The following is a 60948-nucleotide window of genomic DNA, read 5'->3' as shown; positions in this document are numbered from 1 at the left end:
GACTTACTATTTCATAATAATGACTTACTATTTCATAATTGATTTACAATCCCATGATGACTATCTCATAAATATGACTTGCTATTGCTATCTCACAATAATGACTTGCTATCTCATAATTAAGACTTACTATCTCATAATTATGGCTTACTATCTCACAATAATGACTTGTTATCTCATAAATATGACTTGCTATCTCATAATAATGACTTACTATATCTTGATTATGACTTCTCATTACCGACTTACTAACTCCTAGTCATAATTATTTTGGTGGGTGGCGGGAACGGGCTTCCATGCACTGTATGTCAGTTACGATGTTCTCTTTCACGCATATTTTTGATGGCTTTTTCACCAGTGGCATTTTTCCTGGGTGCATGAACCTCGCGATAATGTTTGCACACGATGCGTGACGCTTGAAGTAAGGTACAACAGCACAGGGCACTTCCAGACGCACTGCAGAGGTGTGAGGAGGTTATGTCCAAAATGTTAAATTCCAACATTTTGTGAGGTTACCGGTGCAGCTGGGCTTATGTCTAAACATTGCAAGGTTTCAAAAATCACGAGATTGTACTGCCACTGACAGCGGTGTTTGCTTTGTCGTTTCAAAAAGTAGCTTGATGAGTGTCCAAAGTAACATTGGAAGTTTGGAGGGGACGCCATCTTGGTCCTAGCTCTCCACGTCCCCGACAACACAGGGGTTGCTTTCTCAGCAACATAWCACGGCAGTGGTGAAGGCCAAGGCAGGTACTGTAAAATAATATTGTAAGGAAAAGTATTTGTTACATGTTTTGTGAGTCGTTTCGTGGTACGTGCTAAGAATCGTCTTGAAATGAATTGCGTCTTGAGTTACACCGAAGCCATGATGGGCAGCAGCCTGCTAACGTTAGCTAGCCACTACAGTACTAGCTGGTGGTGTCTGACTGCAAATATGAGGCAAACTAGCTAATTGGTCAATGTTAAGCACAGTACTTTAAACTACTGGTACTTTGCTCGCAATATAAGTTCAATTATTGACATGCTGAGGTGGAGTAGCGAGCGTGCTAGCTACTTGCCTTACTGGCTAGCAAGTTTCCGATACAGAATTTGCTACCCAGTTAACGTTAGCTAGCTACTACTAACTAACTGTCTCTACCGGCTACAAGGACAACGTTAACTATTACCTGTATCGATTGTTAAATGTTGCATTTGCTAGCTAACAAGCTAAGATGTCTGATTTAAAACAGAGACGTGACATGGAGAACCCATGGATTCAGTATTGCGAGATTTATGGGTTTCTGTGTACAACATGAATATATATGTACATGCATACAGTAGTTAACTAGAATTATTTACTCTTATCGATAATGGTGTCTGGCGACCCTCGCCTTTTTTTTTTACATTAAGTTGGGATGGCATATTTTTATATTGCAGTAACCAGCTAAGTACACTTGGCATGAAAACCTACTGTGCAATGGATCATATTAGATTCAGAAACTGGTGTTTGCAATCAATTGTTTTGCACTCATTGACTATCAACAACTGTATAAGTGACTCAAGTATCCATGTGCTAATGACAGTACAAGTATCCATGTGCTAATGAGAGTACAGCATGCACATTCAATTGTTTGTGTGGACAGGACGGTGGCAATAGTTTAATAGGGTAATGTATTATTTTAGACAAGTAATCAGCCTAAATGTCCTGCATGACAACTCAAGTCTTTGTGATGGTCTTTGCATGAGTGGGTATAATTTCTGGAACGTTCCAACAGGAATCTGTTCCAAAAACGTCGTAAATAACAAGGTTGCCAACAAACAACGCATACAAGGTTGTAAAGCAGCAGAATAAGATACCRGGTAGGGATTGGGCTATTTAATGACGTTTTTCACTCATCACGTTTATTCCAAAAAATGTATCTCCTCACTCTGGTACCCTATGGACAAACATTAAGAATAAACTACGTGCTGAGTTGATGCCTATTCGGTGGCTAGTTAGCTAGGTGAATTGATCATGCTACTTTGTATGCCGCGTTTGTTGGTTTCCTTGTTACTTTACCAAGTTTTGTGAACAGATTCCTGTTAGAACTTTCCACAAATTATACCCACCCATCTTTGTTTGTACCAGGTAACAGTACATATTTAAAGCAAATGTTCTGTTTCAGCAGTGATGCAGAGATTTCTAGACATTGTGATGGTCAAATTCCTAAAATATTTACATTTTCTGAGCAAAATAATTWAAAAAAAWWAAAAATACAATCTTGGACATGACTGTAAAAYCACYCAGAAATTATTTCAAAGTMATTTTAATTTAGGAAAGCTGTTCTATGCATAAATAGAGGCATATTAAATAATATCCCAAAGTTATCAAGGTTTGAAATGATTCTGTTTGKGATACTTGCGGTCAATCTGCRGTGTACAAATTATAACTATAACCAGGTTTTCATCCAACATTTTTATGTTAGTAAAGTACATGTCSTATAAAAAAAGGTCATCAGACTTWWGAAATGTTGACAAAACAAAATACGTGCRATGTTTTTGTCGGTAAAATGAATTAAGCCTTTTTGTGCACATATTGATATAATAACCATGTAGAAGTAAATTTGAAGTCGCGCGACAATATGGTGTGTGGTTCTCGACTACGACTCGGGGAAACCATGTAGTTTGTTAGGCTACASATACAATAAGGTAAATGAACTTCACAAGGTGAAAGTGCACGTACGTGGTGATTGATTCTGCTTTCTAATAAATATCGGGGGTTCTGGAGACATGATCGATTCTTGGCCGGCATTTGACAAATAAAAATCTCACTCTTTTGTCCATAGTTATCTCCTGTAGGCCAGCCTAACCGCACTGTATCTGCAATCTGTTGGCTAGTGTGCACGTGCCAAGACCAGAGTGGGCACATTAGTGACGTAACGCAAATTTTGAACAGTAGAGTTGGAAATGTAATGGAAACCCATTTAATAACTTGTATTCTTTATTCAGTTCATGAGAATTTAACCGCAGTTATTTTCATGTCCACTTGGTCATCACGAACAGCCTTTCATCYGCAACAGGTCAATTTGATGGGAAAACTTCTMGGGTGGGAAAATGTATATATTGTTTTTATGCGGATGCATGTTTTGTTTTTTCCCCTAGCACTACGCAGCTGACTCGAATAACAAACTCATCATGAAGCTTTTATTATTTGAACCTGCTGTGTAGTGCTAGGGATAAAACCAAAACGTGCACACCCGGGGGGCATGACCGAGTTTGGGAAACCCTGCTCTAGTCAGTCTAGTGCAACAGACTATATTCTGAAACGGGTGATRGGGTTGTCAAAGTATTGTAATGCGGAAGACATTTTATATGGCAGTGTTTCTCAAGATTTATTTGATTTTTTTTCTGGGGTGGGCTATTTTCCTGCAGTTCTGCACATTTTGTCATGGAGCTGAGGGGGAAATGGCTGTTAATTTAAAGCWAATTTCCTGACAAATCTGCACATTCAATGGGTCCCCAATGGTTCAGAACAGTTTAAAAAGTGTTCTATAGCACCTGTCTTCATTTCAATCCTAAAATCATTAAGCAATCTGAGGTGGATAATGACATTTGGCAGTGAGCATTATTAAGTTGAGCATTATTTACTCTGTTACATGACATTTCTCAAGTTACTTCATGATGTACTGAAATATCTACTGGCAAGCTATAAAATTACAGCACTCTACATCACGAATCCCCGAGCTGACAAGGTAAAAATATGTCGTTCTGCCCCTGAACAAGGCACTGTTCCTAGGCCGTCATTGAAAATAAGAATTTGTTCTTAACTGACTTGCCTAGTTAAATAAAAGTAAAAAAACTCACTTTTCACTTACTGTGAAATACTTATGAGCCCTTAAGCAACAATGCAGAGTAAATCTTTTTATTTTATTTTTAAGAACAATTTGCTAAATGACCTAAAAGGAAAAATAGTAACACAAAAAAAGAATAAAGAAGCTATATACCAGGGATTTTCATGCAGGGTTAGGGTTAGTCAAGGTAATGTGTGTATGTATGTATGTATGTAGGGGAACAGTGACTAGATAATAAACAGAGTAGCAGCAGCAGCGTGTGTGTGAAGGAATGTGTTTGTGTGGCGTCAGTCAGGTTGCTCTCTGGTGCAGCTGTAGAACTTTTTTTCCAGGATCTGAGGTCCCATGCCAAATCTTTTCAGCCTCCTGAGGGGGAACAGGCATTGTTGTGCCCTCTTCATGACTGTGTTGGTGTGTTTAGAACATGATAGGTCCTTAGTGATGTGGACACCAGGGAACTGAGGGAGAGGTTTCCTCGCGCCACACTCGCTTGTTTTCGTTAGGTTGAATGTGGTAAATCATGGCTGGTTTTCCATTTTATGTTCTTTCTACTTTTCCACTTGATGAATGATGTTATTGATGAATGATGAAAATAAATAGAATACTCTATATAGCTGTAGGCCTAGTCATCACTAGCCTTCTAGCAATATGGCTGAGTCTCTCTAGCCCATAGAATAGGCTACTTTCAAGGTAAGGAAAGAATGTATGTAAAGTCATTTGAGTGCAATAAGGGATAAGGAAGCAAATTGCCATGCATAACTGCCGCTTATGATTACATTATCACTGAAAAATGCTAAATACCATAGTCTACATAATGCAAGTTCCACTTGGGCAGCTGTTGCATACAATTTATATTAAATCAAATGCATGTTTCTAATTGGAGATGCATAGCATTGTGTTGCACTGCATCTTCCTTGGTTTGTACGTAGATTCCCTAGGACCCCAGAGCACCACATTTTATTTAACCTCTACTCCACAAATGAGCTAAAGTGGCATCCATCTTGGGTGCCACGGAACCTGCTGTGGTACCTGATCCTTTGTGTCTCCAGGGTGTTGTCTCTTTTTTCTTTCTTTCGCCTGTTTTGCATTCCCTGCCAGTTAGACTACCTCCATCTGGTGTTGCAGCACCCACCAGACTATGCAGATGAACAGCAAACTAATCTACAGTAGGCTAGTTGACATTAGGGATGTTAATCGGTTAGCTGCCAAAAATAAATTTGACCAGTCATGCTTAYTGGTCTATAGGGTCATTAGCATAATTGTGTTGTATTAAAATGGCTCGTGTGTATTTTCATTATGTCGTCATGCATCTTATTTATCACACGCGCACTGCATACAGAGCCTAGTTTGAGGAGTGGAAAAGCCTAGCACCTGTCAGACCGTGTAAGAGTGGCTCAAGTCTGTAGGCTACTGGAGTGAAACCTACTTTTGTAAGTCCAGTCATTGGGCAACAAATAACCATTCTAAATGCAATCTCGTATTAAACTTTGGTGGCCACGATTTAAAAGGCGCTATTTTTATTTCTCAACTCGTAATTTAAGAGTGCCTCCCATTTGCCATTCAGATGTATAGGCTGTAKYCTGCCTACCGTTGACTATCAGCGAGTCACCCACTGCTTTGCAATGTGMGCTTGAGGCAGTAAAACCTGCACGTTTTACTTCAAATGAGGCATGTCTTGCCTTGTGAAAATCCATTTGTAGAAACGTGGATGCAATTATTTTATAAAGACTTCCTCATGCCATTAACCAGCATTTCTCTCCTGTTCTATTGGTTTTCATATCAATTTTCTTTCATTGTCCAGAAGCACAATCCTAGTCATATTAGTAACCCATCATAGTTGTTGCTATTAGATTCCCCCTCTTTCTACATTTCTAAAGGAGATTTTAATCTCTGTCACAACTGCTCGCATTAGGTTTAGAGCGGTGTTTTCCGCAAATTGCATTTTGGCAAATGTTTGAAAATTGCGTTTTATTAGCTGCTTCATTATAGGAGTTGCGTGTTCAATAACAGGCTACAGCCTTTTGAACTGTAAGACGATAAGCTTGCTATTGTTGCATGTATCCACTAAGCTCTTAATAAAAAATGTCCAGTCCTTGTATGCATCTGTAGTATCAGAGAGGAAGAGGYAAAGCAAGAGGTTTCACTCTTGCCAAAATCTGTCAARTATGCTCAAGTCGTTTCTATGGGCTTATTTTGGGCCTAMGCTTGTCGACTGCCTTCCCGCCTTGGGACGACTGGCATTGTTAGGGCGGAAACATAACATCTCATTATATATAGGTCTCTGATGTTATTTTCTGTTGGTCACACAATAAATACATAAAAATCCAAACAGTAACCGTTTGTTGACCAGTTAGAGGGTCAGTTAGACAGAAGCAAAATTGACAGAAATTTGCATCCCKAGTTGACATCATAGAATAGTAGCCTAAATGGGCTTTGAACTAGGCTATAGATTAGTTATWATTTTTTAATTGGCCTATTTTATRCCTAACACCTTGCCCAAACCGGCTGCGCGCGTGCGCCATCGTGCATACATTTATTTTGCCCTCCCCACACCAAACGCGATCACGACACGCAGGTTAAAATATCAAAACAAACTCTGAACCAATGACATTCATTTGGGGACAGGTTGAAAAGCATTAAACATGTATGGTAATTTAGCTAGTTAGCTTGCACTTGCTAGCTAACGTTAATTTGTCCTATTTAGCTAGCTTGCTGTTGSTAGCTAATTTGTCCTGGGATATAAACATTGAGTTGTTATTTTACCTGAAATGCACAAGGATCTCTACTCCGACAATTAATCCACACATAAAACGGCCAACCGAATCGTTTCTAGTCATCTCTCCTCCTTCCAGGCCTTTTCATCGTTTAAATTATATGGTGATCGCATCTAAACTTTCATTGTATTACCACGACTACCGGCAAAACAGTTTGTCTTTCTATCACCCACGTGGGTATAACCAATGAGGAGATGGCACGTGGGTACCTGCTTCTATAAACCGATGGGAGAGGCAGGACTTGCAGTGCGATCTGCGTCAGAAATAGGAATGAGTTCTATTTTAGCCCTTCGTTGGCGCGCGCAATAATTGAGTAACATGGATTTCAAAATGTATTTTGCGGCGCTCGCGCACGCGACGTGTCCAATCTGGTCAGCATGTTAGCGTGGTTTATACACTGAACAAAAATAGCCCTTTGTGAAGAAAAACTCAGTCTGAACGGCTGGGCCTGGCTCCCCAGTGGGTGGGCCCAGGCCCACCCATGGCTGCACCCCCATGTGAAATCCATAGATTAGGGCCTAATGAATTCATTTAAATTGACTGATTTCCTTAACTGTAACTCAGTAATCTTTCATTGTTGCGTTAATATTTTTGTTCGGTATAGTTTCTCTTTTTCACTTGATCTAGCTGATTAGGCTATCCCTCTTGCAATAAGAAGGTGGCTGGCAAGCTTTATTTTTTTTGCTTTGGACATTTTGGAAAAATTAGCTGGAGTGGTCCGTTTCTCGTGAAATTAGAATTTGTTTTGCAGGAGAGTAGATTTGAAAGATGAGTAGTCAGATTGTTCTTGTGGATTATGTGATGCCAATACAGGGAACAAATGAAGACTGTAGCACTAATGAGTGATATCTGGTCTAATTTTAGGCAGTCTAGCTCTTGAATACATTTTTTCAGAACAAACCTATGTTGTAGTCAAATTGCTAGGTTGATGTAAGGGTGTTGATTTTAAGAGAACTGCCAGAGAATAATTTGATATACATGTTTGTTCTCTGTTCCAGCTCTGATACTTTGGTGGTGTTTGTGAAAGCCAAGTAAAACAGCCAGCCCCAGGTCCCTTCGGCCCACTGCGCTTGTGGGAATTGTCTTGGAGACAGGCCTGCATTGTTCTCCAAGCTCATGTTAGACAAGGTGGAGGATCTGTCGTCTTGTCTGTGGGTGCTGTAAACCACAAGCTGGTGGGAAACCACCATGGGTCGTACTGGCCAGAGTAGAGTGGCTTGTAATGTTCTGGTACTGGACACAGGAAAGACAGGGCATTGGCTTTTATTTGGGCATTTCCTCCACTGAGTCTTCAACTTTACTGGATAGTTGAGTCGAATTCAGAACATTTATGGCAGTACCCGAGCACCCTTTTGAAACTGAAATGTAGACCCACTTTTGACAAACATTGCATTTGTATTGCCCTAAAATCTTTTTTTGCCTGATTCAGTTTTTCCCAAAATTCTGTTTAGTTTTCCCAGTTTTCAGGTTTTCGCTGGCAAAATCTGACTTTGTTAATAGAACATCACATTTTGTTGCTTTTCTTAGTCCACAACAATGCTTACACCACATCAGGAAACCTCTTAAGGTCTGGGGGGGAAAAAGGTCAAAAAAAGTTTTGGGTGTAGTTGCCCTTTAATGCAGGTGCGCACCATCAAGAGACATTGTTGGGTTAGTGACTTATCTGTAGCTCTCATGTGATTGCGGAGTTGCCACTGGATTGATGAAAGTAATCCTGACATCATTCTGCACACACCGACAAGGGCATTTTCAGAAAGTTGCAGGGAAAATACAACCACTGATACATTTTGTTCATGTCTTATGATTAACTTGGGCAAATTAATGTTCTAATAAGTTAAATACATTTTTGAATTCCATTCTAATGTCTGGATTCAATGAGGTTTATTCAAAATCAGTGTCTCTCTGGCATTATCAATGGTCTGACTCTTGACAGTGGAAGTGGTGCGGCAGACATGATGCACTGACTGAACAGATCTTATGAGACCTCATAGCCGTTTGTAGATGCAAAATAGAGTGCATATTAGAGCGAGGCCATGTCAGTAAAGTAGACCCCACGGAGTCTGCTCTGAGGCTGTAGCTTGTAGAATTCCCTTAGCTGAGCTGTCTCCCAGAGGCCCTCAGGCTTGAGGGAGATTGAGAAGAGGATTGGACTGTTTAGGATCCAGCCTAGTAGTTGAAATCCTGATTTTGCGGCTGTAGGCCTAATACTGTGTGCTTGTTTACATGTGAAATAATGAAGATATTGCCTAGGCCTGTTTTTTATTTATTTATTTTTTTTTATTTTGGGGGGGAACTCGGAGGCTTTCAACTTATTCTTGAAAGTGTTAATAGTAGAATGCATAAGGTGTAACCTTTGAAATTGGGTAGGGTATCAGCAGTTTTCCTTTTGTAATGTCAGTCATTGTAGACCTTAGAGCTACAGTTGAAGTCAGAAGTTTACATACACCTTAGCCAAATGCATTTAAACTCAGTTTTTCACAATTCCTGACATTTAATCCTAGTAAAACTTCCCTGTTTTAGGTCAGTTAGGATCACCACTTTATTTTAAGAATGTGAAATGTCAGAAAAATAGTTTATTATTATTTCAGCTTTTATTTCTTTCATTACATTCCCAGTGGGTCAGAAGTTTACATRCACTCAATTAGTATTTGGTAGCATTGCCTTTTAAATTGTTTAACTTGGGTCAAATGTTTCAGGTAGCCTTCCACAAGCTTCCCACATTTTAAATTGGGTGAATTTTGGCCCGTTCCTCCTGACAGAGCTGGTGTAACTGAGTCGGGTTTGTAGGCCTCCTTGCTCGCACACGCTTTTTCAGTTCTGCCCACACATTTTCTATAGGATTGAGGTTAGGGCTTTGTGATGGCCACTCCATACCTTGACTTTGTTGTCCTTAAACCATTTTGCCACAACTTTGGAAGTATGCTTGCGGTCATCGTCCATTTGGAAGATCCATTTGCGACCAAGCCTTAACTTCCTGACTGATTGTCTTGATGTTGCTTCAATATATCCACATCATTTTCCTGCTCATGATGCCATCTATTTTATGAAGTGCACCAGTCCCTCCTGCAGCATGCACCCCACCAGTGCTTCACGGTTGGGATGGTGTTCTTCGGCTTGCAGCTCCCCTTTTTCCTCCAAACATAACGATGGTCATTATGGCTAAACAGTTCTAGTTTTTGTTTCATCAGACCAGAGGACATTTCTCCAAAAAGTACAATATTTGTCCCCATGTGCAGTTGCAACCCGTAGTCTGGCTTTTTTATGGCGGTTTTGGAGCAGTGGCTTCTTCCTTGTAGAGAGGACTTTCAGGTTTGTCGATATAGAACTCGTTTTACTGTGGTATTAGATATTTTTGTAGCGTTTTCCTCCAGCATCTTCACTAAGGTCGTTTGCTATTATTCCGGGATTGATTTGCACTTCGCACCAAAGTACGTTCATCTCTAGGAGACATGCATCTCCTTCCTGAGCGGTATGACGGCTGCGTGGTCCCATGGTGTTTGTACTTGCGTACTATTGTTTGTACAGATGAACGTGGTACCTTCAGGTGTTTGGAAATTGCTCCCAACGATGAATCAGACTTGTGGAGATCTACAAAAACATTTCTGAGGTCTTGGCTGATTTCTTTTGATTTTTCCCATGATGTCAAGCAAGGAGGCACTGAGTTAGGCTAATTGACATAATTTGAGTCAATCAGAAGCTTCTAACGCCATTACATCATTTTCTGGAATTTTCCAAGCTGTTTAAAGGAACAGTCAACTTAGTGTATGTAAACTTCTGACCCACTGGAATTATGATACAGTGAAATAATCTGTCTAAACCACAATTGTGGGAAAAATGACTTGTCATGCACGAAGTAGATGTCCAAACAGACTTACCAAAACTATAGTTTGTTAACAAGAAATTTGTGGAGTGGTTGAAAAACGAGTTTTAATGGCTCCAACACAAGTGTATGTAAACTTCCGACTTCAACTGTATTTATAACTTGTCAGTAATGTCCAGCTCAACAAGCCCATGTCAGCTAACATTGTTTTTGCTAGGTTTTGTAGCCCATTGATTTTGTTGGAATGTTTAAGTCCCTCCGATATCACATAAGACATGGCAAAATGTGTAGAATTGCAAGAAATTTGCTTTATAACTGCAGAATGTTCCCCAATGATGGGAGGCCTGAGTGGATTTAGTTTGTGAACCACTGGTCTAGGCTATTATCAACTCTACTAAATGTAACTTTTATTTAACTAGGCAAGTCAGTTAAGAACAAATTCTTATTTACACTGACAGCCAGACCCGGACAACGCTGGGCCAATTTTGCGCCGCCCTATGGGACTCCCAATCATAACCGGTTGTGATACAGCCTGGATTMGRGCCAGGGTTTCTGTAGTGACGCCTCTAGCACTGATATGCAGTTCCTTAGACCTCTGCGCAACTAGGGAGCCCCATATAGCTTTAGAGCGCCATGTTTGGTTTGCCTCTAACACTCGTCAGGCATGTACCAGGATTAAGCCATGTCAAATATTTCTGTGTTAATATAATGTTATCTTGAGGAGTATAAATGTAGGAAATGTCTCCCCTGCTCTGTTCAGATGTGAAGTAATCAAACATTTAGCCTATTAAATGTTTCAGAATTTGCTTTCAGCTGTTCTTTTGTGTGTGACGAGGGAACAATCCTCATTTGTTTTGCTTTGTCACTCACTCCCTTATTTTAGTTTGAGCTAAATGGATAGCTCTGTGGTAATGCCTTGTTTTAACAGATTATCTGCCGCCTTACATGATCAGAGTATCCCCCAGGACTAATTATCAGGCTTATTCTGAAGGCCTTCAGGGTTCTAAGTCAATCGCATTATTACCTTGCAGTTAAGACTTTGTGCCAGGCAGAAGCTGACTTGCCTTGTTAAATGAGCTGTATACCCGATCTCGGTTTTTCTGGCCAGAGCTTCAGAGCAAATCCACAAAACTCAACAAATGAAGTAGTTTTCAGATAATGGTGTATTTTTCAGTAGTTTCTMATTTTTGTCATGAAAAAAATAAATACTAGACGGACAGTCTGGTTTTCCTTTTGTATAAAGGAAAAGTGGCTAGACGCAAGTATACTGACTAGTAGGCTGCATGAAGATAGAATTCAGCCTTGCTTACAGATTGTAACGTGATTTTACTAAAGAAATATAATTGTGTCCATTATATTGGGAGTTACAGGTTAGGTACTGTTTGACACAGCTTGGTAATTTACTGTCGTCGTCCACGATTCATGGAAACAGGAGTCTCGTAAAATGTCCAGTTGCAGGGTGTCCGTTTCAATTTAGAATTTGCTGAGTTATTAAAGTAGTCCAACAATGTGTACGCTGCCATCTTGTCTATTTCAAGTCTTCTCTCRTTGATTGAGCAATTTTTTTAAGAGACTCCTGTTTCCACAAATCAAGGACGAAGACCCTATCGCTAAGGTTGATTTAAATGCTGTGCTACTCCAAACAGTACCTACCCTGTAACTCCTAGTATAATGGATACCCATCTTTATTTATTTAAATCCCGTTATCTGGTGTTAGACTGCAGGCTGAACTCAGCTACATATTGTGTCAGGACTAAGCCCTTTCTCAAGGCATATATCACTCATGTCATGGAGAGGTGCCATGTTCCTCTGAGTCTTGTTGTACAGCTATGAAACTGAACTGACCTGGTTCAGAGGTGGGAGTGGTGGCGGCTGGGGGACACAACTTGGTTCAAGCTGTAATGATGTATGGGATGGGTGATCATGATGCAGTCAGATCTCATCTGCAGCRTTGGATGAGTTAATGTTGTCACGATACCAGAATTTTTACTTCGATACCAGGTTTAGTATCACGATGCGCGATACCACAACAACAAAAAAGGAGTACCAGCCAAAGTCACAGAATGGCACTTGACCCKGACAGAAACTCAGCTACTGCTCTGTTCAATCGTTTGCCATCTTTTGAGTTTAAAATCATTCCATGTGAACATATGTATGTCTTTAAAAAAATAAAATAAATAAGAGCCATGTATGTGTTAATGAATAAATTATACAATCAATTTGACTTTGGTAAAAACAATCTAACTGCAAAACAACATGGTTATCATTTATTTGAATGGTAAATCTCCAGTTCWAGGTCTATTCACAATACAGGTGAATGCATATTATTCATTAGGAGTGTGTGCATGCGTTGAGTTACTGAGCTTGTTAGCTGATTTCATGGGGCTACAGATGACAAACAATCCTTTCCATTTAGGAATTATTTAATTGGCTGCTAGGAGAACATTATTTTATTGTACTGATCAACAACATTTGCATAAAAGAAGCAATCTCTTTTCTAAAAGTGTGCGCTRTCTCTAAGAAAGTAATGAAGTCATTCACAGGGAGAGTTCAGCTTGGAGGCAAGCGAGACTAAGTAAATGAATTATGTTTTTGATGACAGTCAGCTTTGAAATCAGCATATTTAGCATTATGGTTTGYATATTATCAYAAACTACTAGAGTAGTGAATTCATTCAGCTGGAAGCTAGCAGGGTAAGTTGGCCTACAATTTAAAGCTGGAAGCTACCGGTATCATCTTCATTGCAGAAGTGTTCTAGCCTATTTTGGATGTTGTTTTGCGAACAGTAATGAACAGTTTCAACCTCTACATGAGTGGGGAGCAGCCCAGGTGGCTCTAGCAATGAATAAGTGGAGCAGGATCTTTGCTCTTCACCCTATAAAGGGGCTGTGCTGATGGACTTGATCCTYTCAATCATGTGAGACACTTTTGACAGAAGTACCGAACATAAAACAAAAAACGCTACTCTAATTTTTATAACAAAAGTACCGACGTTTCGGTAAACCATGCAACACGAGTAGGCAATAAGTGGTTTACATGATAGTGTGCAGGTTCTGAGGTGTTGCTCCTCTCTTTCAGGCACCATGGAGGAGCTGCACAGCCTGGACCCCCGGAGACAAGAGCTGCTGGAGGCTCGATTCATGGGCGGTGTCAGTGGCAGCACCGGGGGCAGCACTGGCAGCACCAGCGGGGGAACCAAAGTGAGTGAGCGTGCGTCAACCCCCCCCCCGCCCCCCCCGGTCCTCATACACTGTTTCCCCTATATTAATTTAGCTGCCGTGGCCCGCCATTGCGACGCTGTTGCCGCCACTCCAAAACATATGATTCCACTTTTTATATATACATACTGAACAAAAATATAAATGCAGCAATTTCAAACATTTTAGTGAGTTACAGTTCATATAAGGAAATTAGTCAATTGAAATAAATCCATTAGGCCCTAATCTATGGATTTCACATAACTGGGAATACAGATATTCTTCTGTTAAACAGATACCTTAAAAAAAAATAAAGAAAGTGGAGTCGTGGAACAGAACCAGTCCGTGTCTGGTGTGAACACGATTTGCCTCATGCAGCGCGACACATCTCCTTTGCATAAAGTTGATTTTATTTAACTAGGCAAGTCAGTTTAGAACAAATTCTTAATCCGCCGAAACCCTAACGACACTGGGCCAATTGTGTGTCGCCCTATGGGACTCTCAATCACGGCCGGTTGTCATGCAACCTGGAATCGAACCAGGGTCTGTAGTGATGCCTCTAGCACAGGGACCTTTTCAGCTTCTAGTATTCATGTACAGATCCTTGCGACATGGGGCCGTGCATTATCATGCTGAAACATGAGGTGATGGCAGCGGATGAATGGAACGACAATGGGCCTCAGGATATCATCGCTGTATGTCTGTGCATTAGAATTGCCATTGATTTTAAATGCAATTGTGTTCGTTGTCTGTAGCTTATGCCTGACCATACCATAACCCCACTGCCACCATGGGGCACTCTGTTCACAACGTTGACATCCGTAAACCGCTCACTCACACGACCCCATACACTGTCTGCCATCTGCCCGGTACAGTTGAAATCGCCGTTCATCCGTAAAGAGCACACTTTTCCAGCGTGCCAGTGGTCATCTAAGGTGAGCATTTGCCCACTGATGTCGGTTACGAYGCCGAACTGCAGTCAGGTYAAGACCCCGGTGAGGACGACGAGCACGCAGATGAGCTTCCCTGAGGCGGATTCTGGCAGTTTGTGCAGAAATKATTCGCTTGTGCAAACCCACAGTTTAACCAGCTGCCTGGGTGRCTGGTCTCAGACGATCCCGCTGGTGAAGAAGYCAGATGTGGAGGTCCGGGGCTGGCGTGGTTACACGTGATATGTGGTTATAAGGCCGGTTGGGCGTACCGTCGTATTCTCTTCAATGACGTTTAAATAGAATATTCTAATGAACTTTTGTTTTGATTTCAGGCCCTGACAAACAATGAATGTTCAAATCAAAGTTTTGGAAGCCTGGGGTCCTCCAGTGACAAGGAGTCAGAGGTATGTTTATTAACATGATGTTCTTAAAGATTTTAGTGAAAAATGGATGTGAATGTGCATTTTATTTTGAACGGGCTGTCAGAAAGTATAACTGGTGTCCACGGCTTTTCTGGATTTGTTTTAGTCTTTGRCGTTCCATCTTGTTTGGCTCAGACCTATGTTTTGATTGGAAGTGGGCTGGTGGTGTGAGCAGGGAGATCACACGGAGAGTGAGTGAAGGGGAGAGGAGCTGGGCCCTGTTATCCTCCTTGTCGCTGGTGAGAACGTCAGACGCAACCTAAGAGGGCGCTAGAGAGAATAAAAATGTGCGTAATCTTGCTGTAATTTAACTGTTCTTGTGACGCATAATGCCACGTGCTCTCACATCTCTGTACAAACACGGTTTGTGCCAGACCCTGCCAGGGCAGCCTGATCACGGGCGTCATCATCCTGCATGCTTAGCCTCCCTCCACGCTGTTCTCCTGTGTTTTGGCAGCACAGCTCGCTAATGAAGGTTAAACACAAATGGCCTCCAATTTGTAGGGGCAGCAGTGTCGCAAATCTTGTGTGGGGTGGACTCCCAACATCGCTGACTGTAGGGTTAACCTAAGAAGCCTGAACCTCTGCAATGTGGAGTCTGCACGTATATTAGCAACCTGACTGTGCGGGTGATTGTCTGCTCCCCTCCCGTCTAGTTCATCAGGTGGTGTAATAAGTCACTGATGGAGGCCTGTGTGCGAGCATGATCGAGGAGGAGGCAGAATAAAACCTCTCTGGCCTTTTCTGCCGCAGACATGATGAATCTGCACAGATATCACCCAAACAGATGCCCCCCCCCCGGCCCCCATACGTCACACCCTCCCTAATGATGCACTGGTGAAACTGTCAGACCACCGCCTGTCAGCAGATTCCCTGCACAAGGCTCTGTCCTGGTTCTGGGGCCTACAAAATCTTGTTTTGTAGAATTATCACGAGGATTCCTGTGCCCTGTTGAAATGGGCTCCTCATGTTAGACTTCGATTTGGTTTGTGTTTTTGCAGTTTAACCATTGTAATGCTTTTTTTTTTGGGGGGGGGGGGACGGTCCAGAAATAATCCTCATCCTCTATCTTAGAGGTCGTTGATTCAATAAATGGTTGATTTTAGCTGATTCCTTGCTTTGTTGGGCGATTACCTTGTTTTCTTATGTTTAGCTCATAAACTGATTTGAATCAGACATTAGAAAAGGCTAGTTACCGGCTGTAGTTGCTTTTCCTCTATTTCTCACAGCCTGTGGCTCAAAACTTCCAACGGGGGGCTACATCGGCCATAAATAAGCATCCTCTCCCCACTGGAAGTTTGCACAACTACCTTATTAAAGCTTTCCATTACAATTGATCTCTTTTCAGAACAGGCTAATTATGAGCTCGATTAATTATGCATTTTGGTTTTACGTTGAACTCATTCTCTGTACCCCTCCTGCCTTTTTTCTGTTTGCAGAGCTCAGACGTGAAAAGGGGGAGCTCTCCTGCATACTCGGTAGGTGCTCATTGTATTTGGAATACTAGGCTATGTTCCCCGTCMCTTTTCAGCTACTAGGCGGCAGGCAGCATTGGTCGGTCAGTTCACCTACATTCAGTAATCCTTAGCAGGCTGTAGACTTGGGATTGATGTGTTGCTGCTACAGTGTATTCACTATGCTTTTGTTTTTCAAACACAGACATTTTAAATCCCAATCTGGACATTTCAAGGAATCAAAATGACTGTACTTGTACAACCGACCAGATAGTGGTCATTGGTGAAACAGTTTGTCCTTTACAGACTCCTGAAAAGAAACACTCTGAATCGTCCAGAGGAAGAAAGAGGAAACCTGACACCCAGTCGGAGAACAGCCAAGGTAACTTCCCTCAAGCTGTTTCTGTTGTACTCCAGATACAGTCATCGATGTCTGAAAGTCAATGCTAATTGTATTTTCTCTCTCACAGGGAAGTCTATTGTGCGAGGACMCAAAATTAGTGATTATTTTGATGTAAGTTATTCTTTTTTGGGGGGGGGTGAAAATTGAAATGATACTCTTATCGTGAGTGACCCGGGCTAAGTCCCTGTGTCGTGGAGCACCACATTTGATGTTCAGCAGAGAGGTTTTCTGTTTTTAGAGAATATCAATGAAGCCGTGATGTGATCCATTTCACACACAGGCCAGCTCTGAAATGAACAAAACCGGACATAAAGGAAGCTTTCTGTGCCAATGTTGTTGCCAAGTGGCGGGCAATGATGTCACTCACACTGGTGGTCTCTCTCTCTCCAGTTCCATGGAGGGAACGGGTCCAGTCCTGTGACAGGTCTCCCCTCTGTGATCCGCTCACCTCAGAACTCACATTCCCACTCTGTGCAGTGTTCCAGTGTAAGTAACCCCATATCCACTTCAATTCCTTTATCGTTTGTTGGCTTTATAAACGTATGAAGAAAGCATAGTAGCCTTGTCCAAGCCAGAATGGGACATTTAATAAAAATATMTATCTATTTATTTATTTTAACAGTCAATGTTTCCAAGAAATTGACGGTACCATTTAGATACGCTAACAATTGTTGTCCCTTGGGTTTCAGATTAGGCAAAACAGCTCATCGCCTACGAGTCAGTCTTTTGGGGAACACGTGATGCATCCAAAGCAGTTAGCAATCAAATGTGTGCAGGTGAGAATGACCACTAGAGTATGCGTGTTCAGCACTTTGGATTGTGTGTTGCGAATAAATTCTTAACTCATTGTTTATTTGTTTTTAATTGCAGACTGAGCTGACGGGGCTCAAGTTGGCTGCTCTGGAGATGAACAAGAACCTGGACCTTGAGAAAAAAGAAGGCAGAATTGATGATTTGCTTAGAGTAAGGGAAATATGGCTAATGGACAGAACACGTCAGCAGAACATTCCTAACTCCCTCATTGAGTTGAAGTATCAGTGATGTATTACTGTGACACCGCTGAACACACGGATCAATTAAAAAGGCTTGCCGTGCTGCACGTAGACTTAAAGTGCGTACAAAAAATGTGTTATTCAATGCTAGGGAAGTTGGCTGCGACGTTCTTATTTCTACGGTAGGAGTGTTAAGGGGGCTTTGGTTTTACTAGGGTTGTAATATGATGAACCTGATTTGTTTCTTCTCCATAGGCGAACTGCGATCTCAGGAGACAGATAGACGAACAACAGAAATTACTAGAAAAGTACAAAGAACGCTTAAATAAATGCATCACCATGAGCAAGAAGTTGCTCATTGAAAAGGTACTTCCCTTTCGTTTCAAGGCGGAATCTCTGAGGCTATCTTTTATTTTTTTTTACATTGTGACAAGTCTGTATGAGTGCAGTGGTATGAGTACTCAGTGACGTCTGTCATTGTTTGTTGCCTAGAGCACCCAGGAGAAGCAGGCGTGCCGGGAAAAGAGTATGCAGGACAGACTACGGTTAGGCCATTTTACCACTGTGCGACATGGAGCCTCTTTCACAGAGCAGTGGACCGATGGCTTTGCCTTCCAAAATCTAGTCAAGTTGAGTATCTTGGTCTCCGTGTCAAAGTTGTCTCAAGTCAACTTAACSATATCACAGTTGAGAAATGTATCGAGCTACACGTCTTTCTCTTTCAACAAAGTTCAGGTATGGAAGAAACGTTTGTAGAATTTGTACTGGAGTGTGTCATTTTCCTCTTATTCTAAAGGCTTATCCAGGGTAAAACGCAGGCTTGGCAGAAATGGTATTGATTACATAGAACATCTTTATCTGCAGACAGCAAGAGTGGATAAACCAACAGAGGGAGGATATCGAGAAGCAGCGAAAACTCCTAGCCAAAAGGAAACCCCCATCGTCCAGCAACTCCCAAGCACCAACCACAAACTCTGAGCCAAAGCAACGCAAAACCAAGGCAGTGAATGGAGCGGAGAATGATCAATTTCTGAAGCCCAGCCTACCTCAGCTGTGAGTGCCCTTGTCCTCCCTACCTTTGGCTAAGCACACCAGTATGCTAGATACTGTTGCTTTCATTTCTCATGATCTTTTGTTGGTTCATTCCAAAGGTTGACTCTAGCTGAGTATCACGAGCAGGAAGAGATCTACAAACTACGACTCGGGCATCTCAAAAAGGTCAGTGTGCCAACCTGGCAGATCTAGGCAACACGAGCTGAGCTTTTTTTTGTTTAATGTGTCGCATTGTTCAAGTCGATTCAATCGTGATTAGACATCCTGACACTGTTCACTGATGTAGAACCACTAACAGTTTCACTCTGCTTAGATTCTGTGGACATTTTCCCTGGAAAATTTTCCCTCAACCTATAGTTAATTCAATTGTTTCCCCTGTGAATAAGCATCAAGAGGGTTTGCCCTAGAGACAGACTTGCTACCAAGTCAACCGTTAATATTTAATACAAGGCACGTCAGCCGAGGCATAGAAGTGAGTTTTGATGAGCTCCCCTCTCCTTGTAGTGAGTTCTCTGATGTTCCTCTGTATGTTTGTGTGTGAATCATTAATAGGAAGAAGCAGAAATCCAGGTGGAGCTGGAGCGTCTGGAGAGAGTGCGGAACCTTCACATTCGGGAACTTAAGAGAATAAATAACGAGRACAGTTCACAGTGAGTCTGACACTCTGTGACGTCAGGGAATACGCACAGGGGCTCCTGCTGACAAAGATTGTTCAGTTAGACACTGGAGAGGCAGTCATGGTGCTTGTCACAAGTCATTTTCAATGTCCGTGTTTTCCATTCAGCCACTCGATGTAAAATGAGCCTGTTTTTTTCGCCCCTGACTAGCATTTCAATAACAAGGTCCCTCTTTCTAGGCATTAGTTGTTTTTGAGTTGGTGAAAGTCCTACCATCAAGTTCATTCCTAATGAGATTCTGACCTTGTTTTTTTTAAAGATTCAAAGACCATCCGACTTTGAACGAGAGATATCTACTGTTACATCTTCTGGGAAGAGGAGGCTTTAGTGAAGTTTACAAGGTGAGTTTATATTTGACCTGTGTATTCATGTTGTCAGTTTGCATCTACAAGTCTTTGTTTGAGTGGACCAGTCCAGAACCTTTCTGTTATAGGCGTTTGACTTGATTGAGCAACGCTATGCTGCTGTGAAAATTCATCAGCTCAACAAGAACTGGAGAGAGGAGAAAAAGGAGAATTATCACAAGTATGTTCCACATTAAATCGTTGCCATTTTCTCTGTTCTTATTCTTCAACACTGTGGCGGAATCGAGTCAGTTTTATGAATCAACGGACAGTTTAAAAAATATATATTTACTGTAATGCATCGGCTTTAAGCTTATTGTTCTACTCCATCCGCTTAATATCTGGGTTATTCAGTCATACCTCCACCTCGCTGTGCTCCTACTGCCTGGTGTCATTCAGTTGGTTGCCCATGGTAACACTGCTCACCTTGTTGCAGACATGCCTGTCGGGAGTACAGAATACACAAGCAGCTGGACCACCCCAGAATCGTCAAGCTGTATGACTACTTCTCACTGGACACAGACACGTAAGTTAACCTTGCTTATTGTACTGACTTGTATATATGTGTCTCGTCACTGCCGTTTACACATTGCTCATTTTACGATGCCCCCAAAGGTTTTGCACAGTTTTGGAATACTGTGAAGGCAATGACCTGGACTTCTACTTGAAGCAGCACAAGCTGATGTCGGAGAAGGAGGCCCGCTCCATCGTCATGCAGATTGTGAATGCGCTCCGATACCTGAACGAAATCAAGCCCCCCATCATCCACTATGACCTCAAGCCGGGTGAACGAACGCTCGCACACACCGGAATGATATCCCATACTGGGAGGGCTCCAATTATTTCTGATGCAATGTACTAATTTGTTCTGTTCCAATTTCAAGGTAACATCCTGCTTGTTGATGGCACAGCGTGTGGGGAAATCAAAATCACAGACTTCGGTTTGTCCAAAATCATGGACGATGACAGCTATGGTGCAGATGGCATGGACCTGACATCACAAGGAGCAGGGACCTACTGGTAAGAAGTGTCACCGCATACACATCTGTGTCATGGGACCAGCACATGATTTGGGTGATATGATGCTTGACATGTGGGCAGATACCATTTAGTTTTTGTTTTCTCAAAGGTACTTGCCTCCGGAGTGTTTTGTTGTTGGCAAAGAACCTCCAAAGATTTCCAACAAGGTGGACGTGTGGTCTGTGGGTGTCATCTTTTTCCAGTGTTTGTATGGAAGAAAAGTACGTTTTTAAAGAACTGGTCTTATTGATTTACCAAAATGAGTGTCGTGAAAATAAGTTGATGCTGAGCCTTATTTCTCTTTCAGCCGTTCGGCCACAATCAGTCTCAGCAGGATATCCTGCAGGAGAACACAATACTTAATGCAACCGAAGTTCAGTTTCCTGTCAAGCCTGTTGCCAGTAATGAAGCAAAGGTGAGGGATCATTTGAGTTCTGAATATTACCATCTGACTGCAATTGTCACTTCTACTTCATCKTCTTTATAATAGTTTTGCATTGTTTTATGATCAATTCCTGTATTTGGCGTTGCTTTTGTCGAGACCTCTGGTATTCACCGTAAAGTACAGACATCACAGCCCCTTTTGAGATGCATTTCTGTCCAGCCATAGCAGTTATGATCACCAGCATACTCAACATATTGCTCTGTTTAATAATTTTAATTGGTTCTCAGTGCCCGTGTTTTGAACGATGTTGCCTTTTATTCCCCAAGGCCTTTATAAGGCGCTGCCTGGCATACAGGAAGGAGGACCGGTTTGATGTTCACCAGCTGGGAAGGGATTCCTACCTGCTTCCTCACATGAGGAGGTCCAACTCTTCAGGGAACCTGCAGATGGGTGCCGGTGGCTCAGGCCCTGCCGCCTCCAGCATCATTTCATACTGAGGGCTGGTCCTGGACTGACTGAATTACTGCATGGCTGCCCCACGCCTGCAGATCCCCCACAGGACCGTGCGTGGGGGAGAGGAGCTACATGCCAACTAGCGGTGTATGGAAGGACAACAGGGGGTCCGGTCCGTTGGCCATAGACACTGCAGACTGAATGGTGTGGAGTTTGGCCTTCACCTGGACTGTGCTGAGTTTCAAATGGGTGTTTTCTAAAGACTAATGAAAGGATGTTTAAAGAACATAAGTGAATGACCTTGTAAAGGTTGAATAGAGCACTGCTACAGACAAAGTACCTTGAAGAAATGTGACTGGACACTTGAGTTTGTTTTGCTGGTGGAAGCCTTATAGGGCCTTAGGGATAACTGGCAGCCGACCGTTTTAGAATCGTTAACATCCTCTTGCAAGGGTGCAAATGCTTTAGCTGCGAAGAGTTTCCTTTTTCACCGTCAATTTGGCTGTTTGTTTTTTGTTTTCAGCGAAAGTGTTAGGTTTTAATTTGAGTTGTACAATTAGCTATGAGAATGTAATTTTAGCATACAAGTGGCATTATTGTCATTTAGGCCCAGGCAGCATACTAATGTTGAATGCACAAAATAACCAAATGTAGACAAATGGCAATGTACAGAATAATATGCAGGATGATTTTAATTAATTCCTTCAAGAGTAAATGTATATTTGCTGTACAGAAGATTTTGAATTGCAGCTGTACCATGGTTTAACAATTTCCCTTGTACATTTATGTCCTGGAGTCTTCATTTTGCTGCTTTTGATGTTACTTTTTAAAGGGCTGTATGATCCACTTTGGGTACAATTGTACAGTTCTATAAAAAGAATAAATGATGACTATGATAATAAATACCAGGAAATCACAGCATGTCATACGAGTGACTTCTTTTGGAGACGTTGGTGGGAGAAGCACTCCGCTGTTCCCTTGATGGATAAGGGCTTCATTATTGAAACTGAGGGGAAGATCAAAGTAGGATGAGTACTCCTTGTCGCTGTAGTCAGGCATCTGAGACCAGATGCTGACCTTCAGGTTATTTGCAGGTATGGAGTTACACTGCCCAATAAAACAGGCTTGCTTTGGGTCTAATGCTAGCAACCAGTATTCTTGATAAGCTGTTGCACCAATATATTCTGTTCCACTGACCATCTTAAAAACAAAATGCTGAAGGGCTCAATAGACATATGCATTAGGCCTACAGGGTGATGAATCATGCAACACGAGTTTCATTTGCATGTAAAGTTTGTCCCAACATGTACTCTTCGAACTTGGTAAGTGCACAATGAACAATCCACCCAAGTAGATTCCTTTCATTGGTCCTACACTGACACCCTGTGGTTTTCAAAAGTAAAGCAGTCATTTTCACACCCAGACAAAATACATCATTTAATCAAGGGATGGTTCAATTACACACTTTTCATATTAAGTGTTTTAGGACAAGCTGAAGCGTTAGATTCTGCAATTAGAATTTATGAAGAATATAACAAATGGTTCATGAGCTGAGTTCAACTGTCCATGACCCAAAATATAAGCTTGTTTTACACCAATGTTTGTAAACACATTTTTGCATCATAGCTCTATGAATTTGAGTGGTTACATATCCCTCAGCGTTTTACCAAAACGGGCAGGGAGCATGCTTTGTTTCTACTGCTGATTGCTGCTTTGAGCTCACATATGCAGCATCTACTGTGAATACGGGAACATTGCCTTTCAATTTCAATCACACTAAAGCCGAACTTCTGCGACACGGATTGAATAGAGCCCTTAGCTTGTAATGCAGTATCAATTTACTAAAGTGGGTCTCACAATTCTCCCATCCTTCTGAGGACCCTTGCTGTTTCAACAACTATGGCTACATCCTGATTCTCCACCCTTCCCATGATGGATTTAAGGGGGGGAGAAAAACACTCGCCAATGATTACACCAATCCAGAGCTTGTAAATCCATGACAGGAAGTATACACACTTTTGGAACAAAGTGGAGAATTAGGGGCACAACCATAGTTTCAGTAATACAACCACAAGTGTTTCCAGATTGTTGAGTTTTAAAGATAGTAGAGCTTGTTGGTAGATGGTTCTGTTAGGAGGACTCAGAGGTCGCTTCTGTTGGTTCAAAGGAGGCCACTGGTGTAGGGAGGAGTGTTTCTGTCAATTTGTCAATGACCACTGGGGCGCTGGAGGATTTTGTGTCCGGGATGAGGGCAGGTCTCTGCTCATAGGAGACTTTGACATTTGCAGGTGGAAGAGTGAACTGAGATGGAGGCAGAGTGACCCCTGGGACCAGTGGCAGCTGGGAGTTGAGCATGGCTAGATTTAGGGGAGGAAGAGGGRCCAATGGAGGGAAACCTGAGGAACACAGGTGGAATGTTTCAGCAATACAGAAATATTACTGAAAGTAGTATTCAAATAAACAGCTTTAAAAAAACATCAAAGAATCTTCAAAACATTGACATTACCTGCTGGTGGCATCCCTCCAATACCTGGTAACGATACAGTGCCGAAGTCTGGCAAAGTGAAATTCAAATTTGGCAGGTTGGGAAGGGGAGGTAGTCCTCCGGGTAACGACATTAGACCTGTGCAGGAAATATGAATTTAATGAAATACACAAAGCCACATGCAAATTATACATGCAGCATAATATTGTTACCAAACTAGAACCGTGTCTGGTGCGTACCTGGTAACGTGGTAGCAGGGAGGACTGGAGGTACAGTGCTTAACAGGGGGCCGACTTGGCTAGGCAACAGTGGCATAGTAGGCACTCCTTGGACAAAGACAATCCATTGTAATAAAATCGAATTTTATTTGTCACATGCGCCGAATACAACAGGTGTAGACCTTACCATGAAATGCTTACTTACAAGCCCTTAACCAACAATGCAGTTCGAGAAAAATAGAGTTAAGAAAATAATTTAAAAAATAAAAACACAGAATAAAAATAACGAGGCTATATACAGGGGGTACCGGTAGCGAGTCAATGTGCGGGGGTACAGGTTAGTCGTAATTGTACATGTAGGTAGGGGTAAAGTGTCTATGCATAGATAATAAACAGCGATTAGCAGCAGTGTAAAAACAAAGGATGGGGGTGTCAATATAAATAGTCCGGGTGGCCATTTGACTTGGGGGACTGGAGTCTGAACATTTTTGGGGCCTTCCTCTGACACCGCCTAGAATACTAATCTCTTACATGGTGATATAAAGTCAGTATGCAATATGCATCTAAATGAAGAGTAATGATACCTAGCATACCTGTATGTAGAGCGTTCGGGACAGTGAGAGGAGCTGAGCTGATTGACAGGTCAGAGAGATTTTGTTTCAACCCAGTAGGAGCAGAAGGCACCGCAGGTTGAGGACTGACAGCAGAGAGCTGAACCTGAGGAACAAATTAAAACTGGGATCAACACCTAGTGCTGTAGAATATTCTCATAGTACATAMATTCCCTCATGTGACTGGCAGGTATGAGTGAAAAGAAGTTGGTCATTTACAAAAATGTCTTACCTCTGTGAAGCCATCCTTGAGTGGGGAAACTGGTTCACTTGGAATCTGTCCAGGGAAACTGATCTTCTTACCCTCTTCAAATGGCTGTGTGGGTATCCTGTGCAGGTAGCCATAGCCAATCCCACAACCTAGGCTGAAGAAGGGCAGAGAGAGTAACTGTGCTACCTGCCTGCCTATAGGCACATCAGCTAAATGAATTAACAACAAATGTCAATGCCATTACCTGCCCTCTCCACCCCATTCAGAGTTTGGAGTAATGACCACCTCCCGACAGTTGTCCGTGTCCGTGTTATASACATACAACTTAAGCCCTTTCCCTTCATGAGTTTCAATGAGGGAGAAGAGATCTTCAGACTGCGGGGAAGACAAAGTCAAACACTATATCAATCATCATCATCAACAGTTTAGTGTAGGGAGAACATCATTGAATTGTCACTAAAGAAAGGCATTCCACACACCTCGTTCATGACAGTGTCTGCACCTATGATGTAGTCAGTGAGTGGTCTCAAACCAGCCAGGGCTGCAGGAGAATTTGGCTCCACTTCCTGAGGACAAGAAATAGAATACAGATCGATATTGTAAATATATGCACTCGGATTACTGAAATCAAATCAAATGTATTTATATAGYCCTTCTTACATCAGCTGATATCTCAAAGTGCTGTACAGAAACCCAGCCTAAAACCCCAAACAGCAAGCAAYGCAGGTGTAGAAGTCTTCACATCAYGATTAAGCTACACAATCATGGCGTTTCCAGTTTTACATTCATTCATGTCCACAGCTCTAAACTGCAAGGCGAGTCGCTCACCAAAACATGCCACACATTCTCATTGGCTCCTTCGAAGCTGCAGAATCGGATGCTGACACCCAGCAGCCCCTGGCCTCCCCACATGTTGCTGGGTGTGACTGTTGTCTCCCTCAGCTCAAGTGTCTTGCTGCTGTATACCAGCATCTTGATGGGTTTCTCCACGTTCACCTTCAGCAAGTCTTTTAATGTGTCATTATCTTTGTTCTGACAAGAGTGAAGACGTTAGCAGATTTGAATGGGTTTTGACTAGGTGGTATAAAGCTACGACCAGACGTGACTTTTTCGTAGCAGGTTAGGAGATCTTACACAGCAGGTTAGGAGAATGAATGTAGCAGGATTAGGATTATTAGGTTAGGAAAAGGGTTAGGTAAAATGCTCTCCTAACCTGCTACAAAAAGTAACTTCTGGATGTAACTGTCTAGTCACAACCATGTTAAAGTGCAWCACCTGTAAACAAAGTTAGTCCACCTATTGGTTGTCTTGTATCCCTGGCTTTGAAAACATTTGAGCTGCAAGGGATCTGACAGATACAGGAGGTAGAGCATTTGAGAAATGACAGCTTACCAATCTTGTGTCACTGATGGAAATAATAAAGTCAAAGAATGGTTCCAATCCTGCAAGATGACCAGGGGAGTTCTCTTGCACCTGCAAATTGAGACATGAAGTTTGCACATGGCTTATTCATATTATTGCCTTGAAACATTCAATGAAACAACAAATGTGTTCTGGATTGAAAGGACATCACACACGTCACTGCACATTGACGGACCGGTTCCTCAAGTCAAGTGATGGCCTAGCTTCATGGCTGGCTTGCAATCTAGTTAGCTAGCCAAATCAGCTAGCAAGTTGTCAGACATTGCTCTGTTTACTTGGTTAGACTACACATAGTTTGTTTTCTGAACAGCAAACATGTTGTGAATTGCTCATAGGAAGCCCCTAAAATACACACTGACAGGCTACAGCAATCAGAAGGCCGCAACATCATTCAGTCTGTTGACAAGCATTTCTGTGTTGTTTCCATTATCAGCTATCCCAGTTACAGCATGGTTTAGCATATGACCCCGTGTGCTAGCAAATATCCATACTCTGAGGACGTGATAACCTTCGGATCCTCCTCCAGGTATTTCGATGCTCTGTGCTCCCCCCATGTCTCCTCAAACCCTGGATATTTTTGTGGTGAAACTGCGATTGGCTGGCTAGCCACAGTAGCTTTTATTTCCCTCTGTTTCCGGAACGATGGGAAAGATAGGCAAAATTGCCTACATAGCAACACTTCCGGTACACTGCAAGAGAGTTTCTAAACCCAGAGACGCAACAACGTGAGTCTTCCGGGAACGCTTGCCAAGCAGACCAAGCAGGCCGAGGTTTGGGGTTTGAGAGATCAATAACATAAGTTGTTCCTATAACATTGTTCCTTAGTTGTTCATTTTCTCGAAAACTAAAAGCACAACTTAGATTCGAACCAATCTTAAGTAGTTGAACATGTTATTACTCCAACCTCGTGAAATGTTTTCATTTTCGTCAAAAACAACTTTATATTGAAGGAGGGGCTTTGATTTGACTGTTTGCACACGCTCTTTTGGCGCAAGACAACCGTTGACGTGATTCTGCGCATGCGCTAAGCTTGCCAACGTCGCCATGACATCGCATACAAGCGTGATCGAGAATTTCTATTGGATAAGCAGTTTCTGCTTATCTTCATACTGTACTGTCTTTGGTTTCTGGCATYGTCAAAAACACAAGGTGCTAAAACTTTGTGGCTTTTTTGTGTGTTCAGTTCATTGTGTTTTTTTTAATACTTTTTTTATCCAGTTAATCAAACGAATGTGTGTGTTATGAAAAGTTACAAAGAAAACAAAAAAGTAACTCAGGAAAGACTCCTTCTCAGCAGTTTAGTAGGCTATGCATTTATACAAATTTTGATGCTCTTATTTGATGGTTATTTAAGGTCACTCTAAAGAAAAAAAAATGTAATGTGAAGGGTGTATAATGTTAAATCACCTTGCATTGGCTATTTTCCATGTTTTAGAATGGGACAGTATAGCTATAGAAAGCAGTGTATGCTATTATGTCTACAGTGCCTTCAGAAACTATTCACACCCATAGACTTTTTAAACATTTTGTTGTGTTACTGACAGAATTTAAAATGTATTCAAATTAGCTTTGATGTYACTGTCCCACACACAATACCCCATAATGTCAAAGTGGAATTATGTTTTTAGAATTTTTACAAATTAATTAAATGTCTTGAGTCAATAAGTATTCAACCCCTTTGTTATGGCAAGCCTAAATACATTCAGGAGTAAAAAGCGACATAATAAGTTGCATGGACTCACTCTGTGTGCAATAATGGTGTTTATCCTGATTTTTGAATGACTACCCAATCTCTGTACCCTACACATACAATTATCTGTAAGGTCCCTCAGTTGAGCAGTGAATTTCAAATGCAGATTCAACCACAAAGACCAGGTAGGTTTTCCAGTACCTCGCAAAAAAGGGTACCTATTGGTACAGTTGAAGTCGGAACTTTACATACACCTTAGCCAAATATATTTAAACTCAGTTTTTCACAATTCCTGAAATTTTATCTAGTAAAAATTCCCTGTCTTAGGTCAGTTAGGATCACCACTTTATTTTAAGAATGTGACATGTCAGAATAATAGTAGTGAGAATGATTTATTTAAGCTTTTATTTCTTTCATCACATTCCCAGTGGGTCAGAAGTATACATACACTCAATTAGTATTTGGTAGCATTGCCTTTAAAATAGTTTAAATTGGGTCAAACGTTTCGGGTAGCCTTCCACAAGCTTCCYACAATAAGTTGGGKGAATTTTGGCCCATTCGTCCTGACAGAGCTGGTGTAACTGAGTCAGGTCTGTAGGCCTCCTTGCTCGCACACGCTTTTTCAGTTCTGCCCACAAATTTTCTATAGGATTGAGGTCAGGGCTTTGTGATGGCCACTCCAATACCTTGACTTTGTTGTCCTTAAACCATTTTGCCACAACTTTGGAAGTATGCTTAGGGTCATTGTCCATTTGGAAGACCCATTTGCGACCTATCTTTAACTTCCTGACTGATGTTTTGAGATGTTGCTTCAATATATCCACATCCTTTTCCTTCATCATGATGCCATCTATTTTGTGAAGTGCACCAGTCCCTCCTGCAGCAAAGCACCCCCACAACATGATGCTGCCACCCCGTGTTTCACGGCTGGGATGGTGTTCTTTGGCTTGCAAGTCTCCCCCTTTTTCCTCCAAACATAACGATGGGTCCACTATTGCCGTAAGACAGATTTGTCTATTTTTGTTTTCAATCAGACAGAGGACACGTTTTGCTCCAAAAGTACGACCTTTGTCCCCATTGTGTAGTTGCAAACTTCATACTTTTTATGGCGGTTTTGGAGCAGTGGCTTTTCCTTGCTGAGCGGCCTTTCAGGTCATGTCGATATAGGACTCGTTTTACTGTGGCTATAGATAACTTTGTACTGTTTCCTCCAGCATTTCACAAGGTCCTTTGTGTTGTTCCGGGATTGATTTCACTTTTCACACCAAAGTACATTCATCTCTAGGAGACAGAACGGTCTCCTTCCTGAGCGGTATGACGCCTGCGTGGTCCCATGGTATTTTATACTTGTGTACTATTGTTTGTACAGATTGTACTTCAGGCGTTTGGAAATTGCGCCAAGGATGAACCAGACTTGTGGAGGTCTACTTTATTTTCTGAGGTCTTGGCTGATTTCTTTTCATTTTCCCATGATGTCAAGCAAAGAGGCACTGAGTTTGAGGTAGGCCTTGAAATACATCACAGGCACACCTCTCAATTGACTCAAATTATGTCAATTAGCCTATCAGAAGCTTCTAAAGCATAACACATTTTCTGGAATTTCCAAGCTGTTTAAAGGACAGTCAACTTAGTGTATGTAAACTTCTGACCCACTGGAATTGTGATACAGTGAATTTAAATGAATAATCTTCTGTACAATTGTTGGAAACATTACTTGTGTCATGCACAAAGTAGATGTCCTAACAACTTGCCAAAACTATAGTTTGTTACAAGAAATTGTGGAGTGGTTGAAAAACAAGTTTCAATGACTCCAACCTAGTGTATGTAAACATCCGACTTCAACAGTAGATGGGTAAAAATATCCCTTTGAGCATGGTGAAGTTATTAATTACACTTTGGATGATGTATCAATACATTTACATTTACATTTAAGTCATTTAGCAGAGCGCTCTTACTCCAGAGCGACTTACAAATTGGTGCATTCACCTTATGAAATCCAGTGGAACAACCACTTTACAATAGTGCATCTAACTCTTTTAAGGGGAGGGGTGGGTTAGGAGGATTACTTTATCCTAGGTATTCCTTAAAGAGGTGGGGTTTCAGGTGTCTCCGGACACCCAGTCACTACAAAGATACAGGCGTCCTTCCTAACTCAGTTGCCGGAGAGGAAGGAAACCGCTCAGGGATATCACCATGAGTCCAATGGTAACTTTGAAACAGTTACAGAGTTTAATGGCTTTGATAGGAGAAAACTGAGGATGGTTACTCCACAATACTAATCTAAGTRACAAAGTGAAAAGAAAGAAGCCTGTACATAATAAAAATATTCCAAAACATGCATTCTGTTTGCAATAAGGCACTAAAGTAAAACGTTATGTCTTGAATAGAAAGCATTATGTTTGGGGCAAATCCAACACATCACTGAGTACCACAATGTATATTTTCAAGACTGGTGGTGCCTGCATTATGTTATGTATATGCTTKTCATCGACAAGGACTAGGGAGTTTTTTTTGGGATATAAAGAAAAGAAATAGAGCTAAGCGGAGGCAAATTCCTAGAGTAAAACCTGGTTCACTCTGCTTTCMAACAGACACTGGGAGACACATCCACCTTTCAGCAAGACAATAATCTAAAACACAAGGCCAAATACACACTGTAATTGCTTACCAAGACCACATTGAAGGTTCCTGAAGAGCCCAGTTACAGTTTTGACTTAAATTGGCTTGAAAATCTATGGTAAGACTTGAAAATGGTTGTCTAGTTTTGATCATCAACCAACATGACAGAGTTTGAAGAATAAAAAAWAAWRAATAATGTGCAAATATTGTACAATAAGTGCAAAGCTCTTAGAGAGACTTACCCAGAAAAACTCACAGCCATAATCGCTACCAAAGGTGATTCTAACATGTAYTGGTTTGGGGGTGTGACTACTTATGTAAATTAGATATTTCTGTATTTCATTTTCAATACATTTGCAAATTATGTCTAAAAACACGTTTTTACTTTTTCATCGTGGGATATTGTGTGTAGATGGGTGACCATTTAAAAAATATATTTCATCAATTTTGAATTCAAGCTGTAACACAACTAAATGTGGAACAAGTCAAGTGGTATGAATCATTTCTGAAGGCACTGTATCTCATGATTGGGGAATCATCCCAAAACAGGCATACCAAGTGGAACCTTATCAACGTGTCTCGTGATGTTCCAGGTCTTTCTTTGGAAGGAGAAAGGAATTTCATGTTGAACAGTTGACAWAAATGTGTCAACTGTTCAACTGTTCAGAACGACCTGACATAAATGTCATGATTTCCTCAGCAAACTGTATCAGCGCCTTTATCCATCGGGTCGGCACCCCAAACTTTGTAAATGAAAACACCAACATGGTTGTTGATTCCATAGGTGTTGGATGATGCTGTCCAGTACCATCATTGGGAGGAGCCATGCATATGGTTCTCATCTCAGAGCAGGAGCGGACGAGGCTAAGGTAAGAGGATATAAGGTGTTATAGAGGAAGAAGATCACYATCATAAGGAATGTGGGTTGCACAAACAGATTCATGAATACATGATTGAATATCTCTGTGATGCAGGTCTTATCATATCATTTGAAATMAAGTTAGTCAGGGTTTTGCTTCCACTCATCAATCAAGAGGAGTTCCTTCAGGATGAATGTCCATGTGATCAACTTGATATAGGCATACTCTGATCTAGAGTAGCTTCCCACAGCAGCCTCTTGCAGTGGACAAAATGACTGAGTAGCCTATACGTTGGAGTGAAATTCTATAACAGGTAAACAACTGTTTCCACTCCTGTTGTGGTGTGAAATTAAACAAAGCAGAAAGGCATTGATTTTGTTAATACAATAATACAGCTGCGATTAATCAACCAATGTGGGGGACCGTATAAACATATGCCAAATGCAGGGGGTTGCGTGGATAGTGAAGTTAATCTCTCAACATCAGAGATTAGACTTACTAATCAATATTAAACCTATACATCTAGTCAATTACCTTTATTTGTATTGTAAAAACATGAATGCATTGATTAAGCAAATGCATTAACTTTAAATGAAGCTTATTATTTATCTTACAAAGACGGATATATATATATATATACAGTATATATATATATATAAAAGGATTCAGTAGCTTACTGTACTTTATGTTAGGCTAGCCCTCAAAACTCTGTGGTTGTAAAAGTTCAATTTTACTGGCCTTTTGCCATTATAAGGGGGACAATTTGTCATACTGGGAACAAAATCTCCCTAGCGGAAGGATACCTTTATTGCTCTGATTTTGAGGCCAAGTTATCCCCACTTCAAAGCCCTAACTCCATCATAAACTAGAAAGAGTTATTATCTGCCCTCGTTTTTTACACATTATATTGAAAATGGTCTCTGTGGGTAATGCGTTCAAGGCTGAGAGGACAACAATAATTCTGTCCTACAAGTATTTTAGGTAGCAATATGATCAGCATGTCTTACTGCTGATCATATTGCACGTCTTACATGCCCTGACTCTGATAACAAACTGTAAGAATGAAAGAATGCTTAATCTGCATTCCTGGACTGAAATTAATACAATATGTGTGCCTTTATGGGCATACTGCATTTACAATTCTTGAATTCAGTACTATGGTAATACTATTTTATTTATACATATGATTTATATATTGTGCAAAAGTATTAGATTTGTGACATTACAGATTTGTCCCTATTACTTTTAAGCAGTGAACAATCCTCTGTCTAGTGTCTACAATGACACTATCCTCCTAGAAGTAAATAAATAAACTCAGTATTTCACTAGCAGCTTGCTGACGCCTTAAGTCCCTGCAATCATCATTCCTCTCAGGGCTGCTCTATGTGGCTGTCACAGATTTATACCCATTCAGTCCTCCAAGTAATTTAYACTGCAAGTCTGGACCAAGGAAATATAGTATTCTTAGTGTACCTGAAAATCTATTCTTACAGTACAGTAAAATATACTCTGCAACCTCTGGGGAGTTTTCAGGACACAGACCTGGATGTTTTGTAAGAGTCAACATTTTAGTGGTGTATATTACTGAAGAAGACCCAAAAAGTTTGGGAATGTCAATACTAGCACTAAACACAGAAGCCCGTAAAATAAATGAGTATATTTTACTTATGAACTGGCAACAATCTGGGCATGAAAATGTGTGTGTAGATCAGATGACCAATATTTTACGTTACGGTAAGGGTTACAATGCTCTTTAAAGCAGAGCAAAAACATTACCTCTCTGGGTTAAATGTGGCAGTCCACATGTTTGATCCTTCAGCGTGCACCGCGTGGCAAAGAGCTGTCTCTTCTCTGGGCTGCCCACACCAACCGCCTGGCCTGGCCTGTCATGATGGTGAATGGGATCCTCTAGAGCTGTGGTTGCCTGCCATGATCTCCTTCCTGTCTGGCTTTGGCTCTCTGCTTGTGGTCCAGTAGCGAAGCTAATGAGAGCCTTCCAAACGCATTCTGACAGAGCTTAGTGATTGCAGGCATAATCAGACCCTGTGTAAAAAAAAAATTAAAGACTTGAATTGTGCACTGCGGCGGGTTTGTATTTTAATGACATAAACTTAATGAATCCTCTGTACCCCGGGGAAGAGAAGACTGTCAAAATAAAGGGGAGACTGTGGTTCGAGGAGCTGTATCTCACAGACATACTGTGCTGGGAGGCAGAGATAAAGTATTCCTCAGAGAGAGGGAGAAAAGCCTGTGTTTAGCTGACAGGTCAGAACAGGTATATATGCTGGTGAAATGTTTATCACACAGTTATCACTGTTTATTGTTTTCATCTCAACCACTGAGGCCGTGTTCCCTGCCAGGCCAGTTCATGGCTCACAGTAAGTACCCTGGCAGTGTCAGCCCTCCTCATGTTAGAAACACTGAACCGTGTTAGAGTGAGGCTGAGCACTGCATCACAGTCCTCTTGTTCCTCTAAAGTACATGGTGGTAATCAGCATACAGGCTGCCTGGCTGCAGTGTAATTGCTCTTGGCAAATGTTAATTGCCTTTAGAAACTGTCCAAGAGAGACATTTACTAGCGGTCTTTCAACTTTAACAAGAGCCCCATTAGGGGTTCAGACACTATAGCCAGAGAAATGAACAAGTTGCTGTCAATGCACTATTCATCTTGCACTTATACATTTGCTTTCAGCCAAGACAAATTAAGCCTTGCGCTGGGAGTGAACAGCGAGGTCAATAACAGGCACAAGTCCCATAGGGCGGCGCACAATTGGCCCAGCATCGTCCGGGTTATTAGGGGAGGGTTTGGCCAGGGTAAGCCGTCATTGTAAAATAAAATAAAAATTCTTAACTGACTTGCCTAGTTAAATAAAGGTTAAATACTTTTGTTTTTTAGTTGATCAAAATAAACATGTTTTAGCAACATTTAAGAAGATATGGTCTATTATTAAAAGGCTATTTATGGTGTGTGTGTGTGTGTGTGTGCGTGCGTGCGTGCGTGCGTGCGTGCGTGCGTGCGTGCGTGCGTGCGTGCGTGAAAGAGGGAGAGTGCAAAAAGGGGGTGGCGTGGCAATGAGCCCCAGTGAATATCATCATCACCATTTCATTAGACCAGCCGCGCACAATGGGAATGTCAGTATCTATCAGGGAAATAATGAAGCAGTGATTCCCCAGGGTGGGAGATGGAGCTGGCGCATCAGGAACCCAATGACTAGACTGATGGATAGATATGAGAGGAGAGCTCTACATCTGAGAGGGGATAGGGGGAGAACCCCATGGTGTGCAGAACATCTGGGACCTCAGTGACCACATGAGGACGCTGGAGGTGCAGAGATACCGCTGAGAGAGAACTCCCAGTGCTGTGAGGAGGAAGAGGCTGCATCTAAGACCTCTCTAAAGCACAAATCATCATAAATATCAATATCCCACAAAATCGATGGAAAGATTGTATAACAAGCAGATGAAACCAATACTATATCTGGACACATTCTGACAAACTACCACTAAATGATTTATAGCATAATTAAAAACCAGAGGTTCGGCTAGATKAATTCAGATTGAACCTTGGATTTGTTTCATTTTCAACTGGACAAGAAAACTAAAGCCTCTTTAGGACAACCATCTCCTCATAGGCAGTGTGTTGTGGACAGAGAAGTTGTAATTGTGGTGTGAAATGGAGGGTGGTCATCCTAGTGGCCAGTCAGACAGCAGGCATTTCACAGTCTGGTGTTCATAGACAGTCTACCCCGAGAGACTGAGGAAATAGAGAGGAAATCAGCCATGCTTGTTATTTTCAAAGGCCTGCTTTGGACATGATCAAAGTTTAATAATGCTTGTAATTGGAATTGATGGGCTTACAGATTGTTGGTTAAGGTGATGGAGCAATATGAAAAACAATTCAATATGACTTTTATGCTCCATATCAGAGAGCTGTTCCAAACCGTTTGTGATTGGTTAACGTAAAAAAAGAAAAAAAGAATGAGTGTAAAGGCTGTGATTCCAAGACAATGCAAATTAGAACATTATTCCCCCTTACATGTTTCAGTCAAAATTGACATTTTGTTCAAACAATCTTGGTGATGCTAATATAGCTCTGGAGATGATACATTTTGCATTGTGTGGAAGTCCAAGGACTAATATTTATGTTCCAGTGTAGGTTGAGAATGTAACTTCCTGTGGGAAGCTATTCGTCTCTGCTGAGTCGCTGGACTGTGACGACTAAAGGAGACAATTATTGGGTGATACAAATGCTGGTTCAGTTAATACAGCTCCTTTGTTTTCATTAACCTTCAATTATTTCTAGAGCCTCAGACACCTGCTTCCAAATTAGCTCTGTAATTATGCATCAGTTCAATTAAGCCCAGACAATATTATCACCATTACTGATGCAAACCAACCTAACCACTTTATTTATCCCACTTTGATTCAAAGAAAAGAAGAACGGTTTATGATTTCAATTACCCACTTATGAATGTGATTTTTTTCCAATCTTGTATTTTGTGTTGCTTTACRAAACATTCAATGGCATCACGTCCATAATGATCACGGCAGTGACCGGTGAAACCGAGAGGAGTGTCTCGCAGGGGAGGGGTGGTTGTAGCTCACCTTGCACCACTGAAACACTCGGCTCCTGTATGACTGGATTCAAATAAAATGCACCCAGGCAGAGCCTTGAAATGGGCTTCTCTGAGAGATTAAAAAAACATGTAAAGGGAGCACAGTGTGATGCTTTTTATGATAAATATCTTCAAAGTGTGATTAATGAGAGGAGGGGAATACACGGCAAGGCCTCGTCAAAGCTCAGCTGTGAGATGATCAGCCAATAAAACTCCCCTCCAGGGTGATTCATTTGAGGAATGGAGAATGGCAATCACATAGACTCTTTGGAGAATTTGGACAAGGCACTGGAAATACACACACATTTGCTCATAACAGATCTTTGGCCTGAGGGAGTGGGGGGGGGGGTTATCATTTCACTGGCCATGGTTGAAAAAAATCGATACATGAATTTTTCATTTTTACTGCCCCTACTGGATTTTGGTACTGTGGAATTGCAACTTCCATTTTTTGGACAATCAGAAATATTCATACTTTGTAAATGAGGAGTATTTGAACATGCATCTGCACCATTGAGATAACTGCATTCAGTTGGCCTCTGATGACGGATGGATGGTGGGTAGCAAAGGCCGAGTGTCTTCTGAGGTCAATCAGCTCCAAGTTGCTCTCACATCATTGCTGTTCCCCATGGCTGACCTGAGTCCATAAAGGCAGGTCTGTCACCTAAAGGCTTTTCTTATTTCAGCCACCAAAAAACAGGACCTCAGAGGGAACTATAGGAAGACCACAGTWGGGTATGAAAAACAGCAAGCCATTTCACTCAAGTCGAGCACACTCACAGCCACAGATTTATTTCAACAGTGCGGATGCGTAGCAGATGATCATTGGACCTCATTAACAAAGAACAGGCAAAAACATGCCCCCACATTTTTCTTTTTAAAGCTGAGATTTTTGTTTCTGCTGTAAATAGGACAGCAATGCGCTGCACGTGKTATGAGGTGAAAGTGTCTACCTCGACAGGGGACATCCATCACACTGAGGAACATATTCAACGTATCTTATCACGCAAACAACAGAATCATCATCATAACTGTACATTTGTTTTGTTTAAATCAACATCTCAATGACAAACAATTGGTCTTTTACAACACGTCGATTCTCACAGGATAAAACTGTGCACATGTGGATCATGTAAAAAAAAAAAAAAAATAAATAAATAAAAAAAATCCATGACATAGTTTATAGATTTGAAAGGTAAGATATATTTCATTAAAYGGCCCCCTTCGTGAAGTGAAATACTTCAAAACAGAGTAAACGCTCTACAGTGTGCAACTGTTAAAATAGAAACAATCCTTTGTCCCTAGGGTCAAATATTTCCCCAGATAGTTTAGCATTGTGCTTCTCACTAAACAAAACACCAGCAAATCTGCTGACGGAGCTCAGCTTCCCTCCCACAGCTAGTCGTGACGTTATAACATTCAGTCAGTGTGATTCACAAACACATATTACATTTACACAACATAGAATGCCAACATAGAATGCACTAAGGTTAAGGGTGGTGACTGAGTTACATATTACTATAGAAATATCTTAATCCATCTATTAGTTATATTAAGGGCTGTATTTATATATATATATATTTGTAAGTATACCCTTCTTTGGTTCACAAATACACTAAAATACCTTTAATATCATTATTCAAAACATTCGGGTAATATACAGTACTGTTTCAAAATATAAGTAAGGACACATTACAAATGGAATAGATAACTATTTCACACATATACTTTCTTGATATAAATAAAGTGATTTGTCTATTAAATATGTATATTTTGTGTTTTTATAATCATTGGAACATGTGTTACTGAAAAACTAGGACATATGTATTTGCCACAAAAGCAATGTAACAATACTATACACAATCTTCACAAAATTCATTATCTCTAAAAATGCAGCAACAGAATACAGTACCTGTTACAATGACTGTGTTATATTCCCTCTACTTAATATGAAAGGGGAAGAGCAGCCACGATATAATGTAGTGTTTCATATGGTGCATCTGGCCTAATAATTACATGGATAACACACAGCACCAATAGTCAGTACATTATAATATATTGTATATATCTAGGTATACTGTATATATACAGTATATTACAATACTGTATACATCCATGCCATGAGGTCCTTTGCATTGTGCTCTGTCTCCTACTGAAAAAGATCTCTCAAGGTCACTCAGGATGTGAATATGTATTCTCTTATGTAGGCTATACTGTACAATAGTTATAGTYAAATCTAACAATGGCATAGTCACTGCTAAAAGACAGAACAGACAGGAAACACATGAGACGGATCACAGCTTACCTAAAAAAAGTCCTACAAGCAGCTGAAGTTTCAAAGTCCTACATGATTGGTCAAGAGACAACAGGAATATGAAGCTTGCTGTAGTTCAGGGTCTTTTTCGAGCTGGACATGACAAAGCTGAGACGGAAAGGTCAAAGGGCAACATCCTCCTACTGAGCGTGGCCCTTACAAGTCATGCCCCAGTCTCTCAATCTCATCGGTCAAGAAGTCGATATCTGACCTGGTGGCGGCAGGATTGGAGATGACCATGCGGAAGAAGTTGACCTTGTCTCCCTGAGGCTGGTAGCCCACCATGGTAGTTCCAGACTCCATCATCAACGCCTTGATCTTGGGCGCCACCTGGTTTAGAGACAAGAACAAATCAGAGAAATATACAGTAGGTTAGTGCTGTCTCATGTGAATACAAAATATAGTCTTTATAGACCAAAGCTGACGAGTCCTTACCTTATGCAACCTGTCCCGCCTCTCTTGACCATCGGGCATGTCACGAATGCCTGGCGGAAGGTACCAGAAGCAGACATTCGTGTGCTGGGGCTGTGGAAAGAAAACGGAGACCACATTGTTTGTCAGTGTCTTAACTCAATGGATGGTCTGAAGAAGAAGTACCAACCTCAGTAAGAGGCCAAATAAAGACCTGAGGCTATGTAAGGTACAGATGTTGTTTCTTAATTTGATTAGTCTGTTGTCGCTGATATTCAAATTAGCCTCGTAATTTACATAAATTCACTGAAAACCCACAGTTCTCTTTAAAGTACCAGACAGAATAAATGTCCTACTACTCCGACATCAACAACAGCCATTTTATATATCTTAATAACACAAGATCGGGGGCCTCCCGAGTGGCACAGCGGTCTAAGGCACTGCATCACAGTGTTTGAGGCGTCACTATAGACCCAGGTTTGATCCCAGGCTGTTTCGCAGCCAGCCACGACTGGGAGACCCATGAGGCAGCGCACAATTGGCCCAGCGTCATCCGGGTTAGGGGAGGGTTTNCACTAAAATACCTTTAATATCATTATTCAAAACATTCGGGTAATATACAGTACTGTTTCAAAATATAAGTAAGGACACATTACAAATGGAATAGATAACTATTTCACACATACTTTCTTGATATAAATAAAGTGATTTGTCTATTAAATATGTATATTTTGTGTTTTTATAATCATTGGAACATGTGTTACTGAAAAACTAGGACATATGTATTTGCCACAAAAGCAATGTAACAATACTATACACAATCTTCACAAAATTCATTATCTCTAAAAATGCAGCAACAGAATACAGTACCTGTTACAATGACTGTGTTATATTCCCTCTACTTAATATGAAAGGGGAAGAGCAGCCACGATATAATGTAGTGTTTCATATGGTGCATCTGGCCTAATAATTACATGGATAACACACAGCACCAATAGTCAGTACATTATAATATATTGTATATATCTAGGTATACTGTATATATACAGTATATTACAATACTGTATACATCCATGCCATGAGGTCCTTTGCATTGTGCTCTGTCTCCTACTGAAAAAGATCTCTCAAGGTCACTCAGGATGTGAATATGTATTCTCTTATGTAGGCTATACTGTACAATAGTTATAGTYAAATCTAACAATGGCATAGTCACTGCTAAAAGACAGAACAGACAGGAAACACATGAGACGGATCACAGCTTACCTAAAAAAAGTCCTACAAGCAGCTGAAGTTTCAAAGTCCTACATGATTGGTCAAGAGACAACAGGAATATGAAGCTTGCTGTAGTTCAGGGTCTTTTTCGAGCTGGACATGACAAAGCTGAGACGGAAAGGTCAAAGGGCAACATCCTCCTACTGAGCGTGGCCCTTACAAGTCATGCCCCAGTCTCTCAATCTCATCGGTCAAGAAGTCGATATCTGACCTGGTGGCGGCAGGATTGGAGATGACCATGCGGAAGAAGTTGACCTTGTCTCCCTGAGGCTGGTAGCCCACCATGGTAGTTCCAGACTCCATCATCAACGCCTTGATCTTGGGCGCCACCTGGTTTAGAGACAAGAACAAATCAGAGAAATATACAGTAGGTTAGTGCTGTCTCATGTGAATACAAAATATAGTCTTTATAGACCAAAGCTGACGAGTCCTTACCTTATGCAACCTGTCCCGCCTCTCTTGACCATCGGGCATGTCACGAATGCCTGGCGGAAGGTACCAGAAGCAGACATTCGTGTGCTGGGGCTGTGGAAAGAAAACGGAGACCACATTGTTTGTCAGTGTCTTAACTCAATGGATGGTCTGAAGAAGAAGTACCAACCTCAGTAAGAGGCCAAATAAAGACCTGAGGCTATGTAAGGTACAGATGTTGTTTCTTAATTTGATTAGTCTGTTGTCGCTGATATTCAAATTAGCCTCGTAATTTACATAAATTCACTGAAAACCCACAGTTCTCTTTAAAGTACCAGACAGAATAAATGTCCTACTACTCCGACATCAACAACAGCCATTTTATATATCTTAATAACACAAGATCGGGGGCCTCCCGAGTGGCACAGCGGTCTAAGGCACTGCATCACAGTGTTTGAGGCGTCACTATAGACCCAGGTTTGATCCCAGGCTGTTTCGCAGCCAGCCACGACTGGGAGACCCATGAGGCAGCGCACAATTGGCCCAGCGTCATCCGGGTTAGGGGAGGGTTTRGCCGGCCGAGATGTCCATGTCCCATTGCGGTCTAGCGACTCCTTGTGGCGGGCCGGGTGCATGCACGCTGACTTCGGTYGCCAGTTGTATGGTGTTTCTTCCGACACATTGGTGCGGCTGGCTTCCGGGTTAAGCGAGCAGTGTGTCAAGAAGCAGTGCGGCTTGGCAGGGTCGTGTTTCGGAAGATGCATGGCTCTCGACCTTCGCCTCTCTCTCGAGTCTGAACGCGAGTTGCAGCGATGGGACAAGACTCTAACTACCAATTGGATATCATGAAATTGTGGAGGAAAAGGGGTAAGAAGTACCCAAGAAACTATAATCAAATTACACAACATCAATATTGGTCTCCATAACGACATACAAGTGTATCCAAAATGGAGCCATAGGCTACACCTTAACTATAGCCTACTGTAGCCTATCAAAACTCATTTCCTGTAAGAAATGATCACTTTTCTGTGAATATTATGATTATTTTACTCCCGACAAAGCCGGTCAAATTTAAGATCCCACATCTGTAAATTCATAAATCCACAAGGAGTTCAACTGAGGATTCTAAAGCATAGCGCCACCTCAGGCAGGCCTGCCTCACTACATTGTGTTGCTCAGAGCCCTTTTGGGCACCTCAGTTAATKACTTCTGACTCATCGGATATCAGATATTCCCGATATCTCTGGTGTTTAGGGTAATCCATTGGAAGATATTACTATCTTTGGAAACAGAGTAGAAAACGCAGTGTGATCAATCTCACCTCTCCCTCGAACACCATCTGATAGCCCTCACGGTCCCTGATTTTAGTATAGAGATAATGCGAGAGGTCCAAGCACTTGTCGATGTGGTGTTCAAACCCTATTGTTCCCTGTTGGAGCGGAAATATACATAGACAGAGAATGAATATCAAACATTTGTCTTTTTTTTTGTTACCTGGTACAAGATCAGCATCCAAGATCAATCCCTATCACATGCTTAACATAATATAGACAGATTTAGTATTAGAACAAAAGCTTGGGGAGATATGTGCACATACCTTTGCTTTCCACATGAGCCAGAATTTGAAGATATCTACGTGTCGTCCACACTGGATGGCCTTATCCCCCGTGTCGTACGATACATCGTACTGTTTGTCAGGTTGGAAGAGGTAGCCAGCACACATTGAGTTGCAGCCTGATAAAACTCCCTGTAAAGATCAATGGTGTGGTTAAAGGCGAGAGGCAGATACTTAGAGTTCAATGGTGCCTTCAAACTGGGCTGTTTTCATATGTATAGTATGCCAGATCTCTGACTTGTGACATAACTTGAGTATTTCACGGCATACACTAATAGGGCGCATGCCCCGCCCACCTAAGGATCTGTCTTTTTCAGACATCTATTTCCYGTGTTTGAGGGTTGAAAAATCCACTTGTCACTTAAATCTGGCTAGATTGCTTTTTTTTTTTTTTACTCCTGCGACTCTTTCATAGCCTATCGTTTTTTCCCGTTAACGTTACGGCCGCTAAAATGTTTGTAATGGCCTGATCAAACAYTGGCTGAAATGRGCTCAATGGAATACAGCGCCTTCAGAAAGTATTCAGACCCCTTGACTTTTTCCATATTTTGTTACTTTACAGCCTTATTCTAAAATGGATTAAATAAAAAAAATCCTMTGCAATCTACACACAATASCCCGTAATGACAAAGCGAAAACAGGTTTTTAGAAGTGTTTGTACAATATTTACATAAGTATTCAGACCCTTTGCTATGGGACTCGAAGTTGAGCTCAGGTGCATCCTGTTTCCAAAAGCTGAACGGAGCAAAGTACAGAGAGATCCTTGATGAAAACCTGCTCCAGAGCGCTCAGGACCTCAGACTAGGGTGAAGGTTCACCTTCCAACAGGACAATGACCCTAAGCACACAGCCAAGACAACGCAGGAGTCGCTTTGGGACAAGTCTCTAAATATCCTTGAGTGGCCCTGCCAGAGCCTGGACTTGAACCCGACGAACATCTCTGGAGAGACCTGAAAATAGCTGTGCAGCAACGCTCCCCATCCAACCTGACAGAGCTTGAGAGAATCTGCAGAGAAGAATGGGAGAAACTCCCCAAATACAGATGTGCCAAGCTTGTAGCATCATACCCAAAAAGACTCTAGGATTTAATTGCTGCCAAAGGTGCTTCAACAAAGTACTGAGTAATGTGATATTTCTATTTTTGTATTTTTATAAATTAGCAAAAATGTCTACAAACCTGTTTTTGTGTGGTCATTATGCGGTATTATGTGTAGATTGACGAGGGGAAAAAACGATTTAATCAATTTTAGAATAAGTCTTTATTTTAACCTAACAAAATGTGGAAAAAGTCAAGGGGTCTGAATACTTTCCGAAGGCRSTGTACATTGGCTTTCCTTTGAATCTATAAGAACGCTGAAGCTTCGTCGGGGATTTAACCCACCATCTCGACACTTACATCACTAGAAAGAGAAGAAAGCTAACTTTATTTTGATGAGTGTTCATTTTTTGTGGATTTGARAAAAGTAATAATTTAATACAGTTKAATAGAAATGAGATGCGCTGAAATGAACGCAACTTCCAAAAATGAGCACTCGGATTATAGTGATATTATGTCTGATCTCGCAMACAATGTGAAGTATGTATAGATAGGTGTAATCTAGAGCCAAGCCTGTAGATGTTTTATCAGAGGGTATCCTGCTATTAAAACAGTGAATTGTGCAAGAGAACGTGACAACAACAGTAATTAAATGAGGCAGTCTAGACAGTGTAGGTGAGTGGCGGTATAGGGTAGACAGAGTAAGTGTTTGGTGGTTTCAGCCCTGTTCCACCCCTTTATGTTAATGTGTTCATATATGCAAAAACACCTGCTGTATTTATGCAAATGAGGCACATAACRTTTTCTTTATTTGAAAACAAAATAAAAAATAACTGATGCAATAAGAAAATGTATGTATGCGTGCATTCTAAGAAGAAAMAAATATAATTTCACAATAAATTGAATAGCTTGAATTCCCACCAAAATCCCTGAACTCCATCCATTATTTGTCTGTGCTATTAAAATGTTTTATGTGCTATAATTCAGTCAATATCTGATGGATTATAGAAATTCAAAAAGTTTKAAGTATCTTTATCCATTGTCCAATTGTTGCGTTGACTACAATTTCGATGACCGTTGCTAATCATACACCATAAGTGAAAACTCATCAGTCAGTAATTGCTCGTACCCTCTCTCTGACCAGAATGGCAGAGCACTGCAGTGGCACACCCATCATCTTGTGAGGGTTCCAGGTGACTGARTTGGCCCTGTAAACATGGAACACAGGCTGTAAGACAGGCCACAGTCACCAATGTGTGTGTGTGAGACCATTGTCAGGGCTGTAGCCTACCTCTCCACGCCACGCAGCTTGTGCCTGTGCTTCCTGGACATCAGTAGGCCTCCTCCCCATGCACCCTGAACAAAAACAACGGTTTGTTTTGAGGATAAGGACCTGAAAATGGCTGATATGTTTAAACTAAACCTGAAAATGTATTGCAATCAACCCTGAAATTATCAATATCACAATAACCTTCCTGTACTCATAGTAGGAAGATGCACTTACATCAACATGTAGCCACATGTTGTATTTCTCGCAGATGTCGGCAATCTCATGGATGGGGTCGAACGCTCCATACACTGTGGAACCAGCTGTAGCATTCACGAACATTGGGACACAACCCTGCAAGCATAACCCATCAGAATKAATATGGGTTCTTACATTATTGCAGTGAATTGAAATGCTTGCATTCTTCAGTTTCTGTCATATTTGACTGAACATATATTGGTTWGAGCAGAATTCACAGACATTTGACTATTTCTCTTGGCAAGCCTTTGTCACAGCAGAACTGCACACCCATTCGGAGAGCCTGCTATCACCTCCCTCCTCTAACGGAATTAGCTTCGGGAGACTGTACTTTGGAACTAGTAGCAGTGGGTAAGATAATATTTGAGGAGGCATAAGCACTAACCCTAAAATGAAAGTAGACATGTTTTAGTTTTGTAAACAAATAACGACCGGACTATTCCGGATTCATATTAGGCAGCTGTTCTCATAAGAATTCCGTTTCAGTGCAGAAACAAACAGAAGTGAATTAATGTCTTCAGGGAGAACGAATCCACAATTTGAAGTTGATTGTCTGACAGTTTGAAACTCACCCGCGCCTTGGCATCGATGACCTTGGCTTCCAAATCAGCAGGAATGACTCTCCCTCTAGAGAAGCAAACAGACAGTCAAAGGCAGGTTTTCATTGGGTTGTTTCATACAGTGCAGTGTATTGGACATGCATCCACAAACCTCTCATCTGTGCTCAACAGGATCAGGTTTTCTGTTCCAAAGCCCAGAGCAGCACTGGCTTTCTTTATAGAGTAGTGACTCTGTCAAAACACATGACCATGGCATTAGACTACTAGCCTATCAGCTGAGGGCAGAGATACAGTCAGCTGTACCGTCCAATTGTTTTAATCTGTTTCAATGAGGGACATTTTGTAGCTTTGAATYAGGCATGCCATGAACTCTTCACACAGAATAGACAGGGTCAATCGAGGAGTGACACAATAAGAAACACTAAGACTTTGTTTTGGTCACATAATACTGTTTCTGAGACTGGAGCTATATTGTGATGTGAAAATGCATGTTATAATCAGATGTTATGAGGAGACTGTAGGAGGCTTACATGCTCTGAGGTGAAGAGCACCAGTCTGGGRGCAGCAGTCATGCCTTTGGTCTTGACTTCAGGGAAGAACTTGTAGCGGGCGGTCATCACACTGTACATGTTGGATATCGCTCCACCTGCACAGACGTTGCACACAATCCTTCACTAAWCTGCATTCTATTATCGGAAGTTTTGGAATATTCATCTGTAACAGTGGGTTTATTCCCATCTCAGATTCTCAAGGCATGGATGAATTGACAACTGTTGATCAACATCGGCTTCACCTGGTGAGAATATCCCATCGCCCTCTCCATCAGGCCAGCCAATGATCTCCCTCATCTTCTTCAGCGTCAGCTGTTCCATGAGCACAAAGACTGGAGCGATCTCATAGGTGAACCTGAAACAGAGCACCTGTCTCCAGTTACCCCCTACCAATAGAAATCCATTCTATCATTGGTCTTGAACTCTCCTATTGCCATTTGTTTCTCATATTTACATTGTCTATATTGACATAAGCAGAATCAATGAAGGCAGGTGGAAAAATCCACAAGATAATGAATCACCATAGTAATAASAGCCAATAATTGTAGCWMWTTTTTTWTTTTWTTTTTTACATAATTGGTTTTTAGTTTGTTGTGTTCTTGAATTGTCATTACATGTGTTTATCATAGTGTATATTGAGCAGTGGCACTTTGAAGCCAGAGAAAGCACGGAACGYGCATACTACTTTTAACGCAGCCACGGTTCAATGATAGCTCTGTCACATTGTGTTAGGGATACCATTTGTTGCAGTGGAATGAGAAAGAACATGCATGTCACATCGGCGGAAGTCCATTAAGAATATGCCACTAAGAGGGAGCTCTTGCCTCTGAGTTAGCAAGAAGAAGAGGCTAGAAATGGGATGTAGCACAGTGAGAATGCCGTTGTCTTCGTGTCTGAGGGTTGYCTGGAGGCCAGCTTCCACTGAGCTTGTTTTGAATGTGTTTTTAATACATTACAGTATATTACACTTGAGGCCCATCTCTCTGAGAGTAATGATGGAAGAATGGTCGTTTCACCTTTACAATAGGAAGGATAGGATTACAGTCATGTTAATACAACGCAATCAACGATTGCAAAATAAAGGGTTGTTTCCACATCATTAGAACATGTTACAGAATTCCCTCCGGGGTAGTGCGATATCAATGTAGAACTAAATGGATGCCCGACCACAGTAGCTCATCTATCTTCACTATGTACTGACCAATGCTCTCCTAATTGCACTGCCTGTCTATTCATGCAATGAAAGTCAATGCATTAGAGGGACAATACAGTGATTCACACTGTGCCATACACACAKCACATATGTTTTACTTCTCTTGCTGGCACATCCAGTAACAACGTTAAAAAAAAGAAAAAAAAGTTATGAGTTATGTCCCAAATTAATTTTCCGCTCGCTCACTCGTGTAGACTAATCCTGATGATAGCCCTGTGACATGATTGTCAACCAATTAGTGTCAATCAATAAGTGTAATTAATGATGATGCAGTAATTAGCTCATGCATATAACAAATATGTATGCAGTCAGAGCCCTCTGATTCAATTTGTCTACAGTAGTGTTGCCATGCAGCACGCGGGCTAACACTCTCCCCAGAACACTCTTCAGCATCACATCAATGAGCTTGAYAAACTAAAGACTCTTCAAAACAGTGGGGGAAATCCTTTGGAGATTACAATAAATAGAAAGCTAAATCAGGAGAGGGTTGAAACCTTTTATTAAGCCAGGGGCCAGGCAAAACGAATGAATCCTTGACATGAAGAGCCTCAGCCTTGGTGGTCAGCTTGTATTTATTTGCTGTTTTTAAATAGGAATGACAACACCATGACCACACAGAAGACTCTGGCTCTTACCACGCAGAAATGCTATGTTTCATCAGTGCTTAGGCTGCAGCATTTTCCGTACAGTGTTTTTTGTTGTTGTTTTGTTATGATGGTTTTACAATGCCCTGACTGGTTTTAGGCTGACATCATAGACAAGATCAACATGTTACAGCAGGTGATACACTCTGGCCAGGGCCTTAAATGGCTCGGCAGCCTCAGCTGATAATCTCGGTGTACCAGTCAACAATAGCCAATGGTCAGTGAAGCATCAACTTTTATCTTGGACAAGTCCCTGGACACCTGGTGTATCATAATGCTGTCTCTTCCAGATTGCCTTTCCCACTGAAAAAGCAATATCACTATGTCTGTTGTTCACATTTCTGCAGCAGATCTCAAGGGAGAATCTCATTCTGTTGTGCTACCATTATCTCTGATCCAAAGAGTGTTGCATAAAACAACCGCTCCATGTAACATTCAATTGCTAATCAATATGCAATTACATTTTCCTGCAGGGCTGTATTATATGACTACAGCCACATTGTTTGTCAACAACAATAACACAGCAAACAACAGATGACTACTTCCCATCTCCCCTCTTCATGCTTGCCATGTCACACTTGACTCGCTTAAGTGGCGGCTCGGAGAGCACCCTCAGGATCCTTCATTTAGAAGCTCATCAAGGGCCCCAATTATGTCACTTCTACTGATCTTCATCTTCGACCAGAATCTTCTAAGGCCATTTGAAAAATGGTAGGAAACGTCATTTTTCTTGAGTGCCAGACTTACATTCACCCAAAGGAAATCCACTCACTGCTAAATTAGATCTATCAACCCCTTTATCACAATCCCAGCCTAAACCCGAGAGCTATGTTATGTCACTCTAACTAAGATCATTGGTTTAGGCACATTGTTCACATGACATTTTGCACAAAATCAAGAGGACTTTAGTAACTGATATACTGTACATATATTTACAATATTTGAGGATCCTGTGACTTTTGATAATAAACATATTTAAATGTATCATAAGTGTGTAATAACTGGGGGACATAAAGACCACTCACATGTTAGTGTTTGCAGTGGAGGTGAGCCATTCTCCTGCTAACCCAATGATGTCTAAACCAGTGGATAACTGATTGAAAAACCTGGGGTGACCTAGGAGGAAGACAACACCATTTGTCGTTAATACATTTCTCATGAARGTTTCATCATTTAACTATGGGATTATCTGTTATCACTGAACCACATTGTAGACAAATGGGAGTATTTGTTATGCTGAGGGTTAGCTCTGTTTCATGCCTCCTCGGTCTTCTCTGTCCTCACCTGTTCTCACTCCATATTTCAGGGTATCCCTGCAGTCCACCAGGATCTGCTCCAGAGACTCAGGCTGGTCGGACAGCTCCAGGTTGAAGCCCTCCATGCCCTCCAGCAGCTGGTGGGGGTGGTGGAAGTCCAGGACCTTGGTGGATCTGTCGAAGGTCTTCCGGACGTAGTTTGTGAGAATATCCACCACCTCCAACAAGAACTGCATGGTTGGCTCCTCTCCGTTTTTGGCTGGTAATAAATCTAGCGTGAGAAATTGAAGCATGTTGATATTTTCGKTTTTTCTCGTTTTCGAAAAAATCAATCAATCCCTTTTGTTGGCCTCCGTCATCACTTAAGTGTGTTTGAAGAGGTCACTTTCACAATCTTCTGTAGAATTTGTCATGACTTCATTCTACTTCCCAACTCCTAGAAAACTATGTATTTTAGTTTCTTCTCTAAAGCTGGTATAAATTGTATCAATTAGAAAGTCATTTTTTAGCAACAAATGAATTACTATTTTTGCTATTTCTCCAGTGAGTGTCCCTGAGTAACCTAGGCTATTTTTCAGCCACTTACAAATTGATCTAGAAGGTTATTATGGTCAAACAAATGGTGAATATAAATTTTAAATAGACATAGCAATCAATTCAATTTCAATGACCAACAGCCTAATGATTTCAGTTTTTTGTATTATTTTTCTCAATATGTGTTTTAAACACTTCCCCTGAACTGTGATATGTGTATTGTCCTTAATGTCGTGAAATATCAATAAACCGAAAGAAATAACTGAGATTTAGACAGATGATAAAGATTTGGTAAATCAGTATTTTCAAATCAGATGAAATCAGGCTTATCTTCGCATCAGTAAGATAATTAACGTTTTCAAGTTGACTCATTTTCCATTTATTGTAAAACAACTGCACAAAACGAACATTAACAAGATCCCTACACAATTTTGATAATTTTGATTGATAGGCCTATATTTCCCATAATGGAAATAACTCGGCCAATTACCTCTAGCAAACAGATTGGAAAAGTCCGTCTCCGTGCGTCTGAAACGGGAATCCCTGTCGCTGTTATCAAGCAGGTCCTTAGACGATCTTTCCTTGAAGGAACTAATCTTCTCCTCGAGGTTATTGTTCTTCTGCAAAAATCCTAAATTGTTGCAAGGGGCAGAGGATTCAAATGAGGGATTACTATCATCACTCCCAATCCCAAACATTTTGATGACACCCTTTTAACACAAAACAAATGCCTAAACTACTCTCACTGGTTGAACTGACAATGCTGTGATGTAGGCTAGTTTTGAGGTAGCCTAATTCCCATCCTGTCCATGGAAGCCTATTTATGGGAGGAACAGTCAGTGGGAGCTTGAGCCCCGTGACATCAGCACGAAAATCCAGCCAAGCAAAAACAAATATCCGTAATTTAGTGTATGTACATTCGTATTAAGTCCCTCCGAGAGATTCCACTTCAGTAAGCAGGGAAGAGCACACAATGAACCGATGTCATTAAAGCCCGAAGGCAGATCTAATAGTTGGACTGGGCTGTGATGATATATGGGACATTTTATAGCCTATCTGCTCATAGGCCCGTGGAGAACACCACATTAACTCAAATCTTATTTAGCCTACCAATTTCTCCCAAACCTAATCTGATTTCTAGATTGGCCCTTCTAAAAATAACACATTTTCCAAATCTCCTGCTGAGATTATTAATCATAAARAATCCTGCAATGTGATCTTATTTTACTATAAATAACGCAATATTTCAGATAATATATCTAGCCCTATAAGATGTGAAACCCAATTATATGCCATAGCCCACACCCTTTGGAGTAATAAATAAAAGTACATAAAAGTATATCAAAAKATCAAAGTTGGTTTTATTTCATTTTATTTCGTTTATATCATGTAATATAATGTTTTTTTTTATTATTTCACTTTCAAAAAAGGAGATGTTAGACTATAGTCTGAACAAGCTTGCTTCTGTCTCACGTGAAGTCATATATAACCAACATAAAACCAACATTTCACTTGGTCAAGCAAAATGGAAAGTTTATGATGTTTTTAGACCAATATCATTGCACTTAAAAAAMAGAGATGAAAAGTGCCAATAGGCCTATAACCGGAGTGAATCAGATAAAACCAAAACGTAACAATTGCATCAACATCGCATTAAAACATTAAACTTGCCCTGATGGAACAATAACTGACCCAACGCTTGGCCATATCAGATAGGGCTAAGGCATTTTGCTTCCACTTAATCGGTTCGTATTGTGGAGCAGAAGACTGACTGACAGCGCTATCTCTGTTAAACAGAACCTTGACGAATTACGATTTCAGGCGCGTCTCGTTCATCTTTTCTCTTCAGATGAGCTCTCATGATAAGGACCGATACCAACCATTCCTCCAAATAGGCTATACCTTTAATGAATGACACCCGCTCAGTTATAAAACTATAGGCTACCGAGATATATTAAGACAAAGACAAAGGTATGGCCAAGCAAAAATAAAGACAGTAAGTAGCCTACCATACTAGTTGATTAGGCCTACTACAATTAATGTAGTAAACTCCACTGTATATGTTCATGTTTATTCTAAATTAACCCCCAAAATTGAAGGGGGTTGAATAACCTACAGTTAGTTAGTTGGCTAATTGTGTATTCCAAGGTCATTACACATCGGCAAAGGGAGAATTGTATTTCTCAAGTACGCCATGGGAGGGCGCAAGAGCACGATTTTTTTTAGGGCCTACGAATTCAAAAATGTAATAGCTGGGTAAGAAAACAGACACTCATATTGAAAAGATATGCAAGACTAAAGAAAGCTCATCTTCCATTTTTAGACGACAATGTAGACATTTATATTTATTTCTGGACCAATAGCTAGGCCTGTGGTCTCTGCAGTTTTTCAAACTGCTTTTCATATTCATAAAAAAATAGGTTTGTCACTATAAATTCCGTGGTAATAATCATTATGGACATAATCATCCTTTCATCATGAAAACCCACTCATGCGACAAGAGAAAACAGAAAGGGGCAGAAGCCCGTAACCACAGCCACCCAGTCTGCAGTCTTTGTGTTTCAGACCAACATAGCCCATATTCCTCAGATATGAGAAAGGTCTGCTTGCTCAGCGTTGAACAACACTTAAAATATGCAACATAGGCAAACTATGATATTTTTTTMTTGAGAAAAACTTTGGAACAATATAGCCTAAACATGAACATTAAATACATGACATGAAAATAGCAAACTTACCACATATCTTCATTCCCAATTTTCTAGTACATCCATGAGCAACTCCACACCAAGCGTCATAGCCTAAAATAGTTTTGAAAACTATTGAGAGGGCCCTTACATTAGGCCTCAAGGGCATTATTTCTGCTAAAATAATTACAAACTCAAAGCGATGGGTGGGGAAATGTTGATGAAACAGCAGTCTAGGTCTAGGAATTGAAKAATTTTGTTAGAGGCCAGTGAAAGGGACAAGGGGCAGACAGCTCCACACAGATTCACAGAATTCTGGACCAGAATCTACGTCAAGGTTTCACTCATGAAAGAAAATACAAAGGCAACAGAAAGATCTGAAATATGACGTGTATATTGACAAATAGCCTAACAGGGCCAATTATGAGCGGAATAGGCTTGAGATCCACGTACGTGATTCGGGGTTTCGTGTAAATCATGCATCGATGTCAATTGAGACACAGACAAAAAGCAAGTTCCACATGTCTGCATGTAATACTGGCATGATACCAGTCTAATGGTTTTGGAAAACCAACAAGCGACAAAGCAAGCACAGTTTGGCAAGCAAATCCAGCATTGACTAAATCCCCTGAGAAAAACGGAGGGGCAGTTTTTCTATTTGAATACATCTGATCTGACWTCATTTTAAATTGCGTAGCTTAATCGTTTACCTTTGCAAATGCATAATTTACACTGGGGTGTGGTCAATATCAAATCAGAGCTTTATGATTGTGTGTAGGCCTAAGGAAAATATGCCATTTATGGCAAACTTTGCAACAAAATTGGAATGTGCTTGGATGACTAATTGGGATGTCGGCTATATATTATGTGTTTTTCATCAATATCGCTTGGATAATGAAGAGTATTGAGGTAGAGATGTTGCCTGCAGTACATCTCTACATCCTGGGCTACACCCCCCCTCAGCTGATGGAGGTTACAATAAGGCGCTTGAACACACGCTATTAGGGCCAATTTAAGCCCAGTTTATACCTGGTGCTAACATGAGTCCTTTGTCCTGATCTTGTATACATTCTGATTGTGCCCACATTTCCAGAAATGTGTCTACACATGGTATTAAAATGTGTCCGTTATCTGCCCACTGTGTCTACATTGTAACGAGATTTCCTGGTCCCTTCCTTTATGCAAATTATGCAAAATAATGATTTAAATGGTTTCTATGGCAAGATCTGTCTACACGTGTAAGATATTCAGACACAATGCGTGCATGACTACAACCGGAGGTGGGCAGGATTATCTGATCACGATCAGATCCCAATGTGTCTTTTCATTGTCTACACCTGTCTAAAAATGTGGGCACAACAATCAGAATGGGAAAAGATCAAGGCAAAGGAAGCAAGTTASAACCAGGTATAAACGGGGCTTTAGTGTGGCTACAATTAACCCTACTTTGCGCATAATTACCCCCTAAACATCACTCACTCTCACTTTTCAAACAGGGCGGAAGAAATCCACAGAAAAAAATAGAACCTACTTCTTTCTGAAATGCAATAGTAATCTAATAAAAGCCTAATAAATAACAATAGTAATAGGCAAATAACACAATAATAATAATTAAAGTAGGCTGTAATATTATTTTGAAAGATAAAGCTAAATTCTTTGGGGATTTTCGTCTTTATCAATACCGACAGTTCGTGTTTTAAGTTTTGACAGCAAGATTCGTGTTTTTAGTTTTGACAGCAAGATTCGTCTATCAAGCATGAAGCCGGGAGGTCCGCTGCGCATGCAATGCTGCGGTGATTTGTTGGGTGGCATTTAGAATGGTAGTGTACAGTTATTTTCCTCCATGGAAATGATTAATGGCATTGCTCACAAAGTAAATAGCACAATTGAAATAGCGTTTTATTTGTGATGGACCTACTTGTGCCTGGTGGTCGTAAATTTGTCGAGTTGGGATCCGGTTCCCCGCCAGAGGAGGAAGGTGCAGACGCCGCCATCACTCCTAAAATACARTACAAAAGTCCTCACTCCAAAGCGCACTGTCAATTTCTGTGAAACCGCTCCTATTTTATCCAAGATGAAAAGTCACATGAACTGTAAGGAGATGAGAAAGAATAGATGTCGGAGACATACAATATAGGCTATAGATAATGATATGCCTAAATATTTGAAATGTATCAATAGGATATTTTAAGATCGATCCGTCATACAAACGCTGACAGAAATCCACAACTGTGAATAAGCAAGGGTCAGGACACGTGTCGTCTGGCAGCCAGGGTAGAATTATTCTCAAACATCAATTAACAGGTTGGTTGAGGCTGCACATATTTTTTTTCCTGAATCAATACAGATTTGAAAGTCAAAACCTATGGCAAAATAACTTGTTGGCTATAAACACAATGCATTTCATTAGGCTTTATCAAATCAACCATAGCCATCGACAAAGATGCTAATGAATCCTCACCAATCGATTGCATTTCAGAACCTGGTCTACTGTCAATGTGGATAATGAGGTCTCACAGCAAGTGTCTTTGATTTCAGAGAGGTTGATATTTATCTGCCTTTGATGAATAGGACTTGATGAAAAGTTTATGSCTAAAAATCATTCAAAATGGAATTAGCCTTGATAATTCATGATCAACTAAATGCCATAACAGCTCATCTGGTGATTTATCATATAGGCAAGTTAGGTGAACCGTCAAACCTCCGATAAATGAAGTATTCATTTGATAAACAATGACCAAAAATAGTCTATGTCAACAGAATTGATTGACAAACAGGATAGTGACTCCTTAATTAAGAAGATGATTTGTAAATAATGATGACCCTAATCCAGGTCAAAGTCAATTCAAGAAAAATCCATGCCCATACAATAATAAACCGTCCGTTATAGCTCGATTGTAGTTGAATGTAGTTGAATACAGACACAACAGATGTAATTCAAACCACGAATAACTTTAGAATCAGCAAACAGACATTAACATGAAAAGCATGTATTGTTCTCTGTATGTACTTTACAAAACCATGTGAAAGAATTGAAAACACCTGTTAGAGCATCTCAAACGTCAATTTATCATAAAGCTTCAATTAACAAATAAGATTTCGCCTGCWGTTGTAAAATGATAATCCCCGGTTAAAAAGCATCTTACCGTGCCGAGGATGGGTACAGGTGACCCAAGTAGAGTCCAAAATAAAAACTATGCGAGGAAGATCAAATAAAGTCCTTTGGCAACGCAACGTCTGGTGCGCTTTTGACACTAAGAAACACAGGGTTTTGAATATCTATTGTCTACAAAATCCCATCCACGGTGACCTTTTTGGTGAGGTACGTTTGATTTGCTGATATTTAGAGCGTGCATTGCCTATTTATTCGTTACTACGCACGCATGAGTCACACCAATACCTCCTCTGGTGCTGCATATTTCCACCCAATATCGAACAGATCCGCTTTGTCTGCAAATGTACACTGAATCGTGTCGCTTTCAGCTATAACGTGACTTTTGGGAAGTGCTTGATTGGCTTTGAAGCTATATACCTCGATTTGGAATCCTGGTCACGAACATGGACTTGGGAAGTTTGATCCTACGAGCAGAGCAACACATTACGCCCATAAGGGATGGGATGGGATGGGATGGGGGGGTGTCGTTGCCTTGTTCTTGAGAAATCCGAATAGTAGGTAACCATACTCAAAAGACCCATCTCCTTCTAGGTTATTGTTGATTTTCTTCTGTAACAGGTCAGGGAGCCTAGCGGTTAAGAGCGTTGGGCCAGTAACTGAAAGGTCGCTGGTTCGAAACCCGAGCCGACTAAGTGAAAAATCTGTTGATATGCCCTTGAGCAAGGAATTTAACCCTAATTGTCTTCTAAATGACTGAAACGTTAGGATTAGGATGTTTTGTTGAAATCTCAGTATGCAAGGGTTCATCTGTTCCTCTATAGCCCTCAAACTCAACTCTACTTAAAAGCCAGTTCCACTGCGTTTTTTCATTGTTCCTCTCTAGTCAGGGCCTGACTTAGACCTGGGACACCAGGTGTGTGCAATTATTTATCAAGTAGAAGAGAAAGCCAGCAGGCTCCGGACCTCGTAGGATAAGAGTTGAATACCCCTCCTCTATAGGCTACAAACAATATGTTATCAATAATAACATTTACACACAATTAATGGATTTTCAAGATGACTGCGCAATATTTATCTTTCCTCTTTTAGCAGTAAAATGGAGAAATTAAAAGTCAGTGTGTAAGGGTTGTAATGAAATCCACAAGGTGGCAGTAAGGAATCATACATYCCAGAACTCCACACAAGTGAAGTGTGCAATTCCGTAAATACTTCACGAAGCTAATAATAAACCGATACATTAATCAGATTTGCTACATCATACCATACCAAACCTACATGGGTTCAATGGAACAAGAATAGGCCCAGTGCCAAAGAATAAGATTCAAGGGAACAAGCTATTCATAGACTAGGCCAGCGTTTCCTAWACCCGGTCCTCGGGACCGCAAGGGGTGCACGTTTAATTATTTTTGCCCTAACACTACACAGCTGATTCAAATGATCAAAGATTGATCATTAGTTAATAATATGAATCAGTTGTGTTGTGCTAGGGCAAAAACCAAAACGTGCACCCCTTGGAGTCCTGAAGGCCGATTTTGGGAAACACTGGACTATGCTATAGACTACAGGTTTACTCTTTCAATCAATTAAAATATAGGCCCATGGTCATCATCCTAAATTACCATCCATTTGAATATTAAGCACATTGAAGATAATATTTATTTAGCAAAGGCTAATATATTGCATACTCAATGAGCATTCCATTCTAAGCATTATTAAGATCTAAGATCAAKAAATAAATAATACAAAAGCATTTAACGTCTGACCATTCAACATATCTGAGTGAGACTGTGTAACTAGCATGTAACATAGCTCTTACTTCAGCGCACGTGACCTCAGCGGACCTTGGTAGGGATGCTGACTGTCTTTGACATTTTCAGCACCTGGACAGCTCCAGCGCGTTCCAGTTGAGTGGACGCTGCCAGACCTGTTAATGACATAGGCCTGCTGTCAGTCAACAGTCGAACGGTTACGTGCAGCACTACGAATTCACAAATAAATGACATATACCTGTTTTCAGAGCAGTGAAGACATTCTTTTTCACTTCATTGACAGGTTTTGAGTGTCTCTTATTCAGATTGTAATAGGCAACACAGGATACTGCCAATGTGATCCTGAATAGCCCAATGTAGGCTATGATGTTTGTGATTAATCTGTTTTTATAGTTGTATTTTTTTWAATTACCACGTGGCAGCCGTTAAAAATCAGACGTCAGATCGTCATTGCCATCCATAGGAAAGTGAAGGATGAAAGTCCTCTTCATCGCGTTGCATAGAGTTGAGGAACATCAGTCTCCAGGAGATGGCGCTTCATCCTACCATTCAAACCAGATCAACCGTGAAACACTTTGAAACTACATCACGAGCATGGAGAGATTACCCACAGAATGCAGAGGGAAACACTATTGTAAACCATTTAAGGAGAATGTGAGACTTGAAAAATACACCCAGGGAGTACTGTTCATAAATGAGGTTCTGTTCTTGATAATGTCATTACTTTCAAAAAGCTTGACTAATCAGAGAGGAGGCTCAATGTTGACAACAAAAATGTTATGCTCCATTCCAGTTAGAGTGCAGTTGAAGAATTCAAGAGGTCGGATGTCATGTGTTGGATCACCTGAGACAATCTTAGTCATACAGTCAAAAGACCACAACCTTGCACCTTTTCCATGCGTCGTTCATCTGAAGCAAAGCAGAATCATGCTGGTCTGGGTTAATAGGACTACCATTAGCTGGATGAAAGACCAAATKGTAGCTACTAGAAGTGTTGGTGGAAGGCCTAGCGGGCACTCTTACAACAGTGCCCTTTGCAAGGGATAGGGACACTTCCCTGTCAAGTGTGCTGTTTTTGGTTGAGTTGAGACACACTGACTCAGTATGGTCACTCAAGACCTCATAGCTAAATCTAGCAGGGATGTGTTAACCCCGCTCTGGCCAAGGCTAATGTGATTCTGTGCCTGTTTGTGATGAGATGCAAGACACATTTACCCGAAAGGGCCACAATAAACAGAATGGAATTGTTTTCCCTACTTGAACCTCATACCATCATGGCCATCTATCCCCTGGTTTATAATTAATATGATGCACTTTTCACCTCTAGCGCAGTCACAGAGACGGTTGGATATGTGGGTCTAGTGGGTTGAAACACTTTGCACCATGCCACCTCTGCCCTCTTGAGTTCTTCACTATTTCGGAATGTGGAAGTAGGATCCCTCCCTCCCTCCCTCCATCCCTCCCACCCTCCCTTTCTTCTTCCTCTGAAGGAGCAGCTGTCAGAGGGTGTGTCACTGGTGTCCCAACAGTATTCTGGATCATCATCGCCACAGCAATCATTCATGTCTTCTCCCTGCTAATGTGCATCCTTTGACAAGAGAAGGAGCCATAAACAACTTGGACGTATACTCCGATGTTGACATAATGGTACGTCCAAGCATTCACACAACTTTTCAAACCGTTGTCACAAAATGTGTTGTTTTGTGATACAACCATGATTCTCAAGGTTATATTTTATTCATAGGACTCTGAATGAGCAGGTATTTGTGAAGAACAAAACAACTGAATCCAACTAGAGGATCACCCAACTGCCAGTTTGTCAGTTTGATAAAAAGGATATATACTTTTATCGATATATGTACYATGAAATTAATTAATATGTGAGACAATGTCACGTACTGACCAGTTTTCTATATTCACAACTTTTTTTCAGGAGATCTCTTTTCTCAAAATAGCATAAAATTCTCTCTTTGTCATAATTTTTTTTTTAATATCCTACTAGAATGTTAAAATCCAATTTAAGAATTTTGCACGGTTAAATACCCTGCACCCTTTTTTTGTAAAAGCCAATTAAAATATGCAAAAACACAATCCTTTCATTTTAAAATGTAAATGACTCCAAAAAGCTAGTTAAAATCTGAGGAATTATGATCAAACAATGAAAAAGACATCTTCATTTCTTTATTKAGTTCAAAGCAATTGGATAATGGAGTAAATATTGAAAGATCCTTAGGGGACTAAATAAGGCATTATCATGACACCCATGTGTTAGAACAAAAAGTACCACATGTCCATRGTACTGAAGACATGGTCACTGAACTCTTGTAAAGTAAATGGACTGGTCTAATTCACCTTCATACACTGAGTGTACAAAACATTAAGAACACCCTCCTAATATTGAGTAGCTTTAACCTGGATTCACCTGGTTACTCTATGTCATGGAAAGAGCAGGTGTTCTTCATGTTTTGTACACTCGGTGTATATTGTATCAATGTCTCATTAGTAATTCACTTAAATACATGCAGTTGCAACCGTTGATCTCAGATATGCAGTTCTAAACTTCAAGGTGTTCTGTATTTTTGGTATTTGTACACAGCTAGCCTAGATCTACATATTTGTTTTGGAGGGAAACAGTGATAWGATGATTAAATCAGTGGAATTAAATGAATCCCAAGTGGCTTACTGTGGAAGGTGTTTTATACGACTTTGCTACATTACACCTTAATAAGGACTACAATTTCACATTTATAATGTTATTGAACATGTCTCTTGATACCTATTGACTTAGCATTGGCTACAATGCTAAGTCAATAGGTATCAAGAGACATGTTAAATAACATGCTAATTAAAGATAAGGGAGAAAGTGGGGTCTATGTTTCCAATGCTCTAGGGCCCTACAGCCCTACAGTCTCGGCCCCTATGTTGGGTTGTGGCAGAGATCCAGGTTGTCGACACATGACCCTGAAAATGACCCATTATCTGTTTAAATCAATTCCAATACGTTACACATCAACACAGTCTTAATTGCTGTTGTGTGGTAAGGTGGTGGTTACTGAAAACAAGCCAAGAGGGGTCATAGGCTTCGTAAATGTTCATAGTTACATGTTGAAATATTTGGAAATGAAATGTTGTTTATTTCTACCTTACCCTTGGCTAAGCTTTCTGTCACAGAAGACTCATGGTGGGTCCCTGTGCTACAAGGTTTTTCCAAGTATGTCTATATGATAATATGAAAGGGTGTCATCCTCTTCTCTACAAAACAATTGCTCCCAACAGACTCAGAATTGCACATAAGTATTTGGTGTTCCTCTGTTTGATTCTGCTGCTGTCCTAATTAATCAGTCATGAGCTTCAATGTAGCTTATGTTCAGAAGCAAATACCACATTTAACTTCTCCCACTGACAAGTTACTATCTGTATACACACAGCATATACAGTTGAAGTCGGAAGTTAACATACACTTAGGTTGGAGTCATTAAAACTCGTTTTTCAACCACTGCACAAATTTCTTGTTAACAAACTATAGTTTTGGCAAGTCGGTTAGGACATCTAYTTTGTGCATGACACAAGT

General features: G+C 40.9%; 3 protein-coding genes and 1 long non-coding RNA gene across 6 annotated transcripts; 1 reads left to right on the top strand and 3 right to left on the bottom strand.

Moving 5' to 3' along the window:
- Positions 1-529: 529 nt before the first annotated feature.
- LOC111959357 (serine/threonine-protein kinase tousled-like 1-B) lies at positions 530-22428 on the top strand. The gene is given in 22 exon segments (XM_023980861.2): positions 530-747; positions 13479-13600; positions 14862-14933; positions 16391-16429; positions 16712-16787; positions 16876-16919; positions 17199-17294; positions 17498-17584; positions 17679-17771; positions 18056-18166; positions 18293-18429; positions 18665-18853; positions 18952-19018; positions 19406-19503; positions 19790-19871; positions 19964-20055; positions 20311-20400; positions 20490-20659; positions 20759-20894; positions 21004-21115; positions 21202-21309; positions 21606-22428. Coding segments are annotated over 22 exon segments (2319 nt in total). The 5' UTR covers positions 530-620; the 3' UTR covers positions 21777-22428.
- Positions 22429-23156: 728 nt separating this feature from the next.
- Positions 23157-27348, bottom strand: LOC111959358 (Golgi reassembly-stacking protein 2). Its single transcript, XM_023980863.2, has 10 exons — positions 27171-27348; positions 26650-26730; positions 26086-26289; positions 25737-25823; positions 25502-25632; positions 25279-25411; positions 25029-25152; positions 24457-24543; positions 24239-24355; positions 23157-24128 (listed from the first exon to the last, which is right to left on the bottom strand). The coding sequence occupies exons 1-10, from the start codon at positions 27231-27233 to the stop codon at positions 23863-23865; spliced, it is 1293 nt and encodes a 430-aa protein (XP_023836631.1). The 5' UTR covers positions 27234-27348; the 3' UTR covers positions 23157-23862.
- A 9877-nt stretch (positions 27349-37225) lies between these two features.
- LOC111959964 (uncharacterized) lies at positions 37226-39722 on the bottom strand. The gene is made up of 2 exons (XR_011474952.1): positions 39214-39722; positions 37226-39108 (listed from the first exon to the last, which is right to left on the bottom strand). It is a non-coding gene; the product is annotated as an uncharacterized lncRNA (long non-coding RNA).
- Positions 39723-39785: 63 nt separating this feature from the next.
- LOC111959687 (glutamate decarboxylase 1) lies at positions 39786-56096 on the bottom strand. Of its 3 annotated transcripts, XM_023981446.2 has the most exons (17): positions 55640-56087; positions 54412-54492; positions 52545-52607; positions 50297-50437; positions 49301-49543; positions 49042-49132; positions 46402-46514; positions 46139-46254; positions 45760-45839; positions 45621-45675; positions 45028-45144; positions 44815-44879; positions 44653-44731; positions 42470-42619; positions 42194-42301; positions 40897-40986; positions 39786-40791 (listed from the first exon to the last, which is right to left on the bottom strand). In XM_023981446.2, exons 2-17 carry the CDS (start codon positions 54485-54487, stop codon positions 40618-40620), a joined length of 1761 nt encoding a protein of 586 aa, XP_023837214.1. In that variant the 5' UTR covers positions 54488-54492; positions 55640-56087; the 3' UTR covers positions 39786-40617. The 3 variants fall into 3 exon arrangements, with proteins under 3 accessions (XP_023837214.1, XP_023837215.1, XP_023837216.1); XM_023981447.2 differs by lacking the exon at positions 52545-52607 and having other exon boundaries at positions 55640-56086; XM_023981448.2 differs by lacking the exons at positions 39786-40791; positions 40897-40986; positions 42194-42301; ... (6 more) ...; positions 46139-46254; positions 46402-46514 and adding an exon at positions 46528-48707 and having other exon boundaries at positions 55640-56096.
- Positions 56097-60948: the final 4852 nt, after the last annotated feature.

This window comes from Salvelinus sp. IW2-2015, linkage group LG36 (genome assembly GCF_002910315.2).
Source record: "Salvelinus sp. IW2-2015 linkage group LG36, ASM291031v2, whole genome shotgun sequence".
NCBI classification, from domain to species: Eukaryota; Metazoa; Chordata; class Actinopteri; order Salmoniformes; family Salmonidae; genus Salvelinus; species Salvelinus sp. IW2-2015.
The sequence above is the reverse complement of the archived record's forward strand: the minus strand, read 5'-3'. Positions and strand labels throughout refer to the sequence as shown.